The sequence below is a fragment of the Pan paniscus genome, chromosome 3 (genome assembly GCF_029289425.2).
Source record: "Pan paniscus chromosome 3, NHGRI_mPanPan1-v2.0_pri, whole genome shotgun sequence".
Taxonomy (NCBI): Eukaryota; Metazoa; Chordata; class Mammalia; order Primates; family Hominidae; genus Pan; species Pan paniscus.
Window position 1 is genome coordinate 56,316,132 of NC_073252.2, and position 72,089 is coordinate 56,388,220.

Consider the following 72,089-nt stretch of genomic DNA (forward strand, 5'->3'; position numbering starts at 1 on the left):
TTGATTTATTAATGCTTTGCTCATTTCTTTATTACTTTTCTATTTTTATTATTTTACTATCCTTATTCTTTTTTTCTAATATAATCATTACAGTTGTAAGTATAAAATACTTACTAGTAATATTAAATTAATTTCATTAAACAGTTTATGTTTTCTATTGCTGCTAAAGAAAGTTACCATAAACTTTGTGGCATAAAACACCACCAATTTATTATTATAAATCTTAGGATTCTGAAGGTCAGAAGTTCTCAATCCAAAGTGTAGATATGTTATGTTCTTTCTGGAGCCTCTAGGAGGGAATCAATTTTCTTGCCTTTCCAGCTTCTAAAGGCACCTGTATTCCTTGACTCCTGGGCTTTTCCCTGTAACACTTCTTTTCTTTCCATGATCACATCTCTTTCTCTGTATCTGACCATCCTGCCTTCCTCTTATGAAGACCTTTATGATTATATCAATTACATCAGGCCCATACAAATACTCCTGGATAATTTCCAATCTTGAAATCTTTAACATAATCACACCTGCAAAGTCTCTGGCTGTGTAAGGTAACATATTCAAAGATTTCATGGGTTAGAGCATGAACATCTCTTGGAATGCCATTACTTTATCAACTGCACACATGTTTTGATATGCAGTATTTATATAATTGTATTCTAAAAATTTTTGAATTTTCATTCTGATTTTCTTTGCACAGACAATTTATTTAGAAGTTTTTATTGTTTTCCAAACATATGGGCTTTTTAGTACTTATATTTTTGTGGTTGAATTCTAAATGAATTGAAAAATATTTGGATGATGTGGTCTATATAACATGAATTCTTTGAAATTTGTTGAGACTTGTTTTATGCCTCAGAATGTGATAAATTTCATAAATATTCTATGGGCAGGATCTGCTTCATGGGTGTGTGACCTGTATACTTGTACAGGGCTCATGTTCAGAAGGGTTCCATGCATGTGTTATTGATTTGCTATCACAACTGTTACTATTACATTTTTAATAATTTTTGAACACAAGTTCCTACATTTTTATTTTGCATTACATTCTTCAAATTATGAAGCCGGTCCTGTCAATGGGGACTTACACAACAATGTATATCCTAAAGTTGTTATCCACCATGTCTCATACATATCTCTTAGGTCAGGCTTGATAATGTGCTGTTAAAATTTGCTAAGCCCATGTTGCTTTCTGTCTTCTTGGACAATCAATTACTAAGAGTTTATTGTAAGTCTCCTATTGTGATGGTTTGTTTATGTGTTGCCTGTTCCTTCTAGTTATAAGAATGTATACATTATATATTTTTGATATTCTTTTATTAAGTGCACAAAAGTTTACAACTGACAAATATTCTGACAAATTGAACATATGCCAGCAAAAATACCTCTCAAGAACAAACTTGGAATTAAGCTTCCTTTGGACAACCAATGAGAAAATTTGTCTTCAGCAGACCATCACTAAACTAAATTCTAAGGATGTCTTTGTGGCAGAAAGAAACTGGTATAAAAGGCCTGAGACATAACATGAGAAAGAATGGAAAACAAATGAATTGATAAATATTCAGGTAAATCTACATACCTACATACAAGCAGACTTGTGGAGCTCTTAAAAAGAAGTGAACTTAGAGCTATCTATGACAAACCCACAGCCAATATCATACTCAATGGGCAAAAATTGGAAGCATTCCCTTTGAAAACTGGCTCAAGACAGGGACGCCCTCTCTCACCACATCTATTCAACATAGTGTTGGAAGTTCTGGCCAGGGCAATTAGGCAGGAGAAGGAAATAAAGGGTATTCAATTAGGAAAAGAGGAAACCAAATTGTCCCTGTTTGCAGATGACATGACTGTATATCTAGAAAACCCCATTGTCTCAGCCCAAAATCTCCTTAAGCTGATAAGCAAATTCAGCAAAGTCTCAGGATACAAAATCAATGTACAAAAATCACAAGCATTCTTATACACCAATAACAAACAAACAGAGAGCCAAATCATGAGTGAACTCCCATTCACAATTGCTTCAAAGAGAATAAAATACCTAGGAATCCAACTTACAAGGGATAAGAAGGACCTCTTCAAGGAGAACTACAAACCACTGCTCAATGAAATAAAAGAGGATACAAACAAATGGAAGAACATTCCATGCTCATGGGTAAGAAGAATCAATATCGTGAAAATGGCCATACTGCCCAAGGTAATTTACAGATTCAATGCCATCCCCATCAAGCTACCAATGACTTTCTTCACAGAATTGGAAAAAACTACTTTAAAGCTCATATGGAACCAAAAAAGAGACCGCATCACCAAGTCAATCCTAAGCCAAAAGAACCAAGCTGGAGGCATCACGCTACCTGACTTCAAACTATACTACAAGGCTACGGTAACCAAAACAGCATGGTACTGGTACCAAAACAGAGATATAGATCACTGGAACAGAACAGAGCCCTCAGAAATAATGCCCCATATCTACAACTATCTGATATTTGACAAACCTGAGAAAAACAAGCAATGGGGAAAGGATTCCCTGTTTAATAAATGGTGCTGGGAAAACTGGCTAGCCATATGTAGAAAGCTGAAACTGGATCCTTTCCTTACACCTTATACAAAAATTAATTCAAGATGGATTAAAGACTTAAACATTAGACCTAAAACCATAAAAACCCTAGAAGAAAACCTAGGCATTACCATTCAGGACATAGGCATGGGCAAGGACTTCATGTCTAAAACACCAAAAGCAATGGCAACAAAAGCCAAAATTGACAAATGGGATCTCATTAAACTAAAGAGCTTCTGCACAGCAAAAGAAACTACCATCAGAGTGAACAGGCAACCTACAAAATGGGAGAAAATTTTCGCAACCTACTCATCTGACAAAGGGCTAATATCCAGAATCTACACTGAACTCAAACAAATTTACAAGACAAAAACAAAAACCCCATCAAAAAGTGGGCGAAGGACATGAACAGACACTTCTCAAAAGAAGACATTTATGCAACCAAAAAACACATGAAACAATGCTCACCATCACTGGCCATCAGAGAAATGCAAATCAAAACCACAATGAGATACCATCTCACACCAGTTAGAATGGCAATCATTAAAAAGTCAGGAAACAACAGGTGCTGGAGAGGATGTGGAGAAGTAGGAACACTTTGACACTGTTGGTGGGACTGTAAACTAGTTCAACCATTGTGGAAGTCAGTGTGGCGATTCCTCAGGGATCTAGAACTGGAAATACCATTTGACCCAGCCATCCGATTACTGGGTATATACCCAAAGGACAATAAGTCATGCTGCTATAAAGACACATGCACACAAATGTTTATTGCAGCACTATTCACAATAGCAAAGACTTGGAACCAACCCAAATGTCCAACAATGATAGACTGGATTAAGAAAATGTGGCACATATACACCATGGAATACTATGCAGCCATAAAAAGTGATGAGTTCATGTCCTTTGTAGGGACATGGATGAAATTGGAAATCATCATTCTCAGTAAACTATCTCAAGTACAAAAAACCAAACACCGCATGTTCTCACTCATAGGTGGGAATTGAACAAGGAGAACACATGGACACAGGAAGGGGAACATCACACTCTGGGGACTGTTGTGGGGTCGGGGGAGGGGGGAGGGATAGCATTAGGAGATATACCTAATGCTAAATGACGAGTTAATGGGTGCAGCACACCAGCATGGCACATGTATAGATATGTAACTAACCAGCACATTGTGCACATGTACCCTAAAACTTAAAATATAATAATAATAAAATAAAAGTAAAAAAAGAAAAAAAAAGAAGTGAACTTAAAATACCCAGCAACAATAGCATATGAGCTAGAAGGTGGTTAAATGTAAAAGTTCCAAAATCCTTGTTTTTTGAGTAGGAATATAAAGGTAAATGTTGATACACTGGATTTTTTGAAACATCGATTGTTATTTTTCATCATTTCCAGAAAGATTTTCGCCATTGTCATTTCAAATGTTGTCTCTGACCCTTTCCTCTCTCTTCTGCTTGTGATAATCCAATTAGACATCTATTAGAGCTTATACCTGTATCCTCTACGCCTTTCGACTTCTTTCTCCAAATTTCTACCTCTTTATCTCTCTTATAAGAATTCCAGAAGTTCTTTGGTTCTATTTTCTAGTTTTCTAATTTTATTTTCAACTGTGTCTAATTTGTTATAAAATTTATCCACTGAAATTTTTTAATTAAATAATTATGTTTTTACTTCTCAGAGTATTGTTTGATTTGTTTGCAAATATGCTTAGGCTTTAACCATATTTTAAACTTCTTTGCCTCACACTTATCAGTTTTACTCCTCAGTTACTGATAAGCAACTTATAATATGTACTCTCTTTCCTCTTTAAATGTCCAGCTATGCTAAAGCACACAGACATACAAACTGGTTAATAGAAATCTGAAGACAGACTTATTAGCAAGATAGTATACAGTGGGGAGTTGAAAACATTTCCAACATTCTGTGGAGGAAACTACTGTTTGTAACCTATTTCTGGAAAGGAGTTCTGTTTTCTAAAAATAAAAGTTTGTAATTTTCCATAAACAAAATGCTAAGGGGAAGCATTTATATTTTCTAAATCAAAGTATAATTTTAAATATAAACAAAGAGAATCCCAATAAGCTAAAACTAAAAAAAAGACAAACACTTGATTACTTTGACAGCAAATTATATTTTAAATGTTTCATATTTACTTTTATATTTCCATACAATCAGAAACAGTAAAAAAAATTTGGAGAACACATAAAAACATCTTAAAGTTAAAAATATAAAGCGTTGTATTTAAAAATGCAGTCATTTAAATAATATTATAAGAATTTATTTGTACATAATAAACAAGTTTCAGCCAGCAAGAAATTACTAATATTGACTGTGGAGTTTTGGCTGTTTTAATAGTTCTAACTCATTATTCCGTAATTCAACACAGCACTGCCAACACAGCTGGCAATGACAAGACTGGGAGTATCAAACTAGGATTGTTAGTTCAATTAAAATTTCAGATAAACAACAATGTACTTATACTAAAGAATTATTTTTTGTTTATCTGAAATGAAAATTTAACTGGGTACCCAATTGTTTGTTTGTTTAATCTAAAAACCCTGATTAAAATTTATCTAATAAAACATCATTTAATATCTAAAATAAAATAAATTTACTATAACATCTTTATAACTATTCAATCAATGATTCTTCATCTTCTATTTTTCCAAATTCTTGCACAAATATTTGATGCTTAAATAAATACATAAATAATAAATAGGTAAATAAGTTACACTTGAAAATAATTTATGTTATGATGAAAAAACTTAAAGTGCTTCCACATGTCCTCACAACATCACTGTGAGGTAAGATGGTGGCTAATACTTTTTCCACTTAGAAATAAAGGAGAAACCAAGGCACAGTGGAACAAGGACTTGTGGATCCTGGCTAGCAGACTAGGGTTGCCAGATTTAACAGAAAAAAATCCAGGATTTCCAGCTAAATTTGACTTTATGGCAAAATTTATTGTCTCATCATTTTTATGTGATGCTTCAAATATCACATTCTAGCAAACCCATTCAATTCCTGAAATTAAAGTTCCGATATTCTCTTGGCCCTTGGCCTCAATTTTGCTATTTGTATATTCTCCCGTGCAATATCTAGGAAAATCCTTATATTTAAAAATTATTTGTTGTTTTTTGTAGATTCAAATAAATAATACTTTACATATAAGTATGTTCTGGATATTTCATGGTACAATGAAAAACTATTCATTGTTTACTGAAATTCAAATTTAACCAGGAATCTTGTATTGCATCTGGCAACCCTACAACAGACCCACACAATACATGAAGTGTTGAAGTAGATTTGCTTGAAGTTTCACTGGCATCTTCACTGATTCTTGGATACCACAGAGAATGAATTTTTTTATGAATTCTCAGCCCTAAAATAAAATTAAAAATATAAAGATGAGCTATTTTTAATAAGAAGGAAAGTAGGGTTCTTGAAAATTCAATATAGTCTTTGACATTCATGTGTTAGAAATGCTCTATATTCTCAACTATAAATAGGGAGATCAAAGAAGTTATCATCTAAAATAGGACACTACTGGGAGTGACAAGGAACTTTACTAAGAGTATAGGACACAAGCTTAAGCCCAGAATTTCCTGGGCAAACTATGTATGGTCTTTCTGGTCATGAGTACAACAAACTCACTATTGATGCTATTCCTTTTTTTTTAACCAAAAAGGCAGATACGTAATGACGATTTTTAGCAGCAGAAAGAAATTTGTAGGCTGACTTTGGATTATATATCTCAGGATAAATGAAAAATTTAAATTAAAAAATATATAACTTACCTCTTCAAAAACTTCTCCACAACCCTCTGCACCCAGTTTTCCTTGGGGTCCAGACAGAGCTCTCTTCCATCAGAAAGCTTTACACTGAAATAAGAAAGAAATGGTTCAGATTAATATTTAGTTTTTCCATTCAAATCATGATTCCTTAAGTCAGGCATAAAGTCTAAGTCCAAAATAACATTTATAGTAGTTGTGGAAGCTACCATATTTAAATGTCATGTAGACAAATATTTTTATTTTGTTTTGTTTCATTTACTACTGTAATCCTAACACCTGGAACTTTCCTAAATATTTCCACCTTCCTTAATTTTAAGTTTGCTAAAACAAAATATCTAATCTTTTTTAAAGTACTTACATAATTTCTGTATTGGCGCAGTGTGGTCCACTCTCAATCACTCTCAGTTCTTTGATAAATTTGGGGTGGAAAGGTTTGGAGTATGTCTTTATGCACTGACATCTAAGTTCTTTAGCACTCCTTGGCAAAACTGCACCTGTTGGGGGAAAAAGTGATTAAGGATTGATTTTATCAACAGGCACAGCTCTGCCAGCTACTTCCTTTCTAATTCCAATATGATTATTTGGAGACTGTGGAAGGCATCATATTTCTAGTAAACTCATTCCTGAATATTCTCCTAGCCCTTGACCTCAGTTAGTTCTTTGTTTTAAAAAACAGTCATAACTGACAACATTGAACGACTTCCTATATAAAGAGTTAGAGTTCTTTTTGTACAATATCAACATCTTCATGGTATTTTTATCTGGTCAATATTGCATAATCCTCTGTGATACCACAGTGTTATTTATAGTAGGCAAGCTAAGACTCTCCAACATAGAAATTGCCTTCAGAAAGAATTAACAGAAATATATAAATAAGTTGTACATGCCTGGTCTATAATCAGGGTATCTTTAAAACAGACCAGAATTAATGACAAATCTGAGGCTTGTCAATGAAATACTACAAGGAGTGGAATTTTCTGAGTTACCTTGCTCAACTCAATATTAATACATAATATAGGTAACCGTGGTTCTCAATAGGACATACTATAAATTACTTATTTATGTTAAATATATGCATGCTACATGGTATAAATTATAAAAGCAGAATATCTATATTGATCAAACTTTATACTTTCCTAAGTGTTATATATAGTTTTTTCTAAATCTTCAATTTAACATTAATTGACTGCTAAGATTATATTCTGTTTCTGAATAAAAAGGATGTTTGTTACCAAAGCATCAAGAATAGCTTTGCTATCTGAGGATCACATTGACATACGAAAACTCTGTAGGTCAGAAAGATGTGCTTACCTTCACACAGAGCTGCAGAAATCAGGAAGGCTGCCAAGAGAGCCACGGCCAGCTTGGAAGTCATGTTTACACACAGTGAGATGGTTCCTTCCGGTGGTTTCTTTCTGGCTCTTGTCCTAGAAGCTTGTGTGCTCTGCTGTCTCTGAAAGTTTGTGCCTTATGGAGTGCTCCGGTGGCTTTTTATATCATCGCCCCACTAGAGAACTTATGCACCCTCATCTTTTCATTATGTCAGAGGAAATTCCACGATTTGCAACTGATGGCCCATCCCCTCAGGGCAAACCTGAGTCATCACACTTCCTATTTGTTCCTTATCAAATACGCAGTATGATGAAAGTTTTCTTTGATCTTTAAAATAATTTAATTTTAATATACATTTAAAATACTGAAGCTCCACAATTTGGTGAATTATCAATTGTATCCTTTTTTATTTCTAGATAACTTTATCATAGTACCATGTGACAGATATAGTACTAGAGTGGCAGGTGTTAGAACAAGATCATGGATGATTTTCTTTTAATGGCATAATTATTTTTTTTCAGTTAATTACAGATGCTATCATGATGGTGAAGATAAGCCAGCCAATCATTTTATTGGGGAGGTAATTTATAATAAATCTTTTTCTAAGCATTTTGGAGAGTTTCTAGGAACTGTTACTGCTCTTACGGGGCATACTACAACTTTTCAAAAGATTTAGTTTTCTAATGCATGATAACAGAGTGAAGGGGCACATGTGCTTCACATAGAAATCAGTTCCACAAACATTTATGGAGTAACTTTCTGAGTAATGTGGGGGATCTAGAAATAGATAAGACTAGGTACTTGTCCTTAAAGAGTTTTGTCTATCAGAAGAAGAAAGCAATGTAAGGACTGACTATATAGCAGAATAGACAAGTGGTACTAAGACATTAATTCCAGTGGAGGCATAAGAGCAGAATCTTCCAAAGGCAGTTGGAGCAGGGCATTGAGGAATAGGAGGGCTTCAATAGAGGAAGATGAAAGAGAACAGCACATTCCAGATAGGAACAGTATTCACGGCCACTCAAGTTGTAAAGTTAAGGTATGTTTATGCTCCAGAAAGTGGTGCACTGGAGCTGCTTGGTTGGGGTGGGAGGGAGGTGTTATCTAATGGAAACTTGTATGCTTAGTGGAAAGAGCATCTGGGTTCAAACTCTGGTTCAGCCACCCTTGCTTCATGCTCTTTATCCAAGGACACCAAGTCTGACCTCTGAGGACCCATGATCACTAGCAAAAGGGATGGAGTGAGAAATTTCAACAAATCATAAAAAGGTGGCTTTATGTCCTAGTGTCCTGAAGAAAAGAATCCAAGACCTTTCTTGAAAGGTCTTGGATTCTGTAGATAAAGAGCACCATGGAAGGGTTCTTATGATAGTAAAAGTCTGTTCGCTTCTGGGCAAGTACATAATTTATAAATAATTCACCTTGGTGTAACAGTTCTTCATTTTCAGAAAGTACGACAGAGCAGTGAATTTGCCCACACTGTGAACACACTGTGGAGGGGGAATGCCATTTTCAAATGCTTTCCAAAAAGGTTTGTCTGTTTCTGCACAATCATGTTTCTTTTTGTTATCTTTCTCCAACCAACCTAAGACTTGAGGTTAAAGTAATGCCTGGGTTACACTGAATTCTATAGCAAAGTAAATGTTTATTCTATATAATGTAGCTCCTATAGTTTTCAACTGTAGTATTTCAGAAACTTCATTATTCATTTAATATGTGTTGTTTATCTGCTAATGTCACTTATTGTAGGAGATGTGAATGCTATGTAAATAGATATAGTACCTGACTTAAGGGACTTTGTTGTCTAGTGCAGAATATGGAAAATTAGTTACACAAGTAAGTAAAATACAGTGATGAGTGTTACAATACAGGTAATTACAGGAAGTTCTGGAATCAAACAAACATGATCTTTGAGGCGGTTTTGATGAATGAAGGTTTTCCGAAGAAACAACTTCAAAAGTGTTACATTTATTGTTAATGAGGAGAAGAAAGACCAATGGGACTGCTTTGCTAGTACAGGACAGGAAGTACAGGACAATGAAATGTAGGCGAACATGGCCCATTTGGGTTTCTCAAACTATTTAGCACACGGAACACAGTGCATGGAGTGACAAGAAGAGAAAGCTTGGGCCGGATAGGTAAAAAAGACCTATATCTTAAAGAAAACTCCAAGTTTCTTTGCTTCAGTGATGTTGGCATGTTTAGCAAAGACACATTCTCATATGGACACAACCTGGCTTGACTGATTCAGTTCACTATCATTAAGACTCACTCATACAGCATCACTAAGACATTCAGAGTTCTGAGGATGTGCAAAGACTTCTTTACTTTTCCCTAAGGGTTGCCTTTATATTTATGGTGAGCCCAACTTACATAGACACCTCGTTTTCCTCCTTATTTTCATGTCACTATATCTCCCTCTCATTCTCTTCTCATGGGCCCAACTTTAACCTGATGTCATCCTTAAAGTTTGAGCTAATGAGTTCTACTTAACCTTGATGCTCACATTTTTTTTAAGAATGAAGCCTTTCCAAGGCAAAAAGACCTCTTTTGCAAATGTTGTTCATCTCTCACAATGTAACCTTCAGTGCATTATGTCCTAGAAACCTCTCCATCAGAAGTGGGAATGGACAAAGATGAAGTGACTACAAGAGCATTGATTCTATCTTGTCTCACTTCTGTAAAGATAACCATTTGAGTCCTTGCATAATGAGTAGAAGGACTAAATGGGCTTAGGTGGAAAAAAAAAGCAGGACTAAATATCCTTTTTAAGGATATTCTGCTTTAAAATAGAGCAAAGTGGGGTACAAAGTTTAACTAAAGTGCCACGCTACACATAAATACAAATGTTTTGTCATCTTCTAGAGATGAATGCAGAGTGAGTTCATGAGACTTAACTGTTTATTTACGTCCCATTCGGCTCCTGAGCCATAAGAATCATTTGATGAGCAGAGAATAGCACCTAGATATCCTCATTAGACGTTGACGAAGTCTATCACCCAAGAAACGGAAGAGTTCAAGAAAGAACAAAGACGGCCGGGCGCGGTGGCTCACGCCTGTAATCCCAGCACTTTGGGAGTCCGAGGCGGGCGGATCACGAGTTCAGGAGATCCAGACCATCTTAGCTAACACGGTGAAACCCCGTCTCTACTGAAAATACAAAAAATTAGTCGGGCGCGGTGGCAGGCGCCTGTAGTCCCAGCTACTCAGGAGGCTGAGGCAGGAGAATGGCGTGAACCCAGGAGGCGGAGCTTGCAGTGAGCCGAGATAGCGCCACTGCACTCCAGCCTGGGTGAAAGAGCGAGACTCCGTCTCAAAAAAGAAAGAACAAAGACAAAGATGGCCTCTACTTTTCCCGTATTAGTACATAACTCTTCCATCAAACTCCATGAAGCTGGGTGTTTCTTGCCTATGCAAAATCATCTAAATCCCCTCCCACCCACGCCATAGGAATTTTAGAATTAGGACTTTTTTGTAAGCCTGAACAAAGTTGTATTCATATAACAAAGCAAAATGTGGTGGGCAAAATGTGGTATGAGCTTTGAAATGAAATGAACTTGGGTTTAAATCTTGTTCCATGGTTTATTAGTCAGGAGATCTTGGGCAAGCTGATTCTATGCCCATTGTTCAACTCCTGCTGCTAAAATCTGAGATCCCTTCAGAGCTGCCTTTCTCAGTCTCAGGAGCAGTCTCAGCTCTCACCTGGGTTTTTTTCCCCTTTGAGGAAATTAGTCCAGCTCAGCAATCCTCTAGGTTAAAAGAATCATAAACAGAATGCATAACATATATTAGTGAGTTTGACTTACGATGTTGCTAATGTTAAGAGTCATAAATAAACATACTGCCCACTAAAATTTTAGTCAATAAAAGTCAGAGTTAGTGGAAAGATTTAAAACATGTTCTTAGCTCTGTACTTTGTTTATGTGATAACTTGATATTCTCTAGTACCCCAAGACCATTTCAGTTCCATCTCCAAATTCAAATGTCTCCAGTTAACAGTTTATAACAATACTGAGCAAAGTTGGTTCGTGTTGCTAAAAGTGTCCTACCTTTTAAAGAAAAATCTTGGTAATTGGAGAAGCAAACAGCTGAACACATTGGATTTGAGCAACATCAAGTTAGAATAACTTAAATCTAAGGGTATGTATGGGTGTTGGAATAAGACAAACCTGCCTTCAAGCCTCACCCCTCCACTTATTATTAGCCAGACAATCATAGGCAGTTCTTTAATCTGACGGTGTCTCAGTTACCTCATCTGTAAAAATGAGAATAACACAGTTCCAAAGGATCACCATGAGAATTAAATGAGGAAACATAATGAAAATGCCCAGAATGGCACCTGGCACATTGGAGGTACTCAATAAATGTCTGCATCTTTTTCCTCTAGACTATCATTTCAGTCACCCTTATCTTTTCCTGGAGTTAGAGCACCACATTTCTTTTTAAAAGCTTACCACTCAAAAAGTAAAGCTGTATTAACACAATAGATCTCTTAAAGCTTATGTCTAGATGCTTTATTTTCTTCCACTATATAAGCTTTCTTTTTTAATGCCTAACAATTCCATTCGCATTCACATGTAAAAAAAATGTACTATAACCATTAATATGAATGCCATTTCTAATACTATCCAAATCGGTGGAGTTTGGAGTTTGAAGTTTGAAGTTTGAAGTTTAGGTTTAGGGGAAGACACCAGTTGTGTAAACAGGCATTTATTAAGGATTTAGAAAAGCTAAGATCAGCCAATCTTCAATATGAAAAAAAAAACAAATGTAAATATTTACTTGTAGCTATTTCTTTTCTTTGTTAAATTTATTATTTTTTTTTTTAAAAAAAAGGGCTCACTGTGGTGGCTACGCCTGTAATTTGGAAGGCCAATTCAGGTGGAGCACTTGAGCCCAGGAGTTCAAGACCAGCCTGGGCAACATGATGAAACTCTGTCTCTACAAAAATATACAAATATTAGCCGGGCGTGGTGGTGCATGCCTGTAGTCCCAGCTACTCAGGAGGCTGAAGTGGGAAGATCACTTGAGCCAGGGAGGTTGAGGCTGCAGGGAGCTGTTATCATGCCACTGTACTCCAGCCTGGGGGACAGAGAGCCTGTCGCAAGAAAAAAAAAAAAAAAAAGTAAAACAAAATTATGTGTAGACCTAATTTCTTTATTAGATTTATTCTAAAACATTTAGGCATTATTTACTCCAATGTTTACACAAAAAAATGTATCTTTGACATGACAGTGATCACGTTATGTGTTACTAGGATTTCTTTCCGAAAAGATAGGAAATGAGATCACTTGGCAAAAAGGGAAGTTGCTATGTTAGAAATGACTGAACTGATGTGTGCATTTAATTGTGTCTTGTGGTAAACAAGACTCACACCAAGCAATAAGTCAAATGACTAAGGGAAAAAAAGAAAAGTTTTCATGCTGATTCAAAGGTGATTATGATTCTGTAGTGATATGTAGTGATGTTTTTCTTATTTTCTCAAAAGTTTCTTTATTATTTTGATCTATTATTTTTATAAATAGATGTAAAATTTTTAAAAGCTCAGTTGAGATAAAACTCTTAGCAACTTGAAGAAAGTGACTTAGGGAAAAAAAGCAGTTACTATTCTATAATTTCTATATTTTGTTTCTCACAACTCTCCTAAAACTTTTATTTTTAAAGTTTTTGTTTCACAATATGAGCTTCATCTTAACTGCATCTTTCTCCTCACTTTGGCCTTGGGGTGACTGAAGTATTTAAGACAAAGTTTAACCCACATAGACATTCCACATTGATGGATTCCATTGAAATGATGAGCTCTCCACCCATTTGTGTAACCATTTATTGATATTTGTCTCACCCACTTGACTGGAAATTCCGCAAAATCAGAGACTACAACTGCTTTATTTAGACTGTGTTCCAGCTTCCAGATTAGCGCCTGCATGTAACAATGTTCTACAAACATTTCTAGAACGAAAGCAGAAATTTCCCAGTTCTTAAAACCTATCCAAACAAGAACAATGTCAACGAAAGAAAACGAAAATGCTTATCTTTGTTTTTGTTCTCCCTTGGGGACAATTATTTTATTTCCATGAACAGAGAAGAGCTTAGCATGGAAAATACAGTTTTAGTTAGTGCTCTAATTTAGCAGTGGTGGATAGATAAAGCAGTAAACTGTGCAGCCAAACAGCAGTTTCATTCTACTGGTGAATTAACCATCCGATATCTTCTAGGCTCCTTGAAGGCAAGGGTAAGAAATAACAGGTTAGGATACAGTGGCATAAAGGATGGTGAGCAGCATGCGGGAAGTCCTGGCAACTGAAGTCCACCACTGGGGGAGAGGCTCTGCTGCTTGCTCTTTCCCATCAACTGCATTTCACAGAACTGTGGAGACTCCAAGGGACCACACACTGTTTCTGGAGGCCAGAGAGTGAATATAAATGGTGTTCTATAGGTTTTGTCTAATTAACGTTGACTGTGCTAAGACTAAAACAGTTTAGCTTCCATTTTAAGTATTATCTCAGTGGTTCTTAACCTTTCTTATTTTAACCATTTAAGTCTTTGAAAATATAATGAAAGTTTTATACCTTCTGCTCAGCCTCAAGGATGAATGCTGGCATGAAGTTTCAGGGAGTTTACTGAACTCCCTTATAAACCCCTAAGGGCTAAAATCAGTAAAGGGTAAGTTGGAGGTATTACATTTGACAATAATGAGCTAATCCTATGTATACTACCTTTAAGTCACATCAATTGAAAGAGAAGTGGCATTTTCTGAATGGTGCCTGCTCTTTCTGGATATGTCCTGGACAGAATTCAGAAAACGTTTTTTGAAGTTTTCAAAAGAGAAAGTGGAGATGGATAAGGAGCAGAATGAAGAGGAAGAGAACACTCATGGTATATAAAGACATGATTTGAGTGACCTTTCATATTCTTGTGATCTATAAGAGTAAGACCCAAATCCATCTAGAAAAAGATCAAAACTGAGTACTACTTTCAACTGAGGTAGCCTCCTTCACAAATCTACTGAAAAGCAGTGTCAATGGCAAAAGGAGGCTGAAGAGAAGGGTTACATTTTAGTTCTTCCATAATTCTCTTCATTTCCCCAAAATAGATATATTCAAGAAAAGATACATAATTATTTCACATAAAAAGAAAACAAAATTAAAAAATAATTCAGATTGTGTATGAGTTTTGAGATACTGGCCAATCTCTCAGCATTCCTCAAATTTATGGCAAAATAAGGACATAAAACTTCTTTATCTCTTTCAGTATAACCTGGTGCCCCCAAATTGTCTGATTTCCAGATTTGAGCCCTTTTCATTTTTAGGTGGCTTATTCTCTCATCTAGCATTTATCTCAAAACTCATTTAGAATGTTTTTTGACTGCATCACCTTACTTGTCTATATTAAATCACTCCATGTGGTCCCTAAACCAGGAAGGAGGAAATCACCACTCACAGATGCTATTGGAGTTTTGAAACAAAGGAAAAGCTGTCTGCTCCAAACTTGCTGGATGAACTTTTTATGCACTTCCTTTCCCCCAAGAGTGGGAGGTGGACCTGGAAAACACAACTGGCACCATCTCCTACAAAGCTGGATATAAAAGCAAAATGGGAAGGGTGGGTGGGGGAGGTAGGTAAGAAATAACACAACCAGCCAGAAAAACAGGACCATGAAAGCACATCATCAAGAGACCCAAAGATAAATGAAGCAGGTACTAGAAAGCCAAGTTTAATGAGAAAAGTTAAAAATAGCACATTTCTTTTCTAGGTTTGACTTGCTTGGACTTTAGCAATGGGTATACAAAGTTCTCACTCAAGAATAATTGTACTTACAGAATCTTATTACTGAGTACTTCATGTTTTATTTTTGTAATATTCACAACAACCCTATATTTTAGTATTAAATATCCTCATTTAAAAGATGAGAAAACAAACTTAGGTTAAGTATTTAATAACTTGCAGAAGGTCATCCAGCAAGTAGGAAACAGAGTTAGGATTAGAACCTAAGCAGAGAGTCCAGAATTCTGTGCTGTCTCAGGGGGTTTCTCTCATGTGTCTGTAAGTCTTACAGACTTTCCTTTGAGCACATTTATCTTCTTTCTCCCCTCCTCTCCTGCCAGATTAGACTTAGAAGACTGGAGAAGAGAATCTTGATTCAGTGAGGGGAGAGGGACATCATAACCCAGTAGAAGGACGAGTCCCTCCTATCGAGGCCTCAGGTTTTTCATTTGTAAAATGATGGGGTTTGCCTATACAGCTCTTCTGACTGTTTTATTACCCTGTAAGCTAAGGTATGTGAACTTCCTCTGGGAAACTTGCCCACTTGTAGCAGCAGAGGACACTTACCCAACTCTCAGATTTAGCAAAACTGTAAGAGAATATGTACTCGTCCTTCAATGTGGCTAACTAAACATTGCCATTTGCAAAGTTCTCTTCAACCAAGAGGAGAAGGGCATGGGTTCAATGAAGTAAGGAGCTGTAATTGGAGGCCATGGGGATGGTGTGCATTACCATCAGACGCCTATTCCCTGCCCCCAAGAAAAGAAGGAAGTGCTTCCTGCGCTCTTCTCTTGCCGACACCGTTTCCTCTTGCCTGATTTCCTCATGACTCTCAGACAAGTTGCAACCGTTTGACCTGTCGTTGTGAAACAAGTAATGTGGTTGGAGTTGGAAAAATACTAAGAAAAAAAAGTAAGAAAGAAGGAAATAAACCCAACTGATTTGCTCTGAAGCAAAAGCATCAAACTTAGTGAATATTGCTTGAAAATATATGTAGAGAGGCTTAACTTTCCCATCACTCATCCATTTAACAGATATTTACAGAACACTTTCTATATCCCAAACACTTTTCTAGGTGCTTGGGAAAGGTTAATGAACATCACAAATAGAAATGCCTACCCTTAGGAAGTGCCTTCAGTGAATAAATATTATGGAAAAATAAACATAAAGCAGATGGGGGAATTAGGGGAGTCAGGTGTGTGAGGAGTGAGCAGACTGCAGCATTGGAGAGTCAGAGGAAGCCTCCTTGAGAGATTGATGCGGAGCTACAAATGGAAGAAAGTAGGAATTGGCTCTGACTATGTGGGCGAACATTCCAGGCAAAGGGACAGTGAGAGTTAACAGTTAGTTGGGAGCATGACTGGCGTGTATGAGGAGCAGTAAGGAGGCCAGTGTGGCTGGAGCAGGGAGAGCTGGTGAATGGGAAAGGAGGACAGACAGCAAGTGGCCACACTAGATAGGCCTTGCGGGTCATCGCAAGGATTCCAGCTTTCACTCTGTGGGGAGAACCATTGCAGTGTCTTTGGAAAATCGGTGACATGATCTGACACTCTGAAAGCTAGGGTAAAAAGGAGTATGGCAGGAGGAAGGGAAGCAAAGCAGGATAACCAGTTAGAGGGCATGATGGAAATCCAGGAGAGAGATGATAATTGTTTACATTAGACAAGCGTGGTGACTAGTGGTCAAATTCTGGATAATTTAAGGTAGAGACAGCACAAAACCCTGAAGGATTAGGTATAAGACATGAGAAAAAGACAAAAGTCACAGACGATGAAGACTTCAGGTGTGAGCAATTGGAAGGATGGAGCAACTAAACTAAAGTTGCAGAATTATTTGAATGTGGGGCAACTCTTGCTTGATAGAGCTCTTCTGACCACATCCTCAGTGGATATCCTCAATTAGGCAATTAGGCCCATAGTTGTGTGACCCAGTGGCTATGGCTGGTGGTGGAAATAATGAGGAGGCACGGAGGCAGATAGAGGGGTGGGGGGCAGGGTAATATTTATTGTCTTCCAGCTCCTGTACTGGGTTCTTTATAAAAGTTAATTCATTTAATTCTCATCACAAATTTATGTGCTTGGTGCTATTATCTCCATTTTTATGTTTAAGAAAACAGGCTCAGGGAGTTAAAATTGTACACACATAGCAAGCAAGCAGCTGGACCCAAACCTGAATTTAAATCAGCACCCAGGTCTCTGGCCCCAAAGCTTGAGCTCTCTTCCCTCTGCAGAATGAAGTCCAGCCTGGGTAGAGCTCTGGCAGCCCACTTAGTGTTCATGTCCCAGTGGCCCAAGTCTTGAAAACTAGTTTAACAAAACTCTTTTAAGGTTAGTAAATAAGGTTGCAAGAGCATCAGGAAAAGTTTCTGACGGGTCTGAATTTTGTGCTTAAAAGAGTGAAACATGCCCAGTGACCTCACCTCCGTTAAATCTATTCAATGACATCTGTGGTTTGTAAACAGTTCATCAAATGGGTAGGGTTGGAGGAGTGTATTTGTCCAGGGCTTTGCATTCACAAAAACCCTTAAAGCTGATCTTCAGTGTTATTAACAAATAAGGTCAAGCTGCCAGCCAGAGATATTTTGATAAGGTTGAAAACAGAAGACACATAATACTTAACTTTAAAATCTTATCCTGTCCTGAACATAGAATCTGAGTATACTACGAAGTGCTTATACTTTTAATACCACAAATACATTGCAATATATTTGTGCAATCTAAACATATTAATTTATTAAATATAGGCAGTTAATGTATTTGTAAAAGTTTTATAATTTTGTTGTGACATTTCTTCTCTTCTTTCTCTTTAAAATATTGATATTATTTAAAAAGAAGAATAAGAAAAAAAAGGCGATGACTCAGGCCCACCTTGACCTTCACAAGGGCTCTGTAGTAGAAACTTACAACACAGCAAGCCACCACCTACCTTAATAAATATACCACAGTGAGGGAAAAAGAAATTCAGGAAAAATGACACATTTTTCTCTTTTCTGTGGTAAGTAAGTGTCCAAGTACAGGTCTTAAGCTCTGCACAAATTCCAACTTGGAATCTTGGAGCTTGGTAAGGTAACGTATAGTAAGCCCTTAATCATATCTAGTTGGCAATATAGAAAGATTTCTAAAAGGAAAAGGCTCAAACAAGAAATCCTTCTGATAGTCAGTATATCCCAGTATAAGCCCCACCTTGTGGTCAGAAGGCAGCACTGTCACCCTCCCATCCACAGAAGAACTGCTGAAAGGCAGGGCTGGGAGAGTTTCAGTAAATGCAGCCAGAATCTTAGGCAAGCACGTTGTCCTCTATTTCTCAGCTTTTCTCATTTCTGTGGAATGGTACCAGTTCACTTGCTCATTTCCTCTGTGTATGTGTATGTGTGTGCTGTTGTTGGATTTAAACACTGGAGCTTGTCATTTTCTGCATCCACCTCCTCCCAGTTTCATCTTCATTGGAACTTCCACGTCTCTGAAATTAGGCCTCCCAGCAGGGCCCAGTAGCTCACACCTATAATCCCAGCACTTTGGGAGGCCGAGATGGGTGGATCACCTGAGGTCATGAGTTTGAGACCAGCTTGGCCAACTTGGCAAAATCCCGTCTCTACTAAAAATACAACAATTATCTGAGTGTGGTGGCAGGCACCTGGAATCCCAGCTACTTAGGAGGCTGAGGCAAGAGAATCACTTGAACCCAGGAGCCAGAGGCTGCATTGAGCCAAGATTGCACCACTGCACTCTAGCCCGGATATCAGAGTAAGACTCCATCTCAAAGAAAAGAAAAAGACAAAAAAAAAAAAAAAAAAAAAGAAAGACAGAAATTATGCCTCCCAGGTTAAAACAAACCTGTTTCTTCTTCCATTTACAGTGTTAGGATCAAGAGGACTTGATCAGAATCCCCTTAGTTTGTGAACACCATGAAGATTGAGGTGTAGCCTCAGCAACACTGGCTGGTCAGAGACACTTGTGGCTGTGGACTCAGTGTGTGTGTGTGTGTGTGTGTGTGTCTGTGTGTGTGTGTGTGTGTGTGTTGGGAAGGAAGGCAGTCTATCCATCTGTTCAGGGTGAGGAAAGGTGAAAGAAGGATGTGAGAAGGGACAGAAGGAGAATAATTTTTTAAAAGATGGAGAGGGGAAAAAAGGAGACAGAAAGGAAACCTATGCTGAGGTTCCTTGAGCCACTTTAGGGAGGGTATTAGGACCCTGTTTTCTTTCCATTTAAGGGAAAGCAGGCAATTCCTTAATGTGGGGTCTATCAAAATAGTAACATCAAAATATCTTTGGAATATGTAGCAATGTAGTATACAAGGTATAGACTTTCTTTTTTAATTGTAGTGAAATATGTGCAGCATAAAATTTATAATCTCATTCATTTTTGAATGTATGGTTCAGTAATATTAAGTCTTCACATTATTGCGCAACCGTCATCATCATCTGCCTCCAGAACTCTTAGTACCGAATAAAAGTCTTTGTTCAAATTGAGGCTCTGACACTTACAATCACTTAGTGTCTGAGGCCCCAGTGTCTCTCATGTGTAAATGCTGACTTTAATGAAAAAAACAATGGAAATGAGTTGTCGTGAGCATTAATAACAATATTTGTAAAATGCTTAGTATAGTAATAAATGATAGTAGCCATTATTATGATGATGGTATCATTATTGATACCATGATAGTATCATTATTATTATGATGATTTCCTGGAACTCTTTGTTTTATTATGATGATTTCCTGGAATTCTCGCTGCTTGTTTCCTCTTCATGAATAACATGATCCTAAACCTTCCCATAATCACCTAGTGAAGCTACTTCCCTCCCCACTAGATCAAACATACCCTATTACCCCATAGATTTCTTACATTATTTTGTGTATTGTTTTTTATAGCTGTGTATTATTTCCTATGGCAAGGAAATGGGACCGGAAAAAAAAAAATAAGTAACTACCAAGGTAACCAAAGAGTACGTCTTTAGCACAACTGTGTTCCAACCTATGCAAATTATCAACTCATTTTCACAACTAGAACGCCGAATGCTCAGAGTCAGTGAGGCCCAGACTGGAGGAGGGCAGGGTCAGGGAAGCCAGTCACCGGCACAGCTTTTGCCCAACAGCCTCCAAGAAGTCAGACTCACAAGACCTTCTTCCTTGTGTACACATCCCCTTCTTGTGAAAGGAGTGGCTGGACCGGTGGGTAGTCCCTCCCTACCGACTGCCCCAGCTCAGGCTCCTCGCGTGTCCAGTGCCCCTCCTGCTACCCGCTAAATACCTCAGCTCCCTGTCACAGCCTGTCAGGCTGGATTTGTAGGAAATTTTTAAGACAGGTTAAGTTTAAAAGGCTCCTGCAGGAATTGTAATTTCCGTCTATTTATGGAACCATTCTGACTTCCCATACATTATCCCATTCAGCTCTCAAATATAACCCTTCCTTCCTTCCTTTCTTCCTTCTTTCCTTCCTTCCTTCCTCCCTCCTTTCTTTCCTTCTTTCCTTCCTCCCTCCCTCCCTCTTTAACATTTGCAGTTCCTTATTATAATATGGTTCTCTTTTAGTGTAGCAAATTTGGAAAATAAAATATAAAGAAGGAAATAAAAATTGGCTGTAATCTCACTACACAGAGATAAAGATTTTAATGTACATCTTTCAGTATTACATGTGTATTCATGTACATACATTTTTAAATTGGCATTACATGGGGCATACCATTTTAGGTTCTCTGCCTATCTCACTTTCCAATCTCATAGGCATTTGCTGCCAGTCAGTATTCTACCTCATGATTTTTGGCTTCTGTGATGTATTATAACATGAGGTTCTACCAACTCCCTTTTCTCAACTGTTCTCCTGTTTGGGACCCTTCCCCTTCCTAGCCCCCTGTGCTAGGTGAGTCCTGCTTTCCCTGGCCCGAGATCACCATAGAAATCTCCTAACTGCTTCAACTTTGAGCTTCCTCCCCTCCACTTTTCACTCACTTCTGCCAAGTGAGCTTTCTAAAATCTGAAATTTTTATAGCTTTTCTACAAATCTGAGTGTGTCTTTCCCAGACTTTAGCCTTCAGCCTTTATCCCAGTGCCATGGTCTTCATAATACAGTTTATACTCCCAGCCCTGATAAAATTCTCTCCCCACTTGGCCCCTTCTGGCCTCTCCAGACTCTTCTCTGGGTCTATCTTCCTCCCTGTCACCCTCAGCTTTAGCTTTTCCATTCTTCTTCCCTCTGCTGGCTTTTTTTTTTTCTCAAGAATCTTATTAATCCTTTAAAAGATCTAGGCACCATCACCTTCTCAACCTTGTCCTCAACCTACTCCCATGTTATTTAAGGCCTCCAGAACAACTCTCTCCTCATGCCAGGAGGCTTCCTTCTAGCCCAGTGGGTTCTCAGACTTTACAGTATGTCAGAATCCCCTGGAAGGGTTGCTGAAACACAGCTCACTGGACTCCACTCCCACCATGTCTGTTTCAGAAGGGAAAAGGAGGCCTCCAAAATTGTCTTTTCCAACTAGCCCACAGGTGATGCTGATGATGCTTGTCCAGGCACTAGAACTTAAGAATCACTGCTTTAGTCCAGTGTGCTGTATCATAAGTGATTTCTTGTGTCTCCCTTCTGGACGGTGACCTCTGTGTAACAGGGTCTGAATTGGATCCTAAAATCCTCACGTATGGTGAGTACATAAAAAAATCTCCTGAAGAGAGGAACTCTTCCAGAAGTCCTCTGGCTCAGCAAGTAAGTGGTAACTGTGACCAAGGACACTCAACTTCCTTCTCCAGGCTCCATTCAGATCTCAGATTCCAGAGAGGTGACTCAGTATAAAATCCTGTGCAATGTCTTTGGCTGACATGCCTCAGGAGTCATGGGTATGAGCCCCTTGACCACGTGTGGAATTTCCCAAGGATTTTTTAAAATCTCCCTTTGAATCCCCTTTCCTTATTGAATTTTCCCTCACAGATGCCTCAAGAATAATAATAATAAGGCATTGTTTATCTGTAGATAAGTCACAATTGCAGAAACTTCTCTCCTTAACTTTGCCATTAGGAGCCACAAAATGACATACAGGAAGCTATATAAGGTTTATCTTAGAATTTTGGTAAACATTTTCTTCACATAAAAATTATTTGTGTTTCTGGAAGAGGGTAAGAAGGAAAAAAGGTGAAATTTTGTGTCAACGCAAATATGGTATCGTGGGAAGAAAAGTTCCTTTGAATATGACCTAATAGAAGCTCTTTCTGGGAAGAATTCTGTTCTATCCACTACCCTATTAACCACATCTGCTTTCACACACATGACATGTCCAATCTAAACCTAAATCTACTAAATTGAGGAAAACCATTGTTCATTCAGCTTCCCAGAATCACATGAAGTCAGGGAGCAATGTGCAGTTTCCCTAAAGTGCTCTTGTTTCGTTTTACATGTTAAACTTCTAGGTATTGAGACAGTCTTTCAAAATACGCTAATAATTTGTACATTAGTAACTTCATTTACAAGTGCTAACAATTTCTATAGTAACAGAAAATAAAAGAACTCATGGTGGCTCCATATTTTTTAGGAACCCTGTGAAATAAAGTTTATATTTTAAGGCAAGCTTGGACTGGCTAGGCTTAGAAGATAGTTTTCCTTCCTGGTAATGAAAAAAATCAAGGCAGGCCATGGGAGCGTACTCCCTAAGTACATGTTTTTATCTAATTTCATTGGAATTGTTACCTAGCCTTTATGAGGCCATCCAATTCTGATTGTTTTTTTCCTTTATTAACACCATGATCAACGGGGCACAATGATGGTACATGAACACATGTGCAGGGAGCTGAACTCAAAAGCGAACATTCAGTGATGTACCCCATGGATGATCAATAATTAATGGATGGCTTATAGATATTTAATCAACAAAAAAGAAACAGCCATAAGCACGACACATTTCAGCTAATTCTTACCTATAAAGAATATTAAGTGTGGGATAAAACAAGACATTTTCCCCTCCCTCCTGAAATATCAGGATAAGATTTATCTTGAACAATTCCAGTGACATTTTCTTGAGTTCTAGCCTCTTACTAATATTGCATATTCTACTAAGAATATGCAATAATTTAATAACCAATCAATTAAAACTCAGGAGTTCTAACCTGCCATTCTAGTAAAAAGTGGACAATTCTATGTTTCAGCCAAAAGAAACACTCTCAACATTATTCAACTCTGTGCTGGACTTCAGAAAACCTAAAAAGCTGTACCATTCAGACAGACACAAATGAAAATGTTTTCTCATAACAGTTGGCCAAAATTACAGAATGATAAAAAACTGAATTATTTCTAGAGAACCATTTCTTCGAAGATTTTATGAATTGATCTTGTAATATTTATTCACCAAAATACACCAATGATAGAAAATATCATGAATTTACCTACAACATAATCACAGCAGTGCTTTCATTCATGTTTTTAAAAGGGATTCTGTGATTAATTTGCTTTTTGTAGTATTTCATTCATCCATCCATTGAATTAATGTTTATTGAATGCCCATTAAGTGCTAAGCATGGTGTTGGGCACAAATAAATTCTTGTTAAAATGTGCTAACGCTGTCCAGTAACATTTTTAAATTAAAAAAAAATCTAGCTGAGTGTGATGGCACACACCTGTAATCCCAGCTACTTGGGAGGTTGAGCCAGGAAGATCACTTGAGTCCAGGAGTTCTGGGCTATAGTGCACTATGCCAATTGGGTGTCCACACTAAGTTTGGCATCAATATGGTGACCTCCGGGGAGCAGGGGAACCACCAGTTTGCCCAAGAAAGGGTGAGCCAGCCTGTGCAAATTATCAACTCATTTCCACAACTAAAACGCTGAACACTCGGAGTCAGTGAGGCTCAGACTGGAGCAGGGCAGGATCAGGGAAGCCAGTCACCGGCACAGCTTTTGCATGACAGCTTCTAAGAAGTCAGACTCACAAGACCTTCTCGTGAGTCTAAGCAGGTCAAAACTCTTTTGCTGGCCAATAGTGGGATCATGCCTTTTAGTAGCCACTGCACTCCAGCCTGAGCACTATAGTAAAACTCCATTTCAAAAAAAAATTATAATAATTTTTAGTATCTACTGAATTTGAAAATATTTGTGACATCAATATTACTTTAAACAAAAAAGTTACATTCATAAAGTTAAACATAAAAAAGCCTTGAAGTACAACATACTAGTTCTGCCCAGAAATTATACAAATTTCAATGTTTTCTTTGTTGCACAAACAAAAGCGATTAGAATACGTTAGACAAAACTCCAACTAGTTCAAAAGTGGGAAGGAAAATGAAGGGGAGTAGAGAATGCTTCAGTTTAGCTTTATTTATTTCCAGAGTGGTTAAAGACTAGTATCTCCTTGTTTATGTTGCTTAGAACAGAAAAAAAATAAGCCTTATTAGTGTTGTTAGTGTTATAGAATCCAAATACTACGAAACTTTAAAATAGCCTGAAAATAAAGACGTTTAGATAAATCTTTCTTAAATAATTATTATTGCGAAGATTTTTGAATCTTGGATAATCTTGCATATATCAAAATATTGGACTTCAAATGGGAAAGCCAGGCCCTTACAGGCACACTTGACAATGTTAAGGTCCCTGTAGGGTTATGATCACCATGAACCTCCTACAGAGACTTAATTTTTCCCCAATCCTTTTCTCTCTCTGCCAGTTATTGATTCAAATGGTGTTGGAATATCAGCAGGTTGTAATTGGTGTATGGAAAAGAAAGCATAGGCCACTCTATCCCTTGCTTCCTTCCAGACTGTGAATCATAGCTTCTAATGGAATTATGTAAGCAGTGGTGGGTGATGAATGACGACATTAACGCAGGAAAGGTTCTAGGTGCTAGGTTGCACACTTCTGTACACCTAAGCACCAGACTAAGTCACCCTGATTCTCAGGGTTACAAGGCATTATATCTGCTTATATAAGAAGCCACAGGATCAACGTGGCATCTCCCTGGAACATAAATTTCCATGGTTGTAAAGCAAATTAAAATACTGATTTGATGCTCCATTAAAATAAACAAGAAAAGAAATAGATGCTTTGAAAGGAATTTCACTCTTATATGGGCCGTCAGGCTTCTTCTGCATGCTCTCTCCTATACCATTGGAGGCACTTTGCTTGCAAGGGGGAGAAGTGCTGGTCTGTCATCTCCCACTGACTTCTGCTCATTTCCATACCTCTGCTGTGCTTAGCGATTTATTGTAGTTACATGTGCATGTATTTTGTCTGCTACTAGATTGTACACTCTGCAAGGACAGAAACTGTGTCATTTCAGTCTTCTGCCTCCTTTATCGTGCCCAGCATATGGCTTAGTGCACTGCAAAGAGTCAGACTCGTTCATTCCAGGATAGATGTTGTTTTAGGAATATTGAGGTGGAAAGCTGATTACAAGGAAAATTGTGGAGAATGGGTATAATGTATGTTATCTGGGTGATGGGTATCCTAAAAGCACTGACTTTGCCACTACATAATCTATGCATATAACAAAACTACATTTATATCCTGTAAATTTATACAAATTAAAAAATGTGGGGAAATCTGCTATCAAAGTTCCCAGACCACTTCAATTGGATGCTTCACTTGTAGGACCCGGAATCCTCATTTTCTCTTCTCCTTTCCCCTTTATCAAAATCTATCTCTTGAATTGTCTTTTACAAGATTATAGAAATGATTTTTAAAAACTCAAATTGTTATTTCTAATAGAAAAATGTGTGTTTCAACAGGGGACATCTCCTTAAACTAAAGAAAACTGCAGACATCAGTCAGTGGGTGGAAATTATTTTTGACAAGGGGCATTCCCAGATCTCCTAAAGACACGACATAGACAGTTAGATGTTCCAATGACTTATAAGGCCAGCCCTGGAGTGACCCTGTACTGGACCACATGAGTCAAACTGAACTCATTCTTTTATTGAAAAAAAAGTTATTTTCAAAGTTCAGGATGAGCTGTCATTATTCACTGTAGAATACAGTGAGATTTATCATACAGATTTAGATCTATGACAAACAAAGCTCTATTCTCTGGAATATAAAAAGTGATTTGCTACTGATGACTTTCACTTTTTCATCTTTTAAATGAGAATCCTGGCCAGGTATAGCAGAGAATATTTAACACTGTATTTTCTATGTGCCGGAAACTATCCTCAGCGCTTGCCATGTATTAAGTCATTTAATCCTCTCAATAACCCTATGAGATCAGTACTATTATTATCCCAATTAGCTAATGAGTACATTGAGGCAGAGAGGATATGCAGCTTGTTCAAGGTCCCATAGGAGTACATGACAGAGCAGGATTCAAACTTTAATATCAAATTCCAGAGCCTGCCTTCTTAACCACACTCCATGAGCTCCAAGGCTTTTCCAGAATTGAGAATCTACAAGCTTTTCTCATTTATCCATGATACACATCTGCTATTGCGTCATTAGCCCATGAAGCATTGTAATAAGGAAATTGCACAATACACAACACTAGCATAATGAAGAAATTATAAAGATACTGATTATCCAAGATTCAGCAATCTTCTTAATAATAATTATTTGAGAAAAAATTATCTAAATCTCTTTGTTTTCAGACTATTTTAAAGTTCTATGGTATTTGGATTCTGTAATACTAAGACCACCAATAAATAATTGTTAATATTGAAAGTTTTTTCTCCCTTTTGCTGATCCTTTCTCTTTTTGCCGAATGAGTAAGTTTATCACACTAATCCCATTGTACATAAGATATAGCAATTACTCAATTATTGATATGTTTTGGCTGTGTCCCCACCCAAACCTCATCTTGAATTGTAACTCCCATAATTCCCACGTGTCATGGGGGGAACCTGGTGGGAGGTGATTGAATTATGGGAGCGGGTCTTTCCTGTGCTGTTCTTGTGATAGTGAATGAATCTCACAAGATCTGATGGTTTTAAAAGATGGGCGTTTGCCTGCACAAGCTCTCTCTTTGCCTGCCACCCTGTAAGATATGACTTGCTCCTCCTTGCCTTCCACCCTGTTTGTGAGGCTTCCCTGGTCACATGGAATTGTAAGTCCAATTAAAGCTCTTTCTTTTGTAAATTGCCCAGTCTTGAGTATGACTTTATCAGCAGCATGAAAATGAACTAATACAATCACTTATTGTCATACCTAGGATTTGAGAACTATAGGTGTCTTTAGAAGTCATCTCGTCCAAATCCTACATTATAAGATTCTAATCTCAATTTTTAACTTGTAAAAATGTTGTATATTTCAAACCTAAAATAGAACTACAATTTGAAGAGTTGTAAATATTTGGCCATGTTTTTATGGGCAAGAGATTTCTACTTACAAAGTGAACAAAGATTCTAAATGTCAAAAAGGACAACATTTTTAGTGGCACAAGAGCTAACCTATGAGTTAAGACCCCTTTAGAGGGCTCTTATCAAGGAAACTCATATAAAATTTGGAATTTTATCTATGGACTAACCTAAACTAATCATTTGATCTTCTATTTCCCTTTGACTGAAAGATGTGGACTACAGTTTTCATGGTAAACCATTTATAAAACTTGATTATTAAAATCATCTTGTTGCGTGCTTAGCAGACCAGATAAATCTCAGTTAATAGACTCTGTCCTGCAATATTAAAGGCTGATAATTAAGCATATTAATTTATTTTACATAATTTATCCTTGCTTTAAAGCACTTCCCAAGTGGTCTAAACTGAGCAGGACTTCAGAAAATTGGGTTCTGAGCACTGGCTCCATTGCTTGCTTGCTCTGTGACCTTGAGAAAGCCGCTTAATCTCTTTGGACATCAGATTCTTCATCTACTAAACTAGTGGCTGGAGTTACACTCATCCTCTTTATCCCTTTCTGCAGCTGTCTTAGTGATAAATTTACAAATGGAACTTCAACAGTGTTGGTCTCATTTGAGGGATATGTCAGAAAAAGTAAATAGGTCCTTTAAAGTTCCTCAGTCAAACACCCACAAAAAGTTGAGATGTCTCAAAGTATAGCTATGATAAGGCCATGATATGCTTTGCCTTTGTGTCATCTCTCTCAAAAAACGTGAATTTTTTTACATTTCAGAATTTAAATTCAAATTTCTGATAGGAATATGTGCTTGTATTTAAAATCATAAAATCTTTGAGATATATGAGCTGTTACAAAACTAAGCTTCGATATGCAATTCTAAAGAATAACCATGTATTACCAAGAAAGTTTTCAATAATCTCTATGTTCAGTCCAAATATGATATTTATTTGAGCTACCCCATTAGGTCAGCTTAATGGTATGTCATTTTGACACTTCACTTTTTAACTCAGCGTACCTTGACCAGCCTTACGAAAAAATAAACAAAAAAAATGAATTTAAAAAAGACAAAGATTACAATCTATCTAGTAGAGGTTAGCTGAATGAATCCCCAGATTAGATATGCTTTAACAAGCAAACAATTATTGCCAGCATCTTGAATTTTGAGCAACTGCTAAGAATATAACTAACGTGGCTCCAGGGAAAATTTTTATGAGCAATTCATTGTTGCTCCGAAAACATGTTTTCAGAATAGATTAACATAAGCAGGCACCATAATGTTTCAGCATCATCTTTAAAGGGGAAAATGATCAACACGCCCCAAATAATAACCAATTTTGAAGAACAATTTTTGAAAAGGGAGGTAATGCCAGAATATTTCATGGGAGACTTGAGGTACTTCTGTTTAGTAATAACATTCTTACTTAACTTCCTCAACTCAGGTTCACTTGATCCCACTATTGGTATCTTGTGATTATCTTTGGCAGAGCAGCCACAAGTTTGCCAGACATATCATTATCACATCTTCTTTCTACATTTTACCTATGTACTCATAATAACATTGAAATATTGTGAAATCCTGCATCCAGGGTCAGGAAGATTTTCTTCCACAATCTGTGCAAGATATGAGTATTAAGGATGATTTCTCACATTAGCCCATTCTCACATTATATAAAATAATTGCACCATTCAATTCCACAGTTCTGATTCACCAATAAATGAGAATCTTCCTTTTGTAATCCCTTTAGTAGTTCTTTGTAAATATCTGTGCTCAGAATAGTTCATACATATAATTTACTTCTCTTCCATCTTCTGGTGATTAGGCCAGGGTGTAATTCTAACCCTTCTAGTCCTTCCACAGTGACTGTGTTAAAGGAGGAAATTGCCACAAACCACTGTCATTTTGCTAGAACACTAATACTCAAAGCAATCTTTTAAATTTGAGTCAGCTTTTTTTCATGGCTCAATGACTTCACATTTTTCTCTTTAGAAACCAAAATACTTACAAGGTAATCTACTCTTTAGACTTTCAACATCACGTTTTCTCTGAGACAATAGTTTTCCTTCCTCCTTGGGTTACCACTAGATCATAACAAAATGACAGAACTGAAGTTATTATTCTTAAAAGAGACCAATAACTGGAAAAATGGAAACAATGCTTTCAGGTATTTAGGCAACATGCAGCAATGTGCAATAAAAATAACACAGAGTTTGGAGTTAAGTGCATTAGAAAAAAAATCCTAAACCTGCTGCCCACCATGTGACTTTGACCAAGTTATTTAATCTGTCTTCTCCCCAAGTTTCTCATATATAAATTGGGGCTAATAATTACTACTTCCCGGACTGTTTTGAGAACTGAACAAGACAGCATAGGCAAAAATATTTAGTTAAGTGTTTGGTCTACTATATGTGGTCAGAAATATCTCAGTTTCCTCAGTCAACATAGAAATATCAAACTCTATGGAAACTAAGAGAGTCATCTGAGCAGCCTAAGGAGAGGCCCATCGGTGACTGTTTCTCCCAGCTTTAGCAATCTCACTATGAGTTTAAAAAACAAATGAAACAAACCACATAGTTGAAGAGAGAGAGAAAAACAGGTTCATTGTGCAAGTTGTGTGAGGGGAAAAAAAGAGTGAAAGCATAAAATAAAAACATGGACATGTGCCTTTCCACACACAGCCCTAATTCGGCTCTAAAGAAAATGGTGGCAAGAGCGCAGACCGTATGGTCGTACAAAGCCGGCTTCCAACCATGAATCTGACACACTTACCAGTGGGGTGACCTCAGCCAATTATTTAATGATGGAGTCCACGGTTCCTTGTGTACAAAGTTGGGATAATTGTAACTCCCTTGAAGGATTAACTGATATAATTAGTGTATGTAGAGTAATCAGTATACAATATGCATTCAACAAAGAGTGCAACTATGGTCACTATCATTTACAAAGAGAATTACTCTTAGTTGCTTATTTGAAAGGCCTAAATCAAAACAAATCTCAAATCAGCTTCCCATGGGTAAAGAGCAGCAATGAGCCACGCCAAACATTCTACTTATTTGAAAGTATAAATGTTTGTAATTTTCCAGGAAGTTGCTAAGGAAGACAGCCTGACATCGAGGACAATATCCTCTTACCTCACACATTATTGGCATAACCATGTGACAGCATTTCTTCTGATGATGTAAAAAGCCTGTTCCACATGTGAAAACACAAACACTGCCATTCTGAATCGGATATGCCATCCATTCCACCAGAATTTTCTCTTAGAAAGTGTAAAAATTTGTGGCTATCTTCTTTGATGTAATGAGTCTAATTTTAGAGGTTAGCAATGGGCTATAATTTTCTTAGTTCCTTTTTTATTTTTATTTTTTGAGATGGGGTCTCACCTGTTGCTCAGGAGTGCAGTGGTCCAATCACAGCTCACTGTAGCCTTGACTTCTTGGGCCCAAGATATCCTTTTGCCTCAGCCTCCCAAGTAGATAGGACTATGGGCATGTGCCACCACACCTGGGTAATTTTTTTTTTTTTTTTGGTAGAGACAGGACTTGCCTCGTGTTGTCCAGGCTGGTGTTGAACTCCTGGGCTCGAGTGATCCTCCCGCCTTAGCCTCCAAAAGTGCCTGGATTATAGGCATGAGTCACTGTGCCTGGTCTGTTCTTTTTTTTTTTTTTTAATTTCAGCATTTACTTTAGCATCATAGGCATTTTCATGTATGCTAAATTATTTCATCCTAACAACTCTGTGAAATAGACATTCATTATTACTCCCCATTACTGATGTTGGCTACTCATTGCCAGTGAGCTATGAGGGGAAGGAGGTGAGGTGCAAGGACATTTCTCCAGACAAGGACATTTCTCCTGGCAAAGTGGCAACGGTCAGCCATTATCAGCCAGCACTTCTGGTAGCTGGAGAGTGGGTGCACTGGTCTGGGAAAGGGAATGGGGATGGATGGGCACCAGCAGAATCTACTATATCCTCATTTTGCAGTGGGGAGTGGAGTGGACAACAAGGATTAGAACATTTAAGTGACTTACCATGCTAATACAGCTGATAGTGAAAAGCCAGATTCTAAATCAGACTGCCTGATTCCAAGTCAAGTGCTATATCTCCCATATCATTGGTTTGCTGAAGGAAGAGGGGCAGCTGTGAATGTATATAAACCTCTTACGAAGTGGTAAGTTGGAAGAATGACTTCATTAAGAGCATTAATCACTATAAAAAGTAGTAATCTCCTTAGGTGTCTCTTCATTTAGTCATTCTCAACTTCAGCTGATGCCCCGCTCATCTCATTTTCTGAGAACTAAAAAGCAAATCCATAGGCATTCTCTGCAGGTTAGCCACAACTTCATGCTCTTTGATTTTGAGTCTTTTCAGGAATTTATTTTAAACTCAAGTCCTGTCCTTTGAGCCTGATCTCACAGAGGAGTTTTTTTATTTCTTTGGAATAACGGTCAATGCTAGGGCTTGACCAGGTGATGCCTGATATCAAACAGGCTTGTTCTCACATGAAATAGGTCCTATATCTCCGGTTTAGAATGACATATATACCCAGCGCTTGCACTGTGACCACAGCAAGGCATCACAGTGGTGGAATCACCAGCACTCCAGTTCCTCTTTGACGTCTTAGATCTAACATCACAGGTTAGCAGTGGCTTATACTATCTTAGGTTTTGTCCTTCCTTCCTTCCTTTCTCTCTCTGTCTCTCTCCTTCTTTATTTATCAATTAGTTAGCACCTCTTATGTACCTAATGACCTAGGCATTGTCATGTTGGAAGAAATGTACTTTCAGCTACTCCAGCTTCCTGGTTGAGAGTAGTAAGGGAATAAGACAAGGGGATAGGCAGAGGAGTAAGAAAGAGATACTAAGTGTCAATAGTCAGAAGGCATTCCCTTCAGGGAGCTGAATAGTCATGATGCCCAGGCATAATGTAGCTGGAAGTCATGATTCAGGGTTCTCAAAAGGTGAAACAGGTGGAAGAGAGAGGAGTGGTGGGAAGCAGCATTTATAGAAGCCTATTAGAACCAGGTGCTATGCCAATTATTTTACTTGATCGTTATCTTCATTTAATCCTCTCATGTTACCAGTTGGTAAGTTTCCAAATGTAAAGTTTTACAGAACAAAAAGTGATTTTTTTTTTTTTGCTTGTTTTCTTGTTTTGTTTCATTTTTGTTGCAGGCATCCAAACTGAAGAGCAGCTCAGCCTGGCATTTTGACCACTTTGCGGGTCTTCACTGACCCTTCTTGAGCTCCACCTAACAATTAAGAATTACTCCCTTATGAGCTTAAAAAAATCATAAAAGTTCCAGCCTGAGCAATGGAGTGAGACCTGTTTGGGAAAAAAAAAAAAATATATATATATATATATATATATATATATATATATATATATATATATAGTTGTATCTTTATGTAGTTGAATAGGAGACACAGCTTGATTTATGGGCTATTATTCTGTTCTTATTGGGCTATTATCCATAACTGGTTCACAAGTCTAAGAAACCATTGGTAAAACAAAGTATAACCATATACAGTTCCTGAAGATGAATGAAAGCTGTTACTGATTTTACTGCTTCTTCAACGTTAAGAGACCCTATCAGACCTCAATGGGGTCACTATCAGCTCTAAGTTTGTTTCTATCCAAATGGACATAATTAAACATTAAAATGTTAATTTTACAAATATATTATAAGACTACTTACTTTCTACAGTGAGAATTAAGATCTAGTTTAGTTTTTGATTAATCACTATGTAGAATATAATTCAATAAAGATTTGATATTTGAACATTTCAAGATATTATTTAAATGGCCGTAGTTTCACAAATCCATTCTTAAAACATTTGTTATACTCGAGATAGTACTACATAATTTTTTTAATTTAGAAAATCAAATTCTGAACACAATTTATTTATATGAGCTGTCCTATTGACTCAGCAGTTTTCTATTAATTAAGAGTCTTTTGGCTTTCCTGGTTTTCTTTGAGTATAGTATACCTTAAAATAATGTTTCTTGGGTATCTGCTGTGTCCTGTGATGACATTCATTGTACAAAAATGTGAAGAAGAAAAATTCCCCCCAGTGGAGCTCATTGCAAGCCCCTCATGACTGTCTTTACTTCTAGCACTTAAGACTGAGTAAGCCCTTTTTTGTCACTGCTGTTTAATCAAACACATTGTTTAATAAATTAGGTATTTAAAAAACCAATTATTGAACAACGGATATGGGCCAAGTACTATGAAGACTCTTGGGATTAAATATGACTGAGATAAATACAGTTCCTGCCTTTACAGACTATACAGTTTAGTAGACTCAACATTCACCTCTAATTTAAGATTCTGAAGTTGAAGGCATGTGGATCTATATTTCTTGAGCAGTAATTCAGCATCTCTCTGTCCAATGATCTAAACTGGTGAAAATGGAAGTCACTACAAGTATTCTATGTGAGCAGCTCTTCAGCCTACAGTGAGATTAAGAATTGGCAGGCCTCTGGAATGAAGCAGAATACATTCCCACAGCAAATGTTCACCGTGTAACAACTCTTTACTAGATGATGGGGGTTAGAATTTTGGTAGCAGTAGACATATTCTCAGCTCCTCAGAGAGTTTTGCATTCTAGAAGGAGAGATGTTTTAAAAATAAGTAATTAAAAGGTCATGTAAAATAGCACAGATTTCAATAATAGGTTTTCCTCTCTTTTCCCCCAACATAGTGCTGTAAGCACAGCATGACACAATCACCCAATGAGATTTTACACCTGCCATGGAACCTCATTTAGTGACTGTGGCCTTGGAGAACCTACTGCTCTATGGAAACTGGATCTGCAAGTCACTAGGATTATTCAAAATGTCTATGTTCAATCTTTGTATTCAACTCCACAGGGAAAGCCTTACGGTCATTTCTCACAAATGCTCTAGTCTTGAGAAAATCTGTTGATGACACATGATGAGTGCATTTCCTGGTAGGCTGAGTGCACCTGTCCACAGGTGTTGTGTGTGGACATCACAAGCCAAAAACAGACAGATCTGATATGCCTGGTTGTGTCTCCAGAATAATTTTCTGTCATTTGATTACGTGATTTGGCCTTGGTTATCTTCAACTAAGAAATGAAGAACTTAGGCCAGAAGAGATAGAAAATTCTGATTCTGCATTTACTTATTCACATCCCTTTCAAACTTTGTTTGGAGGGGTGGCTGAAGACATTGTTTGGGACAAATTCCTATCTCCAGCCTTGGGTCACTTTCATTTTTGTGGGCAAATAAGTAATACAGTGTCTCCCTTCATATAAATTGTTTTCTCCAAATTAGCATTTGGAGAAAATACTCACATGGAAGGCACCACAGTAGCAGATACATTTGGGCTGCTCTATCTCCAGTGTTTGAGAGGAGCCATTTCCAACTTGTAGGGTTAATATGCAGACTAAAAAAGATCCACACATAAAGCGCCCTGCAGAGCGTGTCACACAGAGTAAGCATGAAAAATGTCTTGTTCTTTTCCTTTCATCATCCCTCTCTCCTTCTAGCTATCCTTTAATATATAAGATAATTTATTTCTAAAAATTTGATTATGCAACAAAATTCTATGTATTAGATCTGATTTTCTCATTATTACCTTTTATAAAATTATACATAAATTTTATAAGGAAAAATTATTATACATAAATTTTATACATAAAATTCATCCCTCTCTCCTTCTAGCTATTCTTTAATATATAAGATGACTTATTTCTAAAAATTTGGTTATGAAACAAAATTCTATATATTAGATCTGATTTTCTCATTACTACCTTTTATTAAATTATACATAAAAGTTATGAGGCAAAAAGAGTCTATCTTAAGCTTTTATGAAATACCTCTAAGAAATATTTTATTTTCTCACATTTAAAAAGTTTCATTGTGTTTGAGAAAATGATGTCCTGATATTAGCAGATAAAATGTCTTTATGAAATTATAAATGGGATTACATTTTGCTTTGAGAAGTCCAAAATATATTTTTAAATACTCATTTAAAACTTCATTGTAGAAAATGAAAACAAGCTTTATCTGCAGTGCTGTGCCAGATATTATGCTGTTTTGTACAAATAGCATTTTATTTAACTCATGCAGTAATGCTGTGAAGAAAGTAGCTTATCTACAACATTTCACGTAGAAGCTTACTTTCTCTTCCTCTTCCTTTGGCTTCCAGGATACTGCACATTCCTGAATTTTCTCTACCACCCTGTTGCTGGTTTCTCTGTCATTCTGTCGCTGGTTCCTCCTAGATTTCTAAACAGTAGCCAACTCCAATCCCTTGGAACTGAGACCTCTTTCCTTCTCTACCTATCCCCACTTTTTGTGGCTATAAATATCCTCAAAACCTGACAATTTGCACATGTGTATGTACAGCCTGGTCTCCTTTGCTGACACCAGATATGACTATCCAAATGGCTCCTTGACAACTCGCTTGGGCAGCAATAGAAATCTCAAACTTAACTTGTCCAAAATTATATACTCCTCCCAAAGAGTTTTCCATTTCAGTAAACAGTAGCTCCATCTTTCCAGTCTCTCAGCCTAAAACTGCAGTGACATCTTCAACCCCTCTGTGGATTCTATGCCCTCTTGATTTCCATTCAGTCTGTTTCAGCTACATTGATTTTTTTCCCTTTATCTCACAAGGCGTTAAGTCTTTGCAATAGCTCTTTCCTCTGTTGAAGACTGTTTCTGTCTGCTGAAACAGTCTTCTCTCAGATAGCTACCTGACTCCCTCCCTCTCCTGCCTTAGAATTTTTGCTTCTCTGTGAAGATTTTTTTGACTGTCCTATTTACAATTCTAACTCTCACCATCTTCAGCTCCTCATCTCTTCCTGCAGCAGATACTTCCTTTCACCTTCTCTGCATTATTTTATTCTTTAATACTTGTAAGCATCTGACATACTATATATTTTCCCCTTTCACCAATTTAGTACCTGACTTTCCATGTTCCCTTCCTTCCTACACACACACTAGAATATAAACTTAAGAAGGGTGAAGATTTTGTCAGGTTTTTTTTTTTTTTTCACTGCTCTATGCAGTACCTAGAACAGTGCTTGGAACATTCTAGGCATTCAATATATATCTGTTGAAGGAAACCTCATTTCACAGTTGAAGTAACTGCAGCTCAAACCTTGGCCTAGGTGACACTGGGTGTGAATAACAGCTTGAATGACAAAACCCAGTTCTGTCTGTCTCAACACACATCCTGAGCCATCAGCATCATTTTGCTGTTAATATTTTCTATGTATGTATGTATTTATGTATCTATCTATCTACTCGGTATCAACTGACTCAAGACTTGAATATATCCAACTGCCAACATGATATCTCACTGGGGAAATAATAGATATCTCACATTAACCTGTCCAAAATCAAGTGTGTTAATTTTCATTAGCAGACAAACAGTTCTGAGAACTAGAGGCTACCAGTTGCCCTTCTCTTAGAAGTGTTAGGATCCCTGCTCTGGGAAAGGACAGGACAGGACCAGAGTTCCTTTCTCATGGCCCCAAGTGACTTAGTGTTCCCCTTGCCCTCCTGCCATGAAGCTCATGACTGTGCATGCCACATGCCTCATTTTTCCAAGAAGTCTTGTTTGCACATTCTTAATGCTTTGAAGAAACAGTATGCATATACGAATTAAATTCTAGGTAGGAACGATCTATGAACTGCAGAGTATGTTGTTAGAGGTTTCATCAGTGTTTGGAAAATCTTCCTCTTTATATGGGGCCAGTGCAGTGGCTCACACCTGTAATCCCAGGACTTTGGGAGGCCGAGGCAGGTGGATCACATGAGGTCAGGAGTTCAAGACCAACCTGGCCAATATGGTGAAACCCTGTCTCTACCAAAAATACAAAAAAAATTAGCTGGGCCTGGTGGTGGGAGCCTTTAATCCTAGCTACTTGGGAGGCTGACGTGGGAGAATCGATTGAACCCAGGAGGCAGAGGTTGTAGTGAGCCAAGATGGCACCACTGCACTCCAGCCAGGGCAACAGAGGGAGAATCCATCTCAAATAAATAAATAAATAAATAAATAAATAAATAAATAAATAAGACATATGGGACAGTACACATCCATTTTTTATTATAAATTAAGACTTTATAAGATAAAAATGAAAGCATAAGTGTTAAAGTTGGAGGACTAATAAAAGCCTAGAATGCTTATGTTGTAACAATTTTAAAAGTATGCACAGTAAATCTTTAAAAGAGCTGCACATATATTTATGTCATACTAATTAAATTTATAACTCAGAGGGACAGAGTAGAATTGTGGTTAAGAGTGTGGCTTTAAATCCCAATTCTACTACCTACTCCTATGTGATCTTGGACAAGTTGCTTAACCTCTCTGCATTCAGTTACTAATCCATAAAACTGAGATAAAAAGAGCACTTACCTGGAGTGTTGCTGCGAGAATTTGTATGTTAACACAGACGAACTGTTATGAAAGTGTTGTCATTGTTATTATGGGTCTTAATCTCCACATGTATAATGTGACTGGAAAACCTGGTTCAATGACATCATAAAGGAGCTGCTTAAAACTTATAGAGTAGTGCTTAAGAACACACTCTGAAGTCGGATATTGCTGGATTAAAGACTCATGTCCAAAACTTACTGTCAATGTGGATTTGGACAACATCTTATCCTTTCTACATCTCCTTTCTCAGTCTAAAAAATGGTGCCAGTAGTATCTACCTCAAAATATGGCAAAGAATTAAGTTGACTCTTGTCAAGTCTTCAGATGGAACCTGGCACACAATTAGTGCTAAATAATTGAGAGCTCTCACTCCTACCACACAGAAACAAAAGTAAATTATCAGATGAAAATTTTAAAATGTAGCCCAAAGAATTATCTGATATATATAGTCTTACATTCTGTCCCCCTGCCAAAAAAAAGTGGGGGAAGGAAAGAAGGAAGGAAGGAAGGAAGAGAGGGAGGGAGGGAGGAAGGAAGGAAGGGAAAAAGCAAGAAAGGAAGGAAGAGAAAAGTTATTTTACTAAAAAAGCATTGCACTTTCCATTTTATACAACTCTGTTTTGTGATCTGAGGCCTAGATGAAGCCAATTGCTCAGGACACTGGTCACAATTAAAATTCAAGAACTCTTGATAGTCTGAGGTTTGTTCCCCAAACCTAGCCAGAGAACTCATTTCCCTTTTTACAATGACATCAATTCAATTCAGCGTCCTGGAAAGAAAACACAATGTTTTCACACTTGTCACTCGTCTCATAGTTATTTACCTTAAAATGAGGCTGCATATTTTGGAATAAGTTAAGCAATGGTGGAAATCAGAGAGACCAGACCTTTGTCAGAGTGAACCTGACCCTTAGCAACCTTGCCCAATCTCTCTATTCTTTTCAATAAATCAATTAAATATCAATATGTATGGATATTTATTAGATTAAATATCAATATGTATGGTAGTTTTTATTATGTATGTTGTCAGAGATTTAATCTTTTTCATAAATGAATAATCCATCAATTTTTGCTAAACTATAATCTAAAGGAATATAATATTCTGAAATAAATTCTTAAATCTCCACTGGAGTTTTCTATTGTTGTTTTCTATTTTCTAAAAGGATCACAGGCAAAACAATATTTTTTTAGAAGGTAAGTGATCCTTGTATACTTTTGTATAGTTTCAGAATGTCTCTCCTGGCCAAAAATTGTCGTTCTTTGTTCAGAGAAATTGCATTTTAGTGAAACAGTTACCTAGGAGATTCTCTGATGGTGTGATTTATTGTGTGGCAGCAGCCACCAAGTCCAGTTGAAAGAGCACTGGTATAAAGTCAAATGGTTTATAAGTAGAATCCCAATCCCTCTGTTTGCTGCCTGTGTGACTCTGAATAACTGAGTCCTCATTATTTTACCTATCAAATATAACTAATACTCTCTTCTTATAAAATTGTATTAAAAATCGAATAAATAGAACCACATATAAAGCCAGCACATGCCTAGCTTAAAGCAGATTCTTAATATATATTTGCATTTTCACCTTCTTTGTAACATTTGCTTTATTATACTCTCAAAAGTCAGCAATCTAGACATCAATATGCATATTATAATCATCCACATCAGTGTAATGAGTTAGATTTTACAAATTGTTTGCATTTATGTCATTGGAAACTCAGGCTCTGGGGAATGATCTTTTGCAAAGCTACTAAGACACAGAGCTGAGATAATGGGCCCAGTTCTCCCTGTGAAATTGTTTTGTGGATTGGTATCATCAGCTCCCTGAAGCACCTTTATTAAAATAGATTTGGAAAGTAGCTAGTTTGGGAGCCATGTCTTTGGTTTTGAAAGCTGCAAGCTGGAAGAGCATGTGCGGGTTGATACAGGATCTGAAGATGGAACAATCACATGCCCAATATTATTCCCAAGGAAAGAGCCAGCCTGCTGGGCTGGATAAAGAAAATCCACTATAAAGTGTGTTTATCCTAAGAACAGGGACTGCCCGGCTTCCCTATAAATGCCAAGTGGAACACCACTAATAAAGCAGCTGACATTCTTTATATGCAAGTTGTGAAACTGGCTTTAAAAGTTTATAAAGAAAATAAAAAAGAGAAAGAAATGGAAAAGAAAATTCCAACAGAAATTCTTAAGACACGATTGCAAGAGGAAGTCGTTTTTGCTTTCCTGTGCTAGTAGTTTCTTTCTCAGAGTGGTTCTTCCACCTAGTTCTGGTGACTCATGTCCTTGGCTGCAGGCACTTTGCTTATCTTGAGTGCTATAAAGCAGCGGTTCCCAACCGTTCTGGCACCAGGGACCAGTTTCATGGAAGACAATCTTTCCACAGACAAGGGGTGGGGAGATAGTTTAGCGTTGATTCAAGCACATTACACTTATTGTGCACTTTATTTCTATTATTACTACATTGTAATATATAATGAGATAATACTTATAAAACTCACCATAATGTAGAGTCAGTAGATGCCCTGAGCTTGTTTTCCTGCAACTAGATGGTCCCATCTGCAGATGATGGGAGACAGTAACAGATCATCAGACATTAGATTCTCATAAGCAGCATGCAACCGAGATCCCTCCCATGCACAGTTCACAGGAGGATTTGTGCTCCTATGAGAATCTAATGCCACAGCTGATCTGACAAAAGGTGGAGCTCAGATGGTAGTGCAAGCAATGGGGAGCAGCTGTAAACACAAACGAACCTTTTCTTGCTCACCCGCCACTCACCTCCTGCCATGCATCCTGGTTCCTAATAGGTCACAGACTGGTCCAGGCCCAGGGACTGGGGAACCGTGCTGTAAAGCATCATGAAATGTGAGCCCTCATGGGATCAATCAAAGTAAATAGCAAGCAAACATCTATACTGAGCACCTACTATATGCCACATAGTAGGTACTCAACATAGATGTTTTAATCAGATATTCTACTTAACTCAAATAGGATCCTGATTGTGACTTCTCAAAAGTCTGTAATCTAGACATCTTTATGCATATTATAATCATTCACATCAGTGTAATGAGTTAGAGTGTACAAGTTTTCTGCATTTATGTCGTTGGAAACTAACGTTCTGGACTTACTGTGGCCTTTAGTCTGATTTGCTGCTAAGAATATCTGACCAGGAGTATCTATCTCATGTTGTCTCTCCATCTGGATATAAGCTACCCTAGGGCAAGAACTAGGTCTTGTCTGTGGAGGAAAGACTACTTAGCATGGCATATGGGGAATACATGGATAAGTTTTCTTTGATGGATTACTTTTGTCTAAATTATCAAGTCACTGTTATAGACACAGTTGCTGCCTAGAAGAATTCAGACAATTTGGTTTATATATAGTGGCATTAGTAATATTTTATTTAAAACCTTCAGAATGCCAGTGTTCTAGGCTGTAATCCAGTCAGTAGAATGTTGGTTTTTTTTTTTTTTTTTTTTTTTTAAATCTTGAAATTAAAAGCAAAAAAGGTCTGAGGGGTTATTTCACCAGGGTTAAAGCAAGGCCTTTCTACAGAGAAGCTGCCTTCCAGTGGCCACATTGCTGGAGTCTCTTCAGTGCTCCCCTCAATTCCTTTATTTTCTATTTCATGAGGTAATTAATTTTGATACAAAAAATATTTACAGAAAACTCTGATTTACTATAATTCCTTAGCAAAAAAATATACATATATAATCTAAAATATTATAAAACAAATTTTCCCAACTGGTTTTGGATAACTTTCTTCTTTGGTTTTCTCTCTGGTTTCCTCCAGTTGCTTGTTGCATGCCTTCTAAACAGCCTACCCTGCCAAGTGCCATGATTACTGTGACCACATCTTCAGAACCAGAAAACAGGATACCTGGCCCTAAGCATGCACTCATGGAGCAGAAGAGTTTTAAGTTCAGAATGCCACAGAAGACAGACGATAACATGCTTACTACACTTGTAAAGCAACATGCAGCCAGCCATTTCCAGTGCAAATTATCTCATTGCATAGTGTGATAACTAAAGGTCATAACCATAATACAAATCGTGTTTTTCTTGTAATCTATCCTTCGGTTAAATGTGAACTCCAGGAGAGCAAAGACTTTGTGGGTATCCCCAGCACTGACGTCTGTGACCAGTATATGATAAACTGTAGTTGTACATAAGAGAGAATCAATAACTATTTGTAGAACTGAATACATTTTACTGCAACCCTTTTCATAATGTTAAGATAATAGACATCATAGTGTAACTAACAGTGCCTTAGAAGTGGATATCAGGGACTTGGCTACCACCAACAAGCAACTGTGAATGAGTAACTTCTCTGAACATCTCTTTGTTCATCAGGAAATTGAGAGAGATGGGGCAGATTTATTTTTTAAGTCCCTTCCACCTGTGAAGTGCCATTTCTCTCCACCTTCACTTATGATCATTCATTCACCAGGGCATGCAGACATTAGTCATTGCTCAGAACTCAGTGTTTCCAGTAGACATGGATCGGGAGCAATAAAAGTGGACCCAGAGCTAATTACTGGGAATTCCTACTTGAATACAGAATGCTATGGCAGTTCAACACATGGAAAGGGATGTCTATCCCATGAGGAATAAATACTCGATCTTTTAATGCTTCATTTCTAGAGCCACAGCTTGTGTTAAAAGAACCACCTTCACCAAGCAGTCCAATGAGAACAAACTCTAGGACAAACATTCTCTGCCAACAGAGCTAACTAGATGGAGAAAAAGAAAATGAATGAAATCTAGGGAAAAAAATGGAGCCACCCAGTTCAAGACAGTGCAGGTGGAGGAGCAGTATGTTTAGACCACATCGCAGGTAGAATTCAGAGGGACTGTAAGCGATGCCTGGAAACACTTATTGACCAACAATTAACTCCTATAGAACCAAGGGACTATCATTCTCCTATTGCAGAATAATTTTTCTAGATACTTTATTTTATTATAATGAAAATTCCTTCTAATATCTTAATGACCTTAGGGAATTGCTATTCGTATCCTGTTAGTTGAGAGAAGAGAGTTTTTCCAGTGGGAACATGAATAAATTTAAATGAGTCACCCCTCAAGTACCAAGCACCACTGTTCCCAGGTTTAGATGACAATTACTATTCCTTCAGTGAACCATGGCCACTCTGAGATTGGGGGTGGGGAGGAGAAAGGAATGGAATGCCAGTGAAACCATCTTCTATTGTCATCCTGCTCTGGGGCCTCACTCAGTTGTAATCTTGCATCTCAGACCTTGGCCTCTTTGTGAAATAAACATTTCTTGGCCCTGTCTTGCAGGAAAATTGGAAGCCTGACCCTAAAATAAGCTAATATCATCCATAGACCAGACCAAAAGAAAAGCAGGGAGCATTTGGCACAAAGGAGCTCTCTTCAAGAAATTATTTTCCACGTCATATTTGCATAAATTAGTCATGGGCCCGCCAATTCAATGAAAGAGGAAAAGAGCGCTCATGACCCTAGTGTGCTGACATCCTGTTGTCCTTTATAGCTAAGGTCAGACTGTTTCTCCTTTTGCCTCATGTCGGCTCCTCTTAGTCGACTAAGACTGGCAAATCTGAGGCTACAGATTGTGCTATGAATGAGCAGCTGGAATTGCGCAACATTTTACTTGGCTAATATTTCAGTTTGTTGAGTCAGTGGCCTGACAAGTAGCTACAGCCCATGAAACAACATTTTCTGACTCAGTGCATGTGTGAAAGAAGTAGTAGCTAAAGGTTCTGTTGGCACAGCCTTCTGACTCCACAGCATTGTTCTAGGATCTAGATTCCTCTCTACTTAACTCGGTTTCATTGCTTCCTATAAATTCTATGTAAATCTCAGACCCTCAGTAACATATCCCAAGACACATGATGAGCAACACTTGGTATTCAGTTTTCTCCAGTGCTGTGAAAGAGTCCCACCAGGAAACAATAAGGTCTTTTAGCCTATTAATTCATGAGCAATTTGATGCCTCTTACGCGATAAGTGCAAGTTGAGAAATGAATTTCCTGCTGCTAAAATTCCAACGCTTTAGAAACTCTTCAGTGAATAAATAAAAGTTTATTCTTTGCAATAATGATGGAAACAAAGACTTTCATAAAACCAAACAATTGAAATGTCTTGATAAATGCCTGCAGAGTTCGCTAGGTTTCTAAACTATCAAATAATGAGTTTACCTCTTCTTACACTTTTTCAAGAATCCATTGAAGAATCAAGATAGGAAAGAGTATGATTCTTCATTTTTCCTAGTCATGCTCCACTGCTCTATGTTATCATAAAAGGACTTTAATTAAAGTGTTATTCCATTAATTGCCCAAGAAGTCATATTTGAAAGAAATAAATGCTTATATGTGTATGCTTACATGTCCCTTCTGGAAGTCTTAACCTTTAAAACTACTCCAGCCCCTTCCCCAAACGTCCTTCCCCAATTCCTTCTGCACTTACTGGATTCAAAGCATGACACTATAAAAGCTGTGAGAAGAAAAAAATATAAATTGAAAGAAAACTTTTTTTCAGAAAGATAATTAAATTCAATGTAACAATAATAACTACTCGTTTTCAAAACTCAGCTCTTCAACTATTTCTCCTAGAATTTTTTTCCAAAACTCTTACTTCAAGTCTGACACTGCTTCATCTCAGTTTTCTCTTTCATGATTATGTATTTTAACTCATAGGTATACTCTTTAAGACAGGGGCTATCCCTGAGACCTATCCCACATCCTGAGAAGGGCTTGGCACTCTCCTTGTCAGATAGCCTGTTGCCTCCTCAGCCACACTGTGAGCTCCTTGATAGAAAGAATTGTGCTATCTGTGGCTTTCAGAGCCCTATTCAGATACTTGATGCTTAACATGTGCTTGTAGAGTCGGTAAACTGAATGTATGTGGAGCCTCCAGAACTGTGTTCCCATTGAGGATGACAGGGAACAGATCAATCCTTGTCCTACATGGCCTAAATCTTAGTTTGACAAATATCTGGAAAGAATTACAAAAATATAAGGTAAGAATGACTTGGGAGTCCAGGGTGGTGTCTGAACCCTAGTCACTGCCTTGGGCACACATTTCTCATACTGTTGCAATGTCACAGTTGTTGACTTTCAGTTCACTCCATTGGTCATCTGCCTAAAGTTGGTTAAGGACCCTCATACCCCTCATCCTACTGTTTTCTTCTACCCCAAACCCCCTTTCTCAGGACTTCCAGTGGTTCCCTCCTTTTAACCTCAGTATCAGCCCTTTATCCCTAACTCTTTGCCTGCCGAATGACATAGGAGCAAAGGATGAGAGGGAGCTGTCCTGGAGGGAAGTAGTACCTGCAAGGTAATCAGACCTTTCATACTACTCAGATCTTGTGGCCATCTCATGTGTGATTATGTTACAAGGATGTTTGTTTCCCTTATGATTTCATGCTATATGAACTCAATCTCAGGAAGAAAAAGAAAGAATTTTCAAGGCTCATCCTGCTACTGATGAGTTTTGTTTTAGAATGTTGCCTCCGAGATGCCTAACGCCATGCAGGAGAGAAAGCTAGGCAGGCAAATTAAAACATGGGCCTCAAAGCTCCCCTGGGAGATGGGAAGTTCAGCTCTCTGTGGCTCCATAGTGAAAGAGATCAGAAGCAGCACCTCTCTGGATCACCAGGACTTCAGAGTTGCTTGCTCATAACCAGACAACTTGTGAAGGCTTCTGCAAAATTTTATGGTGAAGGCTGAAGAGAAAAGAAGTAAAACCCTCTCTAACACTTATACACAGAGCCCTGTGACCCTGACACTTAGCATATCTTTCACAGGGTTCTCTACTGCAGTCATCTCACCTCTCACCATGGATTTCTCTATTCCAATTTTTTAATTGTAAGATATGTCACATTCACAAAAAAAAGTGAAAAGAACACATATCTGGCTGGGTGCAGTGGCTCACACCTGTAATCCCAGCACTTTGGGAGGCTGAGGCAGGTGGATCATCTGAGGTCAGGAGTTCAAGACCAGCCTGGCCAACATAGTGAAACCCCATCTCTACTAACAATACAAAAATTAACCGGACATGGTGGCACATGCCTGTAAATCCCAGCTACTTGGGAAGCTGAGGCAGGAGAATCGCTTGAACTCGGGAGGTGGAGGTTGCAGTAAACAGAGATCTCTCCATTACACTTCAGCCTGGGCAACAAGAGCAAGACTCCAACTCAAAAAAAAAAAAAAAAAGAAAGAAAGAAAGAAAGAAAAGAACACATACCTATAGTTTAAAACCATTATTATAAATGTTAAACACAAATAAATGGTAAATGTTCATATGTGTAACCACCATGCAGATGAAGAAATAACACATTACCAACATTCTCAGAACCCTCTCCCCTATTTCACCTCTTCCTGTTCCCTTTGAGTAATCACCTCCTGATTTTTTCCATAGTCATTCCTTTGCCTTTCTTTATACCTTTACTATCTGTGTATGCATTTCTAAACAATCCAACTTATGTTGCCTGCTTTTGTGCTTCACGTAAGTGAAATCATACTTTTTGTATTTTTTGTGCCTTGCTTCATTTGCTCCACAATATGTTTGTGTAATTCATCCATGACATTCCATACAGCCATAAGTGGTTTATTTTATTTGCCATTAGGGATTAAGAGGAGAGACTCTAGAGCCAGACTTCTCAGGTTTAAATCTCAGCTCTTTTCTTGTTCAGATGTATAACCTTGTGCAAATTATTTCCATCTTTCTGTACTTCAGTTTTAATTTACCTGGAGCTGACTGTGGGGTATGGTGTAAGTTAGGGGTCTTAGGTAGACCTCCCTGGGAAGATCTCAGAGATGGTGATTTGTAAACATGTGGTTTATTGGCGTATGAGCATGGGAACTATACCAGAAAAAAGGTGAGGAAGGCAGATTTGGGCAGAGGAGAAACGAATGGTGAAGCATATGCAGTGGAGGCCTTGGCAGGTCCCATAGTAGCTTTCAGCTTGTCTCAAATTGATAGAATTTGTATCCCCACATCACCTAGTCTCGATGTGAGCTGCCTTCAGGGAGGGACCACAGCCTTCAGCAAGGCAGCTCCTTTAGGCCAAGGGCAATTCCTGAGGAGTGATTCAGCTGCGACCTGTCAACCAGCAATATTGCAGCTGTAACAATTGGTGTCATCACTCTGAAGGGGAGAACTGGGAAGGGCACCACAGCATACAATACAGGGTCCAGTTTGATTTTTTCCCATACAGGTACTCAATTGTCCCAGCACCTTTTTCCACGTTATATAATGCTACCTCTTTCATATCAAGTGTTCATACAGTAGTCTATTTCTGAGGTTATTAAAAGTTATGTTTCCAGCCGGGCGTGGTGGCTCACACCTGTAATCCCATTACTTTGGGAGGCCGAGGCAGGTGGATCACGAGGTCAGGAGATGGAGACCATCCTAGCTAACACGGTGAAACCCCGTCTCTACTAAAAATACAAAAAAATTAGCCAGACGTTGTGGTGGCCCCCGTAGTTCCAGCTACTCGGGAGGCTGAGGCAGGAGAATGGCATGAACCCGGGAGGCGGAGCTTGCAGTGAGCTGAGATCGCGCCACTGCACTCCAGCCTGGGTGACAGAGTAAGACTCTGTCTCAAAAATATATATATATATATATATGTTTCCTCGGTCAATTATCTGATTAAAACAAATTGATATCAACATATATATATATAGAAAATTACCCAATGGAACTAAGAACAAAGAAAGAGGACTTGACATATTAGATATCAAGAGTTGCTGTAATGATCTCTTTTTTCACAATCTCTTTCCTTCCTTTTCTTCCACATGAAATGTCCTCAACTGTCTTGTCCACCAGGGATGCAGAGTTTACTGTGCATTCTTCAAGACTAAGCTGAAACATGATTTCCCCTCGGAAGCTGTCATTGTCCTCAGGTCCTTCTTCCTCTGTCATTCTTCAGAACTTCAAGTGCTGTCTCATAAACCGTGCCAGTTCAAGCCTTGAGTAACATCCTATAGTTGTATGATCTTGGACTACTTTATTTAAACAATATATTATAGACAGGCTTCACAATTTTCTGTAAAAATTGAAATTAAAGTGTTAACTATTACCACTTAGCTCTATAATATAGCTCAAATTATTTTTATTTGCCATTACTGACAATGAGTTTCTTCGGTGCAGGGATCATGGACCATTCAGCTTTGGATCCCTATCACCTAGCATAGTTTCATCATATGGATATGACTGAGATTCAAGATGGTAAGGCTCATAATCAAGAATGCAAGTAGTACATTGGCTTACTGGAAAGAATGGTCAGACATTCATATACAAGTCACTTATTTCTGGAAATAAAGCCACAATATTGAATAAGGTAGCTTCAAGCTAGGATGCTAGCAATTCTTTTCTTAATTCAAAGTTCCCATTTTCCACCTACTCTTTTCTCTAAGTAAAGGATGCCCCCACTCACCACCTTCACTGCCCTACACAGAACCCCAGATTTCCCTGTAGGCTGGGGGAAACAGATAATCTGAAGGAGAAGGAGAAGCAGGGGGAGGAGATGAAAGAACAAGAAGACAAAGAAGGGGAAGAGGAGGGAAAAAAAGAAAAGGAGGAAAGGATGGAGAGAAGAAAAAAGAAAGAAAAGAAGGAGAGGGAGGAGGAAGAGTGGAGAAAAGAGGAGAAGGAGAAAACTATCGCCATATACTATTTATGCATACCTTTCCCTTTTTAAGGTTCTAAACAGGATGTTACATAATATTCCAGTCTGAAACCTTTGGAGTATTTTTCAAAACATCTAAGATTTCCTAAGGAAAAAGAATCAGTCCCAGAACTGACTTTACCTGTCTAGGGAGTGTGCCACTAGAACAATGAACAAGTATGCCCCCACGCCAAAAATAAATAAATAAATAAATCTATGTTAACTACGGAAGCTCACGAAATAAGTTTTGGACAGTTTTTTGTTTTGTTTTGTTTTTGAGATGAAGTTTTGCTCTGTCACCTAGTGACAGAGCTCAGTAATGTTAGCTCAGTGCAATCTCTGCCTCCCAGGCTCAAGCGATTCTCTTGCCTCAGCCTCCCAAGTAGCCAGGATAACAGGTGCCCGCCACCAGGCCTGGCTAATTTTTGTATTTTTAGTAGAGACAATTTCCCCATGTTGGCCAGGCTGGTCTTGAACTCCTGACCTCAAGTGATCCTCCTGCCTTAGCCTCCCACACTATTGGGATTACAGGTGTGAGCTACCATGCCCGGCCTTGGACAGTTTTAAAATAATTACTTGATCTTATTTCCAAGCATTGATCATTCAGAAATACTGAGGTCTACTTTTAAAAAAAAAAGTCAATTTATTCTGCTTTCAAATTTTTATTCTAACAAACAGGAAGCTAAAATATTGGACTGCTATTATAATGAATGTGTGAACTATACTGGCTTATACTTAGGAATAGAAAACCAAACACCGTATGTTCTCACTTATAAGTGGAAGCTAAGCTATGGGTTTGCAAAGGCATAGATAGTGATATAATGGACTTTGGAGACTCAGAGCAGGGAGGGTTAGAGGGAGGTAAGGGATGAAATAACTACATCTTGAGTACAATGTACACTACTTGGGCGATGAGTGCACTAAAATCTCAGACTTTACCACTATGCAATTCATCCATGTAATCAAAAGCTACTTGTACCCTAAAAGCTATTGAAATTAAAAAAAATATATATATATATAGCCAATATCTAAAAAATATAGTACAGAGTTGGAGAAACTCAAGAGCCTATCTCTGAGTCTGTTCACAAGGTCAAAAAGAGTTTTTCTGTTTGTTATAAGTCTTTTATTGTCAGCCCCATGAATTAGGAGGTTTATTTTTCCCTGAACCACATTTGTCTTCACTGAAAGCACCATTAAATGGAGATTCTGGCTCATCTCAGTGAAGCAGAAATGTGCTTCCTCCTTTGGAGCTTGATCTCCTGAGCAGCTGTTATTGTAGGTGATCTTATGACACAGCTCAGAACCTCAGTAATTTTAGTAGGCCAGTAGGGCATTAGAGAAGTAGGTCATTCTGGCTGCAGTCCTGCCAGAACAGGCCTTTGGAATTTGCTATTGTTTTCTTCCAGGAACAAGCAATAGGGTACATTGTTAGCCCTGCTACGTGCAACTGGATGCCACAGTAAGTTTTAGTGACAAAGCTCTAATTAGATATTACCCTACTCAGGCGAATAACAGCACTAAGAATGAGAATTTCAGAATGTGCTGCATTTGTTACTCTCCTGCAGCACATGACTAACTGAATAGCAGGTAGGTCAGGGCCAAAGCTCAGATCAGCATGGAGATGGCCTTTCCAAGCTTGGGGAGCATACTTTATGGAGTCATTATTTTACGTTTTGTGCTCCCTGCCCACTTTGTACTCTCTTGCCCTAGGGGAGCTCCAAATTAATTGGGTCTAAAGCAGAATATATCTAAATAAAGCATTTTATTTTTTGTAAAAGCCTAAAGTAATTGAGGTTATCATAGCAATTCTGGAGTGGAGAGGATAAAGAGAAGAGTGTCTTTGAGCAGAAAGAGACCTGAGAAGGAAAGAGAAGGTACATTATCCAGGACTAAGAAATACATAAGCCTGGATGCGGTGGCTCAAGCCTGTAATCCCAGCACTTTGGGAGGCCAACACAAGTGGATCATGAAGTCAGGAGTTCAAGACCAGCCTGACTAACATGGTGAAGCATCATCTCTACTAAAAATACAAAAAAAAAATTAGTGGTGGTTCACGCCTGTAATCCCAGCTACTCAGGAGGCTGAAGCAGGAGACTCGCTTGAACCCAGGAGGCGGAGGTTGCAGTGAGCTGAGATCGCACCATTGCACTCCAGCTTGAGCGACAGAGCAAGACTCCATTTCAGAAAAGAAGGAAAAAAGAATAAAAGAAAAGAAGTACATAAACATATGACTTTCTACTCAGAATGAGGACCATGGACCTCTCCTGTCAGGTCCCCAGAGAGGTGACAGGATTCTGGGAAAATGGTTGTATTTTATACATAGGAAAGTTAGACCCAAGATTGGAGTTTTCAACTTGGCAAAAATTTCTGAACTCCAACTGTGGTCTCCTGATCTGTGTTCCATGCTTGGGCTTTCTGTGCTCCAAACATGCAGCTCTGCAATTCAATGGACACTGTGGGTTTGGAAAGTGTGTCTTTTAGGAATAGCAAGACAAGGGGGACATTCTCCAAATGTTTTTTGTCATTTTGTTTGTTTGTTTGTTTGTTTTGTACATGTTTCCTGGGACCTTAGAAGTGTCTAGGAAGTAGGGTGATAGAAACCAAGGAGCCCATTAAAGACTGAAATGAAATATCCCATAGTTCTGGTGGAATGGGGAGTAAGGGTCAAATTTAATATCACTTGAATGTGTAAAAGGAATGTGAATTTTCCCATATACTTAAGATTTTAATGTAAAATTCATATTCATCACACAAACCTTGAAGACACTAAAAAGGCCTTGACTCAGAAGCAACAAGTGTTTGAGAGGCAGCAGATAAAAGATGGACTTTTTATTAAAGGCAGGTTGGGAACCCAGAATTGTAAACTTATGGTATTGATTTTGCTATGGGTCTTGATCTTAAATATGACAGGTATACAACAGAGCTAATGACCACTTCTTATCTCATAAAAGCATCATCTGTTATTCCATGTGCTTTTGTGACTCAATAACACAAGATAAGGCAAATTGTCTGCATAAAAGTGTGTCATGAAAAGGTTGCACTCCAGATACATATGTGTAAATGAAGCTCTGTGTACAATCCAAAGATTTATAAGCCTTAACAAATGACTCGATTATGTAAAATAATGTTGATTTAATTAAAATTTTATCACCAAACAAAGAATGTGAATAGCTCTCAGTAATATGTATAAATAATATTTGACCTGCAGGATTCTGAGAGTACAAAACTGTCCTTCAAAACACAAAGCATTAAACAGGGTGCATACATATCACAAAGTTAGTAGAAACTGGAAATTTGCCATTTTTCTAGTATTTTAAAAATTGGACAAAATTCACTTGGAGTGGGTTCCTGAAATCAACCATATGGAATCCTGAAACAATGAATGCAAAAAATCAAAAATTCCCCTGCAACTGTTACTGTAAAAAAAAGGAAAAAAAAAACTGTTGGACCATTGATGATAGCAAGAAACACCTAGAATTTCATCTTCAAAATCTCCATGTTGAGTCATTTATTTAGTAAGGTAAAAGTGTTTACAATCCATTGTTCCTCTACATTTTCACTGTCCTTTATCTCCTCATGTTCTCACTTTGCTCCTAACCAGCTTAGCCTCCACGGTCCTTCAGTTTAATCTTTCCCTTGCCCCTTTTCCTTTGATTAAGTTTTCTGCCAAAGTCCTAATTCCAAGTAAATTCAGCTGCACCTTAGCCTCCTGAATATGAGTGGAGAAAAACATAAAACCATAAAAACTGGTGTCTCTAAATTCGTGACCACTAATCTCAAAGAGCTCTTTGGAAAACCCTTCTACTCTCTATTACTCCAACACTGCTTTTGTACTGTCTCACACAGCCTAGAGACCTTGCTTCCTATTTCACTTAACAAAATAAGCAATCAGAAAAGAAATTTCGTCCACCCACCACCACCACTCTACCAACATGCCAGTATCTGAACCAACTTCTATACCTTCTGTTACAGTGAATCAACTACTATGCCCCTTTTTAAGGCCAACCCCTTCAACTCCATGGGATTTCTTTCACTTTCAGCTATTCAAGGTTATCACTGCAACAGCTGACCTTCTCTCTTCTGTTTCATTAACTTTCCTCTCTTTAGAGCTATGCTGTCCAATTCACTAGCCACTAACTCATATGATTATTTAAATTCAAATGGCCTACAATTAAATAAAATTTAAAATTCAGTTTCTCAGTTATACTAGCCACATTTCAAGTGCTCAGTAACGACATGTGACCAGTGGCTACTCTATAGGATAGCATGGACATGAATGATAGAACATTTCTATCTCACAGAGAGTTCTGTTGGATAGTGCTCTTCTGGAAAATTATTCCCATCTATCCACAAAGTTCTACAATCTCACATCTTAAAAAATCATAAATAAAAACTAAAAACTCTCTGGGCCTCTTCCTTCTCTACTACCACTTGCAGCACAATTCTTCAAAAAAGGGTCTACACTTACTGTCTTAGTTTTTGTTTCTCTTTTGAACTTACTTCATTAAGGCTTTCATCCTCGCTATCCCATAAAAACAATTCTTGTCAAAGTCACCAAAGATGTGTTGCTAATGACAATTGTCAATATCAGTCCTCATCATAACCAATCAGAAATGCTGGACACAGCTGATCTAGAAGCATATATCTTCACTGGATTTCCAGAACACCATTCTCTCTTGATTCCCTTTATACGTTTCTGCTACTCTTGCTCAGTCTCCACAAATAAATCCACTTCATTAACTTCAGGCCTTCTCCTCTTCTCTTTTCTCCTGCATTCACTCCCTTAACAACCTCATGTCATCTCATAGTTTTAAATACCATCTTACACTGATAAATCCAAAATTTATATTTCCAGCTCAGACCTCTTTCCAAACTCCATACTTCTTTATCCAATTACCTCTTCACAATCACTACTGGAATGCCTAATCGCCATCTCAAATATGGCAAATTCAACTCCTGTTTTCTCTCCTGCACACAGCCCTTCTTCTGCTTAAGTCTTCCATTTCAGTAAATCCTAGTCCCCTCCTCAAGTTGCTCAAGCCTCAACCTTGGTTTCAGTCATGACTCTTCCCTTTGTCCTATGACCACACACAATACACCAGCAACTTCTATCTGCTCCTATTTAACATATCTAAATTTCAATCACTTATTAGTTCCTCTCCTGCTACCACTAAGGCCCAGGCCACCAGCATCTCCCACTTGCAGTATTGCTATAGTCTACTAATTGGTCAAATTGGTCTACTTACATTTTCCTTTACAGCCCTACACACTATTTTCAAATATAAATGCATTCATTTTTGAACGAATGAAAGAAATAGAAGCGCCCATAAAAATGCAATGCTTATCATGTTACTACTTAGCTCAATATTAAATTTAAGTGGCTTCCCATCTAACTAAGATAAGAGTCAGAAGTTTATACAGTGGCTTTCAAGACACCATTTCAAGACTCCACTTCCAGTACTCCCCACACACCTCTCTGCCTCATCCTCTGCCACAACCACACTTTGTGTTGTGCTATCTGCTGCAGACTTCTTGAGCTGGTCTCCTTGTAGTTGCTTGGCACATGTCAACACACTTCTTCAGAGTCTTCCTCTGCTTTAGACCATCTTTTTTGCTTCTTTATGTTCTCCGTGCAAATGTTCCCTCTTGAGAGGGGCCTTCTGATCACACCATAAAAGGCAACAACCCTCCTAGCTCTTGCTATTTCATTTTTATCCCCATGGAATTTGAATTACCAATGTGCTCACTCTGCCAACATTTTTTTCCAAATGAAGTAGTAAAAGCATCCAGATTAAATAACATTTTTCAAAGAAACAGCAAATAAAGCTGTCAAAGTCACCAAAGATGTGTTGAACCCATCTTTGGTGACTTTGACAGCAACGCCATACTAATTTTGTTCATTTCCTTTCTTTTGTCACCTACAAATCAGCCAGGTCTAATATTATTTATCCCAATTTTTTTTTTAATTCTATTGTCCACACTCAGATTTCTAGGCTTTCTTTTCTGTATACTTCTTACGTTGAGTGGCTCTACATGCTTCTCTCAAATGTAGACTTATTATAAAAAAGTTCAAGCATCTGTCTGCTTTGTTATGTGTTCCAGAATGTTTATATAATAAAATACATATTATTTAAATATAAATTGCTTCCCCTTTATTTCTACCTTATAGATAGATTATTATATTCAATTTCATTAAATTTTGTGTGCACAGAGATAATATTGCTTCTGCAGTATAATCTGGATAGTAAATAATAATATAATTATTATAATATAATATAATTCTGGATAGTAAGGAATAATACAGAATTTTTATTATGCTAAGGAGGAGTTTGAATTGTATGGTTGTAGACAACTAATCTAACCCAACTCCTTCATCTCTCTGATGAGGAAATAGAAACTCCAAAGATAATAGCACTGGCAACAGAGGCAGGGCTGGTACAGGGGAGGGATGGAGTGCCTTTCATTCATTTCTCTTTTTCTACAACAGATTGCCTCAATCTGTTCTGATGCTAATAGAATTAATAGAAATACTTGTTAAATTATCCTTCTTACCCAAGAATTTTTCTTTGAAAGGAAAAGTTTAATTCTAAATGGCTTCCCTGAAATCAGTTTAATCCTTCATCTCTTTACAGAAGACTATAATTTAAGAGACTTCACTTTTTATAAAAATTAAAGTGTATCAGCTCACAAATAGAACTTTTCAAAGAGCCATTGCACACAGTCATATTGTTGTGCTGTTGGTTTTAGTGTTTGATTTCTATGGATTGTTTAGTGAAGTCACCCCACAGACACTCTTGTATTTCTTTGTCAAATATACTCAAAATATTTACCTGGTAGGAATGTTTCCGGTTCCCATAGAATAACTCAATACTGTAGACATGAAACCAAATATTGCAAAGAGAGATCTGCAAAATACAAGCCTTTCAAATTTTAACAGGTAAATATGACAGTGTCCAAACAGACGTTATAAACTCAGCCTCAGAACGTGGATTAAGAGGTATTTTATTGTTGAGTCCCTGTATCATGTCCAGCTTTGACATGGTTTGAAACAAGAATGTATCTAAGATGATCTTAAAGGCATTTTTGAGTTTCACATCATATGAATCTACAATTTTATTTGCTTATTATTAATATGAAGTAGATTGTGTTTTGTGCCTGTGTTCAGATATCTGAGTGTTTCCCTGCAGATATTATCAGCAATATCTGTGCTGCTTTTACAGCATGAATCACAGTGTCTCTATTAAACTTACTTGGATATGTGCCTGGCCTCCGTGCAATACTCATATGTTCATTAAGTAAATATTTTTAAGCACCTTTTATGTACTAGGTGCTGGGAGTATAGACATAAATATGGTGGATTTTGACACTGCCTTCATGGAACTGTCTGCTTTTGAAGAAGAAAAAGCCATGTCTTTCATCTGTGTTCCTCCATATGATGGCTTAACATGGTTTTGCACAACTTGTGCTTGTAGAATCGAACAAAAGAAAATAGCAAATACAGTTAAGAAGAAAACAGCACACGTGCTGTTGGCAGCTGGATCCACTAGACCTAGCATAGTCCCAGACTGTGAGACCTGGGGTCTTTTCTGTCTTCTCTTTTTCAATTTCTTGTAATTAAAAAATGATAATAATAACCAGAAAGGTAGTGAGAGATTCTACCTCCCTCTCTGGAAGACATAAAAAAGGCAGGGAAATGTTCCAATTTTAAGCCATTAAACACTCTGGCTTGAATCAAATCAAAAACATTATCTAAACTGTCATACACTAAATACCCTTGACTCTACTAGGGCTATTTATCACTGAAAAGCACTGGATTAGTGGTGTGTTTCTTTGCTTCCTAAGGATTATTGATGATAAGAGCATACAAGACAGCCAGTGTAGAATGCCAGAAAGAGATACATTGCAAGTCATCTCTTTCTTTTTTTTAATTATATTTTTAATTACAGAAGTGATATGCAAATACATTCTCTTTTTTTTTCTTTTCTTTTTTTTATTATATTTTAAGTTCTAGGGTACATGTGCACAACATGCAGGTTTGTTACATATGTATACATGTGCCATGTTGGTGTGCTGCACCCATTAACTCGTCATTTATATTAGGTATATCTTCTAATGCTATACCTCCCCCATCCCCCCACCCCATGACAGGCCCCAGTGTGTGATGTTCCCCTTCCTGTGTCCGAGTGTTCTCATTGTTCAATTCCCACCTATGAGTGAGAACATGCGGTGTTTGGTTTTCTTGTCCTTGCGATAGTTTGCCAAGAATGATGGTTTCCAGCTTCATCCATGTCCCTACAAAGGACATGAACTTATCCTTTTTTATGGCTGCATAATATTCCATGGCATATATGTGCCACATTTTCTTAATCCAGTCTATCATTGTTGGACATTTGGGTTGGTTCCAAGTCTTTACTATTGTGAATAGTGCTGCAATAAACATACGTGTGCCTGTGTCTTTATAGCAGCATGATTTATAATATTTTGGGTATATACCCAGTAATGGGATGGCTGGGTCAAATGGTATTTCTAGTTCTAGATCCTTGAGGAATCGCCACACTGACTTCCACAATGGTTGAACTAGTTTACAGTCCCACCAATAGTGTAAAAGTGTTCCTATTTCTCCACATCCTCTCAGCACTTGTTGTTTCCTGGCAAGTCATCTCTTTCTCCTCCAGAATATTATCCTTTACCCTCCTTCAATTTCATTTAAGTGTTGACATCAGCTTTCCTCTTCGGCTCCTGCTGGGGATCACTCCAAGTTGATGAGCTAATATGCCTGTCTATCCCTTTCTCTCTACCAGCCGTGTTAATTGGCTGTAAGGGGAGTTCAGAGTTAGGAATACCCCTACACCTCCCTTGCCCCTCACTACGGAGAGTGCTTTGTGCCTTGGCATCCCACCTCTGACATCTTTCCATGGCCCTTCCATTCCATACTCACATAAGTCAGTCTCCAAATCTTATCAATAACTTTCTTCAAATAAAATATTATGTGAGATTCTTACCACCTAGGCAGTGGTAATTATAATTGTTCTCAGTGTTTGAAAAACTTATGCTTCTAGAGGTATGTGAATATTCATACTGATTAAACTAGGTAGGATGAGCGTGTATACAGATCTAGTACTTCTTCTTTCCATATGACCACTCAGAACTGTTGACCCAGCTGCCTACACTCCTATTCCTGCACATCTTTCTTCATTTGGCTTCCCTGACATTACACAGTTCTGATTACACTATTTCCTCTGTGGCTACAATTGCCTCAGTTTATTTTGCAGAGTCTTCTTTCTCTTTCATTTTATTTTAATTGCTGTTCCTCAGGCTTCTGTCTCTGTCTTTTTCTTTATTCATTCATTCAAATTCCTTTACATAAGTAACCATTTATTTACTAATAACTCTTAGACTGCTCCTGAATTAAGAAACTGTGTTTCTACTGTCTCCTGGACATATTCATTTACATGGCTTATGATTCACCTCCCTCAAGTAAATCCAAAGCCAATGCATCTTGGCTCCAGATCTCCCCTTCTCTTGTTGTGAATGAAACCACCAGCTACTTCATAATTCAAGCAAGAACACTGGGCTCTCTTCTGGACTTGTCCCTGTCTCACCACGCAAATCCTATCAATAACCCTCCAAACCCTATTTGTGTCCACTGACATTTTACCTGTCTACATACTCATCATCCCTTGCCTGGATTACTAGAAAATCTCATTTCCTGCCTCAAGTCTTGGTACACTCCAGGCCATTCTCTATACTGCAGGCAGAGATGATCTTCCTAAAACACATATCAGATCATGTTATTTCTCATCTCCAAATTTGGGGACGGCTTTCCCATTGCTCTTAGGATAAAGGCTAAAGTTAGGTTGGGTGTTATAAGGCCCTCCATTAATAGGCTCCTACCAAGTTCTGCCTAGACTTCTGCCACACTTACACTCTAACAGTCTGTCATTTCTGCAGTTCTTAAAAGTTATGTTCTTTAAAGTGATACATTTTCTAGAATTCTGTGCTTCAGTAAGCTTATCCCTTTTCTGGGAACACTCTCCCTTCACCCACACAGGAAGGCTTTCCACACATTTTTACAATATTTATATGAGTTCTTGGATTAAAGTAGTTTAATTTTTTCTTCTTCTTTTTGCTATTGTATTTTAAATGTTTAAATGCAATGAACATGTATCACTTTTATTACTAAACAGCTAGTCATCAACATATGCATACCCTGTGATTCCATTCTGGATATATACACAATAGAAACGAATATTTTTTCACCAAAGGACTCAATTAATTGTGAGAGAGGTTTTCCCTTTCAAATTAAAGGTAAATATATTCAGAGTTTTAAAATACTTTTATTTTATGTTGAGGGGTACTATATGCAGGTTTGCCATATAGATAAACCAGTGTCATGGGATTTGTTGTACAGATTATTTCATCACTCAGGTACTAAGCCTAGTACCCGATAGTTATTTTTTTAGGATCCTCTCCTCCTCAAGTAGGCCCCAATATCTGTTGTTTGCCTCTTTGTGTTCATGAGTTCTCATCATTTAGCTCCCACTTATAAGTGAGAACATGCAGGATTTGGTTTTCTTTTCCTGCATTAGTTTCCTAAGGATAATAGCCTCCAGCTCCATCTATGTTCCCGCAAAAGACATGATCTCATTCTTTTTATGGCTGCATAGTATTCTATAATGTATAAATGCCACATTTTATTTATTCAATCTGTCATTGATGGGCATTTGGGTTGATTCCATGTCTTTGCTATTGTGAATAGCACTGTAATGAATATTTGTGTGCCTGTGTCTTTATGATAGAACAATTTCTATTCCTTTGAGTATATAATTATTATATAACCCGAGTTCTACAGTATTTCTGTGTTGAATGGTATTTCTGTTTTTAGCTCTTTGAGGAATCACCTCCCTGCTTTCCACAATGGATGAACTAATTTATATTCCCACCAATAATGTATAAGTGTTCCCTTTTCTCCTCAGTCTTACCAGCATCTGCTATTTTTTACTTTTTAATAATAGCTATTCTGACTGGTGTGAAATGGTATCTCATTGTGGTTTTGATTTGCATTTCTTTGATGATCAGTGATGTTGAGCTTTTTTTCATATGACTGTTGGCACTGTGTATGTCTTCTTTTGAGAAGTATTTCTTCATGTCCCATGCCCCCCTTTTTTAATGGAGTTGTTTTTTCTTGTAAATTTAAGTTCTTTATAGATACTGGATATTACACCTTTGTTAGATGCATAGATTGTAAATATTTTCTCCCATTCTGTAGGTTGTCTGTTTACGCTGTTGATAGTTTCTTTTGCTGTGCAGAAGCCCTTTAGTTTAATTAATTAGTTTAGCTCTATTTGTCAATTTTTCCTTTCTTATAATTGCTTTTAACGTCTTTATCATGAAATCTTTGCCTGTTCTTACGTCCAGAATGGTATCGCCTAGGTTGTTTTCCAGGGTTTTTATAGCTTCGGGTTTTATATTTGTCTTTAATCCTTCTTGAGTTGATTTTTCTATATGGCATTTGAAAATAGTCCAGTTTCAATCTTCTGTATATAGCTAGCCAGTTTCCCAGCAACATTTATTGAATAGGGAGTCCTTTCTCCATTGCTCATTTTTGGAAGCTTTTTCAAAGATCAGATGGTTATAGGTGTATGGTCTTATTTCTGGAGGCTATATTCTGTTTCATTGGCCTATGTGTCTGTTTTTGTACCAGTACCGTGCTGCTTTTGGTTGTTGTAACCTTGTAGTTTAAAGTCAGGTAACATTATGCCTCCAGCTTTGTTCTTTAACTTAGGATTGCCATAGCTATTCAGGCTCCTTTTTGGTTCCATATAAATTTTAAAATGTTTTTCTAGTTCTGTCAAGAATATCAATGGTAGTTTGATAGAAATCACATTGACTCTGTAAATTGCTTTGGGTAATATGGCCATTTTAATGATATACATTCTTCTTATCCATTAGCATGGAATGTTTTTCCATTTGTTTGTGTTATCTCATTCTTTTGAGCAGTGTTTTGTAATTCTCATTGTAGAGTCCTTTCACCTCCCTGGTTAGCCACATTTCTAGGTTATTTATTTATTTATTTATTTTGTGGCAATTGTGAATGGAATTGCATTCCTGATCTGGCTCTCAGTTTGGCTGTCATTAGTGTATAAGAATGCCAGAGATTTTTGTATGCCGATTTTGTATCCTAAAACTTTGCTGAAGTTGTTTATCAGCTGAAGAAGCTTTGGGCCAAGACTACAGGGCTTTCTATATATGGAACCATGTCATCTGCAAATAGGGACAGTTTGACTTTCTTTATTCCTATTTGGATGCCTTTATTTCTTTCTCTTGCCTGATTGTTCTGGCCTGGACTTCCAATACTATGTTGAATAGGAGTGGTGAGAGAAGACATCCTTGTCTTGTATCAGTTTTCAAGGGGAATGCTTCCAACTTTTCCGCATTCAGTATGATGTTAGCTGTGGGTTTGCCATAGATGACTTATTATTTTGATGTTTGTCCCTTCAATACCTAGTTTACTGAGAGTTCTTAACATAAAAAGACATTGAATTTTATCAAAAGCCTTTTCTGCATCTATTGAGATAATCTTGTGGTTTTTGTCTTTAGTTATACTTATGCGATGGATTACATTTATTTATTTGTGTATGTTGAACCAATCTTGCATTCCAGGGAAAAAGCCTACTTGATCATTGTGGATTAACTTTTTGATGCACTGCTGGATTTGGTTTGCAAGTAGTTTGTTAAGGATTTTTGCATTAATATTCATCAAGAATATTGGCCTGAAGTTTTCTGTTTTTGTTGTGTCTCTGCCAGGTTTTGGTATCAGAATGACGCCGGCCTCATTGAATGAGTTGGGAGGAGTCCCTCCTTCTCAATTTTTAAAATTAGTTTCAGTAGAAATGACATCAGATCTTCTTTGTACATATGGTAAAATTTAGCTCTAAATCCATCTGATCCTGGGCTTTTTGGGGGGTTGGTAGGGTATTTATTATTTGTTCAATTTCAGATCTCATTTTTGGTGTGTTCAGGTAATCAAATTCTTCCTGGTATAGTTTTTGGAGGTTATATTGTCCAGGAATTTATCCATCTTTTTAAGGTTTTCTCGTTTGTGTGCTTAGAGGTGTTCATAGTAGTTTCTGATGGTTATTTTCATTTCTGTGTGGTGAGTGGTAATATTTCCTTTGTTGTTTCTAATTGTGTTTATTTCGATCTTCTCTTTTCTTCTTTATTAGTTTAGCTAGCAGCCTATCTATCTCATCAATTTTTTCAGAAAACCTACTCTGGGCTCACTGATCTTTTGAATGGTTTTCCATGTCTTTATTTCCTTCAGCTCAGCTTGGATTTTGGTTATCTCTAATCTTCTGCTAGCTTTGGGGTTGGTTTGCTCTTGCTTCTCTGATGCTTTCAGTTGTAATATTAGGTTGTTAATTTGAAATATTCCCTTTTGTTGTTGGTGTTTAGTGCTATACATTTCCCCGTTAACACTCTTTCAGCTGTATCCCAGAGATTCCAGTATGTTGTATTTTTGTTCTCATTAGTTTCAAAAAAGTCTTGATTTTTGCCTTAATTTCATTATTTACTCAAAAGTCACTCAGAAGCAGGTTGTTTTATTTCCATGTAATTATATGGTTTTGAGCAATTTTTAAAGTTTTGACTTCTATATTTATTGCACTGTGGTCCAAGAGTGTGTTTGTGTGATTTTGGTTCTTTTGCATTGCTGAGGATTGTTCTATGTCTGACTGCTAGTCAGTTAATAGAGTGTGTGCCATATAGCAATGAGAAGAATGTATATTCTCTTGTTTTGGGGTGGAGAGTTCTGTAGAGTTCTGATAATATAATTCTCTACGATCAGATTTATTTTAACGTTGAGTTCAGGTCCAAATATCTGTTAATTTTTCACCTCAATGATCTGTCTAATATTATCAGTGGACTGTTGAAGTCTCCCACCATTACTGTGTGGGATTCTAAATCTTTTTGTAGGTCTCCTAGAACTTGCTTTATGAATCTGGGTTATCCTGTGTTGGGCGTGTTATATTCAGATTTTTAAAATAGTGCCTGTTACCAGATTAAAGGTACACTGTACACCTCTGTACTATCTTTGCTATTTCCTATGAATGTGTTCCAAAATAAAAAAATAAAAAAATTATAGTTACTGACATAAATATTATCTAGTAATTTAAGATAGCATTCCTCTGAAAATTAAAATTCAGTTGGCAACTGAGTACATAATAAAAAATACATCATTCACAAGATCTGTCTTCAGTGTTACTTTATGGTTTTAGAAAATACTTTAAATAAATCATTCAAGTTATACTTATTGAAATATAAATATCAGAGTGGTAAATGTCAACATATTAGAATAAATATTTTCTTTTCCTGGCTCCTAAATCTAAGTGAATCTAGAAGTTCATAGACTAAGAAGCTTTAATATGACAACTGGAATGCAAATATATCAAGTGTGATAACATCTCAAAGATAAATGAGGATTGTGTAAGAAAGGAGATATGGGCCAATTATTGCTTACCTTTTTTGAAAAGTGCCTCATTTCAGTCCCCATAAAGATAGTCAGAGGAGGACATGGGAGAGGAAAGAGAACTGATATTCCTCTCAGGGGTACATGGCAGAGCCAAGGCTAGATTCTGCATGGCAGTCACCAACAATCATCTCATCTTTGAGCACATTCTCCTTCCTGCTTCTGTGTCCTCTCCTCTCTTCACTTACGTCTCCTTCATGTCCAGCTCTCCTCATCTGCCCATGCAATCAATCCATCAGTCACACAAATAGAAATTGTAACAGTGTATGATATAATCTATAAATGAAGGTATCATTAGCAATAATGCTCCACTTGGAAGTCTTGGGGTCTCCCCAGGATCTTATGGCCAACACAGAGCTCTTTCCCTCTGCAAACCAGCTCACACCCAAGGCTTCCTCAGTTGGGTACATGAGACCATTATTCACCTAGTTGCTCAAGTCAAACACCAATAACTTATCCTCAGTTTCTCCCTATCCTTGCCACAATGCCACTTAATACATCAAGTCCTCGTATATTTTCATTCAAAATGCATCTAAAACCTGTCTGCTTTTCTCTGTCTTCACTGCAACTACCTTATTCTAAACATCATCCTTTCTTACTTGGATTATTACAACAGTTTCCTTGCTTCTATTCTACACAACAGCAAGGGTGATCTTTAAATTAAAAAATAATAAATAAATAAATAAATAAATAAATAAATAAAATCACTTTGTTGTCCTGCTTCAATTCTCCAACAACTTCTTACCATAGCTAGAATAAAGTACAGACCCTTTACCATGGCCCCTCAGGGTTCTCAAACTCTGGCCTATCCCTGCCTATCATGTGGCACTGACTCTGCTCCAGCTGCTCAGGCCTTCTTTCTCATCCTCAAGCATGTTAATCTCCCTTCTGATGGAGAGTCTTGTGCTCTGCCTGGAATGCTCTGGCCCCAGAGTTACGCATGGTTTCAAGTTACAGTTAACTACCATCACCAGCTGAGGTGTTTTCTGAATTCCCAAACCAAATGAACCCCTATTATATGAAATAATTACTGTGTCCATTTATTTATTGTCTATTGCCTGCCCATGCCATGTAAACTCAAAGTGAGTGAGGATCACTGGTTTTCCTGGTCCCTAGAATAGTCTGGCATGTAGCAGACTCTTTAAAAGAATGTGGTGACAATTCATTTTGTCAATTTTTTCCTCTCTTGACTTTCATCAAGATGACTAAGCTTGGAGAAAATGAGAAGAAAATAAAAGAAATCAAGAAATAATAATCTCAAGACAAATAGAACAGTTCTAGATTCAAATGTTTAATATGAAATAAAAAGTAAAGAGCTGAGTGTTATTCCTGAATGAGATCTATGCAAGTCATGTGCAGGCAGAGTTCAATGGAGACATCTATTAATTTTTCTTATCATGACTATTATGCAAAAGCTTTTGTTTTCTTTTTATTATGAGTATTATTTTCCATAGTAGATTTGGGTTAAGTAATAACTGTGGGGTTTTTTGCAAGGAGTATTAACATTTTATACTTGAGCAAGAAAAAAATGAAATCAAAATATTGCTTACTCTGTAACTACTGCCACACTGCCCAACTTCCCCTGATTGCTGTGAGTCTATTTCCATCTGAGGAATCAAAACTTCTTTTTTTGAAAAAGAGATCACTGGAGAAGGAGAGGGGGAGATTTAAGTAATCATTCATTGAACTTTGCATATAAAATAGTACTATACATTACCAAGGCCCACCTTAGGATTCGGGAATTTCTCTGTCTCATTTTTTAATGTATATTTGTTATTTATGAGTCATATATATTAAAAGTTACCCTTTATAAGACTTCAGTCAAAGCTATGAATCAAAATCTTTGCGTTTGTTTTTGGAGCAGAGAGGTTTCTATTTACCTAAGATGTGTTCTTTTGTCTGTAGAAAAACGATTGCTGACATGAATAGCAGCTTTGTTACCTTATTACCCAATGCAAATAAAAGAATAATGAACAGTCATTTTATGTGACTAGTAAGAAAGAAATTAGTTACTATGCTTAAAATATGGACTGAGCTATTATTCTGTCATTCCATAGAACTCTGAGCCAGTTGTTGAAGATCTCCACTCAGATTGATCATAAGTTAGAAAAGCTCGTCAAGTTCTATCTGATGACAAAACAAGTTCGGTCAAAGAACAACCCAGGTAGTCAATATAGTAAGAAAGAAAAGCAGGCATCTTTTGTTTGTCTGAAATACCTATTTGTTTGTAACACCAGAATATCATCTTATATCTAGCCTCAGCCTTGGGCCAAATTATGATCCAAAGGTTTAGTAAAAAGAAATTTGTTCTCTCCAGAATTTCAGATTTACTGCTGTATGTTTTCTCTCTCTATTTTCTGCTCAAGAAAAGGTAAGATGCTTCTGGACTATGAAGCAATCATGGGAATCCATGAAGGGCAGAATGTTGTAATGAAAAAAAATCCCAGCCTGAGAATCAGGAACTTGTTTTCTAACCCTATATAACTTCTCTGGAGCTCATATCTCTGGATGCAAAATAAGCATAGGAATCTTTTGGGTTCCATTAAGCTCTAAAAAGGAATGAGTCATTGCAGTAGAGCTTTCCTAGGTGGTAAATTAAGATTATATCTACACTGAGTTACTAAGAGAATAACAAAGGCATTATATATTTTTAATAAGTATCTCATTTACAAAATTGTCCCAAATGTTGCTGTTATTTACTGGAGGTACTTATTAAAAATATTATTTGCCAAAAATGCAACACAAAGAGTAGAAAATCTGCCAAAGTTCTGTTCAATGTTACCAATATTTATTGAGATTCCAATTCCTGGGAAGCTTTAGCTTGACCTTAGACAACAGCATGCAGAGTTGTTTCTCAATATTGCGGATTTATTATACATAGTGGATTTATTTCTACAGTTAGAAACAGTTTCCCTCATTCTTTAGTAACAGACATTGAGCTCTTTCAGAAGGCAGGACAGGGGGACAGTTTTGAATGCCCTAAACTTTCTAAATTTTACCCTTTGATTCAAAACCTTTACTTTCATCAAATGCACTTTATATTCTTATATATGGAGGAAACCTTGGGGCAGCAGAGCTAGTTCATATACAGAGAGAAAATCTTTGCACCAAGGTTAGATTAACTGAAAGAAAAAAACATGTAGAGAATATGTATCTATAAGGAGACTGAAGCCAGTGATAAAGCGGTTTTGAAATGGTCAGAACCCAGACAACATGTTTAAGCCTGAAAGTCTGAAATCTGGGACAGCACAGGGATCTTTTGGTAAGTAGGTCAGTGGAAGAAAAAAGACTTTTGCAGTGTACATCATGGTCTCAAATGAGTATGCTTGGATTTGCATACTTACATAAATTCAAAACCCTTTTTTTCTTTTATTTTTTAATTGACAGATAATACTGTATGCATTTATAGTGCACAACATGATGTTTTGTAGTTCATATACATTGTGGAATTGTCAAATCTAGCTAATTAACATGTGCATTACTTCACGTAGTTATTTTTGTGGTAAGGGCATATAACATATACTCTAGATTTTTCAAGAACATAATATATAATCATTGACCATAGTCACCTTGCTTTATAGTAGATCCCTTGAAATTTATTTTTTCTATACTGCTGTAAGTATGTATCCTTTGGCCAACATCTCCCCCTACCCCCACCACCCCCAGGCTCTGGTAACCACCACTCCACTCTGCATCTATGTGATCAAATTTTCAAGATTCCACAAATAAGTGAGATGATGCAGTATTTGTCTTTCCGTGCCTGGCTTATTTCACTTAACAGTTCATCCACGTAGTCACCAAGGCTGGATTTCATTCTTCTTTATGGCTGAATAGTATTCCATTGTGTATATATACCACATTTTCTTTATTCATTCATCCATTGATGGACACTTAGTTTCCACCTAGGTTTCTACCAATACCCTCTTTGGTGTATTCTATACCAACCCTGGCTAGTCCCACAGCACTGCCACCAGATATTACTACTTAAGTGGAAATGAGAGCCCATTTCCTTCTATTAACATGCCATTAATACACAGAGAGTTGCTGCAAGGCCTTTGCACATTTGCTGTTCCCTTTGCTTGGAATGTTTTTCACCCAGATATATATATGCATGCTCACTCTCTCACTTCCTTCAAGTCTGAGCTCAAATACTGAATGAGAGGCCTACCTCCCTCCTTTTAAGATAAGCATTCTCCTATGAATGTGTATTTCTTCCTCAGCTATATTTTTTTCATAGCCCTGGTAACTCCCAACATATATACTTATCCAAATATATTCATTTGTTTTTATTTTTTGCTTGTGTCTGTGACTAGAATGCAAGCTCTAGAAGAGCGGAGACATTTATTTGTCCATTGTTGTATCCCAGATCCTATAATACTGCTGGCATATAGTAGGTGCCTAACAAACACACACCTGTCTAATTTGTTGAATGCATTAATTGAATACATTTAATACATTTGATCATCCTTTAAAACAAGCTAAAACACTGGGCAGGTGCAAAAATAGTCAAGGTCATTTCTGCCACCTGGTTTTTCCTCTGCTATCCCTTCCAAAGGCTTGAAAATGGCTTCATCTCAAAAAACAATTACAGATCATGGACAATGTAAAAGCATATTTGTTCCTTATTTTCTGGAGATGACTATAAACCTGTAATTTTCCTAGAAGGAACATTTATAAGGAGTGTTTTAAATCTTTAATTGTTCTGATAGTGAAGCAGTGGCTAAAGTTTAGGGATAGAGGCTCGATGAGGAGGTAGCTGATATATATAATGACCTGCATCTCTCCATCCCTCCTTTATAAAAAATTCCAACCTTGGTTTTGTCAGTCTGGCTTACCTGGTCAAGTTCAGGAAGCTTGATAAAACTTTCAAAATACTAATAAATCTAACAATTATTTAGATACTCTTCTCTTCCTCAAGCTCTGCTGGAGGTCACAAGAAATGTGCAGTGTAATTTCTTAGCTTGAGAGATCCCAAAGAGAATAAAATGAGAAGAGGAAGAAGATCATGTTGACTTGATCCTTCCCTCTTGGGTTTGGATGCAAGTGACTAACATTCTGGGAGCATTCCCAAGTTTTAGTCTCCTGAATGATCCTTGATAGAATACCCCCTCAGAGGAGATTTGCAAGGTATTTTATTGAGTTCCTGCTTGAGTCAGAAAGTATGTTCTGTTCAGGTGACTTGAAATCATTATTTCCATTTCCACGCCTAGTTTCTAGATAGCCTGGTGAACTCATCTGCCTGAATGTTCCATTCACATCTTGATAATTCCTTAGTCTCTGCATTAAACTACAGGGGGTCATGGGGCTGCATATACTCTTTGCGTGTATATACTAAATAATACTGGGCCAAGCAAAATAATTTATCTGCTTCATCCAGGAAATACCCTTTCCTGAAATTTAAGGCTGTGAGCCAGACAGCTTATTTATGAAGACTAAATAATTTCTCATCCAGACTTGCTTCAAGACCTTTGCTTCACTGTCCTCACTCATCTCTACTACCCTCCTTGCAGAACCTGCCTTAAAATCACTTAGCCCAGGTCCTGAAATGCTATAAACTCCTTGCCTGAATTTAGCATTTTGAGATATCACTAAAACTGGATAGTGCTCTAAAAAACGTAACATTGTATGATCAATAGGAATGAATAGCCAACAGCCAAAGTGCAGTTTTAATCTGACCTCATTATTTCCTCTCCGAACTTACTCTTTCTCCTTTGATGACATTAGAATCCAACCAACAGAGTCCATGAAACAGAATTATTCCTCACTACTCCCTCTGACCTTCAATAACTAACCAATCCTGAAGTTCTACTAATTTTGTCAAATTTTCACTTTCAATATATTCCTGCTTTCTTCCCACTCTTTTTCATCCCCACCCCACTGAATACTCTATGTAATCAACTCCACTTATGGCTGGTATAGTTGCAGGCTGGCATCATGTATGCTGCCTAAATCCTATTAAAAGAAAAACTTCAACCAATTTTTTTTTTCAGCAGTCTCGCTCTGTTTCCCAGGAGGGAGTGCAGTGGTGCCATCTTGGCTCACTGCAACCTCCGCTTTGTGGGTTCAAGCGATTCTTCTGCCTCAGCCTCCCGAGGAGCTGAGACTACAGGTGCCCACCACCACACCTGTCTAATTTTTGTATTTTTAGTAGAGACAGGGTTTCACCAGGTTGATCAGGCTGGTCTCGAACTCCTGACCGCAGGTGGTCCACCTGCCTTGGCCTCCCAAAGTGCTGGGATTATAGATGTGAGCCACTGCCCCCGGCTGCCTAATTAAATTTCAAGGAGTTTAATTGAGCAATGAATGATTCACGAATTGGGCAGCCCCCAGAATCACAGCAGATTCAGAGAGACTCCAGCACAGGCACATGGTGGGAGATTTATGGACAGCAAAAGGAAAGTGAGGTACAGAAAAAGGAGGTGAAGTAGAGAAACAAGTGGATTGGATAAAGTTCTCCAGTTGCCTTATTTGACCAGGATTTGAGTAGTTGGGTGCATTTGATTAGCCAAAACCCAGTGATTGGCATAGTTGTGGGCTACGGTTGGTTTACAACTCCGCTTGTTATAGTTCACAATGTACAGAAAAATCTTTAGGCCGAACTTAACTATGTAAGGAGGCAGCTTTAGTCTCATCTTGATTTAACAATTCCATAGAGGCTATCTAAATCCATATCTCCAGGGATGAGAGTTTTGGAGACTTCCTACCCCTTCTCCTTTCCCCGTGGATTGGGAAACAGGAATTGCTGGGCTCTCCTGTGTGAATGATGTATTCCCTTTCTTATACAATACCACCACATCACCTTCACTTCCGTGGTTGCTGTTATTGCTGCTGTAATACTGGTTGTAACATGGGGGATTTTGCTTAGGCCATGGTGGAAGGAAGATGAGTTTTAAGCACTAAAGATGATTTTGAAGGAATAAGTGGTATTTATCTACTTATAGTCCCATGGCTACCTCCTCATTTCATTTGCCACAGTTTTTAATATTTTTACCAACAGCTTGACATCCCTTGATTTGTCCTCTTTTTTCTAAAACAATCTGTGCTCTTTTTTCTAAAACAAAGTGCCAATTTGATGTCTGGAACTGCAGTGTCTAGACCTTGGCTTGCAGAGTTCTCAGAAGAAGGAGCAACTGAGGAGGGCTTCAGTCATCTGCCTACCTAGGCAGCCCTGCTAGACAGCCTTCTCATGGAAGAAAATTTGAGCCCCTGGTGAGAAATTCCCAGGTCCTGAGAACTCAGAATTACAGACCTATAACACGAACTGTATGTAGCCTGGGAGAAGAACCACATGGACCTCTCTTGTCATTTAAGAAAATTCTTACTGATCTTAATGCTTACATTTTTAGGTCAATAGCAGGATGGACATGACCTACCACAGAAACAATGATTTGATTTTTGTTTTTGTTTTAAGGGCTTCTTTTCCTCCTATATCAGCAGATGACAATACGAGAGGAGATTAAATTCTATGGGGGTGAAGAAACTAACCTCAAAATTTAAAACTGAAGTACCATTTTTTAAAGATAACAGTTAACATCTGTGGGATGCTGACCATGACCATATTTGCAAGGCCTTAGAAGATAGATGTCATTATGACATTAATTTTACTGATGAAGAAAGAGAGGTAGGACAGAGTGTTGAAATCACTTTCCCAAAGTGACACAGCACCTAAATGGCAGAGCCTGGCTTTATCCCTGAGCCTACGTGCTAAAGCATTTTTACCAGGGTTTGTGAAAATGTATTCTAAAGGAAAGTAGTCCCACAAGATGCTCCAATAAAAAAATGATTTTAGAGTCATTTGAGCTCCCTTAATACCTAGCAATTCACTATGAACAACAGCAAATAAAGACTCTGAAGAAACTTGTTTAACTTAATTCACAAACTTACTGGAGCATGGCACACTTTTCCGCGTGACTACCACCAATACTTTAGCAAACACAAAGTAGCAGAAACACCTGTCAGAGGACAGTGTCTCAGATTCCCTTCACATCCTTTCTGGCTCCAGACCCAGCATATTACAAAGGTGCTCCATATTTCCCAAGTGAGTCATGAAATAGAAACTCTGTCAGGAGTCTCTAAACATGTATGGCAGATTTGTATGTGTGGTCTTTAGTTTTACCTGGTTGCAAAGTCCTCCAGGATAGGCATATCAAGTTCCATTTATAAAAGCTCAAGGGAAGTGCTAGGCAAGGATCAGAACTGCTCTGTGCCTTCCTGAAAATCTGTGCCCAGCTGGCTGCCCTTTGAGGTCAGCCAAAGTGTCTACTGGCTGGCAATGTGAAAAACTCAGCTAGTGAGTCTGTAAAGAAGAAAAAGGCAAAGTTTAGCAGGCATTACTCCTTTTGCTTTCAAAAATATAGGCATCCTACAGGACTCAGAGGGACAACAATTATCAGGCACAAAGTTCTTGCATCTCACATCACAGAGTGTTCAGAGCACACAGTGGTGCTTATGAGTTGTGCTGATTTGGACTTATTATTCACCTCTCTTTACTTTATTTGGACAAATTATAAACCTTTCTTTAGCTTCTTCCAATGAAAATAAGTAATGAAAGTCCTATTCCAAAAGGCTGTTATGAGGATTAAGCAAGATAATGCAGGTAAGGTGCCAGCACACAGTAAAATGCTCATTAAATTTGGCTATTATTAAGGCAGTCCAAGCAGCTGTGCAGAAATTCAGTTCTACATGGACTCAGGCAAGTTACTGACTCCTTTCAGGAGCCTGCTCTCAAGTCTTGAGAGTTTTCCCAATAGCTCCTTGGCCTTTCAAAGGAAATGGTGGGGAAAGAGTGGTGTCATTAAGTGGAAACA

The 72,089-nt window shown here is 37.7% G+C and overlaps 1 protein-coding gene and 2 long non-coding RNA genes across 3 annotated transcripts; 1 reads left to right on the forward strand and 2 right to left on the reverse strand.

The window, feature by feature from the left end:
* Positions 1–4,668: 4,668 nt before the first annotated feature.
* Positions 4,669–7,832, reverse strand: CXCL8 (C-X-C motif chemokine ligand 8). The gene is made up of 4 exons (XM_003832335.7): positions 7,663–7,832; positions 6,710–6,845; positions 6,355–6,438; positions 4,669–5,939 (listed from the first exon to the last, which is right to left on the reverse strand). Exons 1-4 carry the CDS (start codon positions 7,724–7,726, stop codon positions 5,924–5,926), a joined length of 300 nt encoding a protein of 99 aa, XP_003832383.1. The 5' UTR covers positions 7,727–7,832; the 3' UTR covers positions 4,669–5,923.
* A 19,528-nt stretch (positions 7,833–27,360) lies between these two features.
* LOC130541434 (uncharacterized) lies at positions 27,361–48,115 on the forward strand. The gene is made up of 3 exons (XR_008955492.2): positions 27,361–27,447; positions 41,898–42,136; positions 47,915–48,115. It is a non-coding gene; the product is annotated as an uncharacterized LOC130541434 (long non-coding RNA).
* LOC134730199 (uncharacterized) lies at positions 33,940–38,136 on the reverse strand. The gene is made up of 3 exons (XR_010111866.1): positions 38,088–38,136; positions 35,014–35,132; positions 33,940–34,301 (listed from the first exon to the last, which is right to left on the reverse strand). It is a non-coding gene; the product is annotated as an uncharacterized LOC134730199 (long non-coding RNA).
* Positions 48,116–72,089: the final 23,974 nt, after the last annotated feature.

What these genes read in the sequence shown, in the direction of transcription:
- CXCL8 (XM_003832335.7), bottom strand. Translation starts at nt 7,726, where the DNA reads ATGACTTCCAAGCTGGCCGTGGCTCTCTTGGCAGCCTTCCTGATTTCT. An exon ending in TTCTGCAGCTCTGTGTGAAG is followed by an intron (nt 6,846 to 7,662) that starts GTAAGCACATCT and finishes TTCCCCCAACAG; the next exon opens with GTGCAGTTTTGCCAAGGAGT. An exon ending in TGCGCCAATACAGAAATTAT is followed by an intron (nt 6,439 to 6,709) that starts GTAAGTACTTTA and finishes TTCTTATTTCAG; the next exon opens with TGTAAAGCTTTCTGATGGAA.